The following is a 72089-nucleotide window of genomic DNA, read 5'->3' on the forward strand; positions in this document are numbered from 1 at the left end:
AATGCTTTTTCAGCATCTAGGGAGATTATCATGTGGTTTTTTTTCTTTCAGTTTGTTAATATGGTGGATCACATTGATGGATTTCTGTATATTGAACCACCCCTGCATACCTGGTATGAAGCCTACTTGGTCATGGTGGATAATATCTTTGATGTGTTCTTGTATTCGGTTTGTAAGTATTTTGTTAAGTATTTTTGCATCAATGTTCATAAGGGAGATTGGCCTGAAATTCTCTTTCTCTGTTGAGTCTTTGTGAGGTTTAGGTACCAAGGTGACTGTGGCTTCATAGAATGAGTTTGGTAATGTTCCTTCTGTTTCTATTTTGTGGAATAGTTTGAAGAGAAATGAAATTAGCTCTTCTTTGAAGGTCTTTTAGAATTCTGCACTGAAGCCATCTGGTCCTATGTTTTTTTTGGATTGGAGACTTTTGATGACCACTTCTATTGCTTTGGGGGATATAGGACTATTTAATTGATTTATCTGGTCCTGATTCAGCTTTGGTAAGTCAAATCTATCAAGAAAATTGTCCATTTCATTTAGATTTTCAAATTTTGTGGCATATAGACTTTTGAAGTAAGTCCTAATGATTGCTTGGATTTCCTCAGTGTCTGTAGTTATGTCCCCCTTTTCATTTCTGATTTTGTTGATTTGGGTGGTGTCTCTCGGCCTTTTAGTTAGCTTGGCTAAGGGTTTGTCAATCTTGTTGATTTTCTCAAAGAACCAGCTCTTGGTTTCATTGATTCTTTGAATTGTTTTATTTGTTTCTAATTGGTTGATTTCAGTCCTGATTTTGATTATTTCCAGCCGTCTACTCCTTTTTAATGTGTCTGCTTCTTCTTTTTTCTAGGGTTTTTAAGTGGGCCATTAAGTTGCTTGAATGAGCTGTCTCGAATTTCTTCTTGAAGGCACTTAGTGCTATGTACTTTCCTCTTAGCACTGCTTTCATTGTATCCCACAAGTTTGGGTATGTTGTGTCTTCATTTTCATTGAGTTCTAGGAAGACTTTAATTTCTTTCTTTATTTCTTCCCTGACCCAGCTGTCATTTAGTAACAAGTTGTTCAGTTTCCATGTGTGTGTAGGCTTTTTGCTATTTCTGTTGTTGTTGAGGTCCAGCTTTATTCCATGGTGATCAGACAAGATACAAGGGATTATCTCTGGACTGGAAATTCCAATCTCTGATGTTCTGGTGTGCACAGTTCAGTCTGGGACAGTGACCAGATCAAGCTGGCGTGTAGCTCTGGGCTGGCGACCAAGTGCCTGGCAGAACTGGGATCTCTTCTGCGGTTTAGCCGGGTGAGTTAAAGCTGATTGAATCCCCCACCGTGGGGTATCCTCTCACCTGGGAAACACAATCTCTTGTGTTTTATGGCTGGGAGTTCTGATTGCTGGTCACTGTGCCGATTCTGCTGTGCTGCTGCTCAGAATGAGAGTCCTCCTGGCACTGCCATCTTGCTGCGCCTCCTCAATAATACACATTTTTGAGACATTGTCTCTATGTTTAGATTAGATTGGCCCAGAAGTTGTTATGTTCCCAGGATGTCTTCAAACTTATGAGTCTCCTGCTTTTGTTTCCCCAGTTCTGGGAGTAAAGATGTGAACCTCCACTCCTTGCCATTATATTTCATCTATTTATTTTTCTAGTATATTTTACACACGATTCTGTGCTTTATAATTTACGTTTTATATATACTTTCAGAGTTCAACAATAAGAACTCCTGGCAGCTTCTGATGATTTTTATCTCTATTAATATTTTATACTAAGGGAAACATTTTTACACACTTTGGATGCCAACAATCACTGATGTAGTGTTCTATTGTTCTCTAAAAAATCATTAAGTAGATTAGGATGGCTGTACCCCTTTCTGGAAAAACCTATCTTAATCCAGTTTCAATACTGCTGATTTCTAAATTTCACAAGCATTTGTATTTCTTGAATGAAATCTCATGGCAGTGTTGGCCTACAGAAATGAGTTCATGAAAAATCTATTTTTTCTGCAATCATTTCTCCAGATTTAGACACTTTCAATTTCCTGAAGTTGTGAGGAGGATACTTGTTAGTTTTTCCTGGGTATCCTTTGCTTTGAGATTAAAGTTTCTCTGATCTCAGTCTTTTTTTTTAAGGTTTATTTATTTATTATGTATAGATTATTTTGCCTGCATGTACACCTACATGCCAGAAGAGGGCAAAGGATCTCATTATAGATGGTTATGAGCCACCATGTGGTTGCTGGGAATTGAACTCAGGACCTTTGGTAGAACAGCCACTGCTCTTAACCTCTGAGCCATGTCCCCAGCCCCTGATCTCAGTCTTAAATTAATGTCTGCCAAGATATCCACAGAGTGAATTCTGGGCTAGTCTTTACATCTTAGTCCCTAGTTTAGCTCAGAAACTAAAGCCCAAATGTCTGAGGCCCTGTTCTGTTTCTCCATTTCAGAGAGGCTTTAGAAATGTGTAACACTGAACACAGTTATTCTCAATTCTCCTTTTTCCTTTCATCTTTTTTTCTGCTTTATCCTCTTTCTCTTATGACATGCTTTCTCTGTTACTTTTGTTGCTGTTTTTGTGATTTTGTTAACATATACCAAAAACTGTGAATTTGAGATAGCTCTACTAATGTTTCTAAAGAAGTCAATTGATTTAAATATATCTCTGATTTTAACCCATATCTGCTGTTAGAGCACCTAGTACTTTTCTGTTTAAGAGCTGTAAGGCAATCTTTTTCAGTGATTGCTCATGCTTCCTGTAATAGTATTTTTGACTGTTGATTGACACCAGTTACACTCACAGACACTTCGAAGGCATTTGCTTATGCATTTGCTGACTGTTTTGCATGGGCCCTCTGCAGTCTAGCCCACCTGCCCTGAATTTATAATCCAGCCTTTGCAGTGAAAACTGAACTGGATCAGACAGCAGAGGGAGCAAGATGAAGTCACTGACCCAAGTCCTCATATCCCTGCTTCTTTGGGTGTCTGGTGAGAAATTAAAAATATTATTTACAATCTTTACAGAGTGACTTATTTATAATAAGAAATTTAGTGAGGGTGCCAGGGTATTATTAAATGATAACACTGACAAAATGAGAGTATAAAGATATTAAATACAAATTTCACATGTTTTTACAATCTGAGTTTTTATCTATATGCATGTTCACTGTGTATTTCTGATTGCAGGTGCCAGTGCAGAGATTGTGATGACTCAGTCTCCATCTTCCCTGGCTGTGTCAGAGGGAGAGAAAATCACCATCAGCTGCAGGTCCAGTCAGAATCTTTTATACAGTGGCAAACAAAAGAACTTACTGTCCTGGTACCAGTAGAAACCAGGGCAATCCCCTAAGATGCTGATCTACTAGGCATCCACTCAGCACACTGGGCTTCCTGATCGCTTCACAGGCAGTGGATCTGGGACAGATTTCACTCTCAGTATCGGCAGTGTGCAGGCTGAAGACCTGGCAGTTTACTACTGTCTGCAGGGTATTAGTAGTCCTCCCACAGTGCTTCAGTCTCCAACACAAACATCCTTGAGAGTCTCAGCAGCTGCCTGTACCACACACAGCCCAGGCCCTGCACACTTCCCCCTTCTGCGTTGATAGCAGCTGTGCCTGTAAACTTGATGAAAAAGTTTGCACAGCCCCTTACAAAATTATGGATCCAATCATACTGATGTCTTTTGGTATGAAAAACCTTTATATGAAGATGCCAAAAGGACTAAATATTATCTTTGTATTTCTCTGTATCATATTACTACAAACTCTGCTGCTTGAAATTAAGAGACATTATTCCTTCCTTCCGTCCTACCTTTTTTTTTCCTTTCTTCCATTTTTTGTAGTGCCTGATGGTAGATCCTGATAGGTAATTACCAAATAAGTTGCCCCTGCCCGGAAAAATTCAAGTTTCAGTTGAGAAAGTAATTTGGATATTACCAGAGAAATCAGAAAGTTAGGAAATGACCATGACCATGAAGACAGCACTTCCAAAGATAATAAAGAATACTATACGTATAGAAAAAAGAAGTGGTGTGTGAATTGTGAGAGCACAGAAAAATGTTGATGTCATGAGAGGACTAGATGGACAATGTTAGCTAGAAAGAATATATTAGTATCTTGTCCAACCCCTGCAAGACAGAAAACTCCGTATAGTTGAGGAGTAAGGGAAAAAAATAACAATTTAGTCCATTTAGACCCCACCAAATTATAGAAATTAAAAATTATTAGAAATTATTTCTTAATGATCTTTTTGTGCCCAACTCAGAAATACAAATGCACATACTGTTGGAAAAGGCTAAAAAATTGTACTCAATTGTTTGTTTTCTCAAGAAACACACCAACTAGTAATTACATACACTTTCTGAGAGTCAAAGGACAGATGAAAATCTACAAAGAGTTTGGGGTCAAAGCAAACTGGAATATAAACCAATGATAAACAAAACTGATAAAGAAAGAATATATGTTTTTTAGGTGTATAGATTTCATTATGTTTATCATATCTTATAGGTCTATATAAGTGAGTATATCCCATGTTTGTCTTTCTCCTTCTGGGATATTTCACTCAGAATGATCTTTTCTAGATCCCACCATTTGCCTGCAAATTTCATGATTTCCTCCTTTTTGATTGCTGAGTAGTATTCCATTGTATAAAAATACCACAATTTCTGTACCCATTCCACCGTTGATGGACATCTGGGTTGTTTCCAGGTTCTGGCTATTACAAATAGAGCTGCTATAAACATGGTTGAGCAAGTGTCCTTTTTGTGTACTTGAACAAACTTTGGGTATATACCTAGCAGTGGTATAGCTGGGTCTGGAGGAAGCACTATTCCTATTTGTCTTAGGAAGCGCCAGATAGCTTTCCAGAGTGGTTGTACCAGTTTACATTCCCATCAGCAGTGGAGGAGGGTTCCCCTTTCTCCACAACCTCTCCAGCATGTGTTATTGCTTGAGTTTTTCATCTTGGCCATTCTGATGAGTGTAAGGTGATATCTCAGGGTCGTTTTGATTTGCATTTCCCTGATGGCTAATGAGGATGAGCATTTCTTTAAGTGTTTTTCTGCCATTCGATATTCCTCTGATCAATCCTCATTTAGAAAGATAGATGGGATGTGCATTGAATGTGTGACAGGAGTCTACTGAGCGCATCTGAAAGACTAACTAGCAGTGTTTCCAAAGCAAAGACTCATGACCAAACCTTTGGCAGAGTACAGGGAATCATAAGAAAGAAGGGGAGTTAGTCTGATGGGGAAAGGATAGGAGCTCCACAAGGACCAAATATATCTGGGCACAGGGTCTTTTCTGAGACTGACATTCAACCAAGGACCATGTATGGATATAACCTAGAACCTCCATTCAGATGTAGCCTGTGGTAGCTCAGTAACCAATTGGTTTCCTAAAGTGAGGGGAACAGGGACTATTTCTAACAGGAACTCAATGACTGGCTCTTTGGTCTCCCCACCCCAGAAGGGAGGAGCAGTCCTGTTAGGCCACAGAGGAGGGCTTTGCAGCCAGTCCTGAAGATACCTGGTAAAACAGGATTGGATGAATGGGGAGGAGGTCCCTCCATCAGTGGACTTGGAAAGGGGCATGGTGGAGATGAGGGAGGGAGGGAGGGACTGGGAGGGAATGAGGGATCGGGACACGGCTGGGATACAGAGTTAATAAAATGTAACTGATAAAAAAAATTAAAAAAGAAAAAAATGCTAAAAAAAAGAAAGAAAGACTATATGAAATGAGTTAACAAAAATACAGATGCATATAACCCACACTTTTAGCTCATATTTTATAACAAATAAACCACCATAGAAAAGACTAGAACGTCAAATATGTCCTGATACAATAGCAGAGTGTGTCTGAACTCTTTTCTCGGTTTCTAATAGGGCCACATTCAAGGTATTATCATGGCTGCATTATCATTTGCACACTCAAAAATATCTTCTTTTTAGACCAGTAAGGATGTTGGTGCAACCTTTTTGCTTTGTTTTTATTTTTCTTTTCATTTTCTAATAGAGTCTCTCTTGAGACTTAGTTAAAGGCTGCAACTCTGATTAAATTCCTGACTCAACCACTCATAAGTAGAAGCCTGATCCTTCCTGTCCAACAGATTTCACACATGCTGACTGAGCATGCATTAAGAAAGTCATCAAGGATGTGGAAGATTTCAAGAGTACTACTAATCAATCAGCCTGGTCCAGGAGAAGGTGGCTGAATGCTATCCCCACACACAGAAAAATAAATTCTAATTCAAATGTGCAATGAGCTTTTTCTGAAAGAAATCTATATATCAAGCCAAAAATAATTTAACACATGTGATTTCCATTTTAGTTATCGCTGAGTATGTTTTTTGTTTTTTGTTTTTGTTTTTTTGGTTTTTTTTGCACATGTGCACCTCCATTTTTTATCTCCTCAATTGTTGATAGGCAATTTGTTGATTTAGTTTACACTATTGTAAATAGTGCAACAATAAAAATGGATATGAGGATATATCTATTTTGTTCTGGTTTATATTTGTTCAAGAACATACCTAGTGCAGAATTAAATGTATTAAATGGTAGTTCTATGTTTCTTAAACATCCTCCACATTGATATCCCCAGGGGCTGTAACAGTTTGCAGTCCCTTCAGAAGCATATACTGCTTGCTTCTTCTGCATTGTTTTGCCATTATTTATAGTTGTTTTTATGATTTCCTTTTTATTAGCTATTCAGATGAAGTGATTTTTATGGCATGCTTTGGTTTCTATCTCACTGTCAAAAAGAAAAGCATCTGAAAGCTACAAAAGATCATCTGAAAACACTACTCATCAGAAGAACACATGATTTCCTGGAACTTTTGTTACCTTCACTCATATCTATTGATTTAAAAGAGAATGGACAATGTGGTTTTTTTCCTCCATATTGTCAGCTGAGGATTCTTTAGCTGAAGGCACTTTTAAGGCTTTGCCTGGATGAAACTGTTTACACAAGGCAATTAGCTCATCTGTAATTTGTTGATCTTTTATTATTTCTTTCACACAAGTTCAGCACATTTTCTATTATGTTCCAAATTCATGATGTCAGTTAGACCGTATAAGTAAAGAGATTTTCATTTTAGGTTAAAGCACTGTATGAGGATATTGTGTGCCTTTTCTACCATAATAAACGATGACAGTGCCAAAAGAACAAGGTTACGTGTGTGTGTGTGTGTGTGTGTGTGTGTGTGTGTGTGTTAGTGGAGGGGGGAAGTACTCAAAGGCTATGGCTCCCCTCAGTCTGTACTAACAAGAAGCAAGATTTATCTGCAAAAGTAGCTTACCTTAATTATGGGATGACAACAATAGCCAGAGTTATTTGGATGTTCCCATGGGGACTTTGTGACCAACAACTCATTTGGTTGTAAACCATTCCTGTCAATGGAGGTTTCACTTGGAAGAGAAAGAGGTCTAGTTGAGGTTTTGTCCCTGTTGTTATTTTGATTCCATTAAGATTTTTTTCATATATGTATATACAATAAGAAGAGTCTGTTTCCTTTCTTACCTTCCTATTTCTTTACCACAAAATCTTGTTGAACAGGGAGTAATTGTACTGGTTTCTAAGGAGAGCCTTTACCCCTTCTCACTACTGTTCATAGTAGTGAAAGATACTCTGCATTCCATCAGAGGAGAAAAGTAACCACCAATGCTATTATAAACCCTGTGATCTAGAATGAATTTGGAACTAAGCAATTATATTCTAATTGGATTTAAGGCTCACTTCATGAGATGGAGCCCATGCCAGAGACTGTTCAGTGGCCAAAAACCTGAGACTAGATAGGCCATGGACCTAGGAGAAACCAAAATTGTCTAGGTTTGCTGAAGGGACATAGTAAGGAAATGACTCCCAATGACATTCTTTTCTACCCATAGATTAGATTCTCATTCATCCCTCGCCAGAGAAGATACTTCCTGCAGTAAATGCGAACTAATATAGAGACTTACATGTAGACAAAGTGAAACAACTGAGAGAACTTGGAGAATTCTGTCCTAAATGGAGTGTCTTCATTAAACCCTTCCACGGCGGGCTCAGCAAACCCTGCAGAAGAGGAAACAGATAGATTTGGTGAGCCAGAACTGATGGATGACATCAAGGAAACAGTGTCTTCCAGACCCAGTAGGACCAATGCACATATAAACTTACAGAGACTGTGGTAACATACACAGGTCTAGTACAGGTCTAGGCTAGATTGTACCTCAGTGGTGAGAAGGGGAAATGGACATGGGCTCCCCTCCCTAACAAAAAGAAGGGCACAATTTGGAGTGGTTGTGTCTCTGTGTAGATCTCTCTGGACTAGAACTTGCTTTGCACCCCAGGCTGGAAAAAAACTCAAAGTCTTCCTGATTCTGTCTCCTCAACTCTGGGAGTACACATGTGAATGTCCACTCCTTGTAATGACATTTTATATATTTTCTGTTTCTTGTACTTTGTATTAATACTGTGTCTATAATTTACTTCTTATATATTTTTCATTATTAGATGATATGAAAATTTCAAGGTTTTTTATTTCTGCTATGTTATTCATTTCTGTTCATACTCTAACATTTTTTCTTTAATGGCACCATTCTCTGAAGTTGTGATCTACTGGTCTTTATAAAATTATTGCTTGATGTTCTGATCAGGAAATTGTCTCCTGTGCCAATGAGTTCGAAGTTCTTCCACACTTTTTCTTAGAAGATTTAGTTTGCCTGGTTTTATGTTGAGGTCTTTGATACACTTGAACTTTAATTTTGTGCAGAGTGATATATATGGGTCTGTTTGCATTTTTCTATATGTGGACTTCCACTTAGTCCAGCACTATTTGTTTAAGATGGTATATTTTTTTCCATCGTATGGTTTTGGAATCTTTGTCAAATATCAGGTGTTCAAAAGTGTGTGGGTTTATTTCTGGAGTTTCAATTCAATTTTGTTGATCCACCAGTCTATTTCTATGCCAGTACCATGCAGTTTTTATTACTGATGTCTAGAGTACAGCTTGAGATCAGGGATGGAGATACCTCCAGAAATTCTTTTACTGTACAGGATTGTTTTAGCTGTTCTGGTTCCTTGTTATTCCATATAAAGTTGAGAATTTTTCTTCCAAGATCTGTAAAGAATTGTATTGGTAATGTGATGGGAATTGCCTTGAATCCATAGGTTGCTTTTGATATGCCATCTTTACTAAGTTAATCCTGCAAAACTATGAGCATGGAAGATATTTTCATTTTCTGATTATCTTCTTTTATTTCTTTCTTCAGAGAACTGTTTTTTTTTATACAAGTCTATGTGAATCTCTGATTGAGGGGAGCAGGGGCTGCCTCTATCATGAACTCAGTTGTGTGCTTTCTGATCACTCGTCCCTCCCTGATGATACAGCCTTGCAAGGCCACGGAGTAAGAAGATCTATGGAGTCCTGATGAGACTTAACCAGCTATGGGCAGAAGGCAATAGTGAAGCACTCCCCCTTTCAGTGGACTAGGGGAAGGGATGAGGGTGGCTGGTGGGAATGGGGAAGTTTAGGGAGAGGACTTCAATCTAGACATATAATGAATAAATTACGAATAAAATAAATATTAAAAAAAGAAGAAAAAAATATTGCTTGATTTAAAAAAAGACTGTATGCCTGCTTCTGGAGTCATTTTTTTTTTAAATCACTAGTTCTTGTGCAAGCAAGACCATCAAAACCCTGTTTAAATACTATTAATTTCTAAATTACCATAAAAGATGAATTTCTGGAATTAAACATGCTAGCCAGAGTTGATCTACTGGGACGATTTCATGAAGAAATCTCCTTTGTTTCCTTCCCCTTCCATTCTCTCATTTTAGAGCCCTCTTTCAATTCCATGAAGTTGTGGGGAAAATACTTGTTAGTTTCTGTTGGGTTTTCCTTTGCTGTGAGATTAAAGTTGCTATGGTCACAGGTTTAAATTAACGACTCTTAGAATTTCCACAGAATGTATTCTTGGCTTCTCTCTCTTTTTTTTCCCCCTCTTCTTTATTCTTATCATTTCTTACAATTTATTTAATTGTATCCCAAATGTGGTCCCCCCTTGTCTCCTCACAATTCCATCCTCCCTCCCTCCTTTTGCTCCTTCTATACCCCTCCCCTAATCCACTGATAGGGGTGGTTCTTCTCCTCTTCTATCTGACCTTAGACAATAACATCTAATCAGGATTTGGTGCTTTGTCTTCCTGTGTGGATTGGCAAGCCTGTACCCTCCAGGGAAAGTAATCAGAGAACCTACCACCTAGTTCATGCCAGAGAAATTCCCTGCTCTCCTTACTAGGCAGTCCACTTGGAGAATGAGCCTATGAGCTACATCTGAGGCAGGGTTTTAGGTCTTTCGTATGCATTGTCCTTGGTTGGTGTATCATTCTTTTTAGGGCACCCAGGGCTCAGTATTTATGGCTTTGTTGGTCATTTCATCTCCCCCTTCTTTCATAAGATTCCCTGCACTCTGTCCAATGTTTGGCTATGAGTCTCAGCATATGTTTTGATACCTTGCTAGGTCGAGTCTTTCAGAGGTCCTCTGTGGTAGGCTCTTGTCCTGTTCCATATTTTCTCACTCTTCTGATATCTGTCCCATTTGCCTTTCTAAATGAAGATTGAGCATCTTATCCAGGGTCCTCCTTCTTGCTTAGCTTCTTTAGGTGTACAGATTTTTGTATGTTTATCCTATATTACGTGTCTTATATCAACTTATAAGTGAGTATATACCATGTGTGTCTTTCTGCTTCTGAGATACTTCACTCAGGATGATATTTTATAGATCTCACCATTTGCATGCAAATATCATAATTTCCTTATTTTAAATGCTGATTAGTATTCTATTGAGTAAATGTACCACAATTTCTGTATCCATTCCTCCTTTGAGGGACATCTGAGTTTTTTCTGGATTCTGGCTATTATAAAAAATGCTGATACAAACATGGTTGAACAAATGTCCTTGTTACATACTGCCTAGGAGTGGTATAGCTGGATCTTGAGGTCTTAAACTAATTGTTTGAGAATGACCCAGATTGATTTCCAAAGTTGTACAAGTTTACATTCCCACCAGCAATGGAGGAGACTTTCGCTTTCTCCACATCCTCTCTAGCATGTTTTTCATTTGAGTTGTTGATCTTAGCCTTTCTGATGGGTGTAAGGGGAAATTGGAGGGTCATTTTGATTTGCATTTCCCTGATGACTAAAGACATTGAACATTTCTTTAAGTGTTTCTCTGCATTTCAATATTCCTCCATTGAGAATTCTCTATTTAGCTCAGTACCCCCATTTTTTAATTGGATTCTTGATTTGTTGCTGTTTAACTTCTTAATTTCTTTATATATTCTGGATATTAGCCCTCTGTCAGATACAGAGTTGGTGAAGATCCTTTCCCAATCTGTAGGCTGTCATTTTGTTCTGACAACAGTGTCCTTTGCTGTACAGAATCTTTTCAGTTTCACGATGTCTCATTTATTGATTGTTGATCTTAGAGCCTGTGCTGTTGGTGTTCTCTTCAGGAAGTTGACTCTTGTGCCAATGAGTTCAAGGCTCTTCCCCAGTTTTTCTTCTAACAGATTTTGTCTCTCTAGTTTGAGATGGAGAACTTTGATCTACTTTGCATTTAGTATTGTGCAGGGTGAAGAGTATGGATCTATTTGAATTTTTCTATGTGTAAACAACCAGTTAGCCAAGCACCATTTGTTGAAGATGTTGTCTTTTTTGCATTGTGTAAAGTTGTGGCATCTTTGTAAAAAATCAGGTATCCATAAATGTATGGGTTTATTTCTTGGTCTTCTATATGACTCCATTAATACACCATTCTGTTTCTACACCAGTATGATGCAGTTTTTGTTTTGTTTTGTTTTGTTTTGTTTTTTTACGGTTGTTCTATCATATAGGTTGATATCAGGAATGGAGATTCCTCCAAAAGATTTTTTTATTGTAGGGGATCATTCAAGCTATTCTGTGTTTCTTGTTATTCCATATGAAGTTGAGAATTTTTCTTTTAAGGTCTGTAAAGAATTGTGTTGGTAATTTGATGGGAATTGCATTGAATCTGTACATTGCTTTTGGTAAAGTGGCCACTTTTACTATGTTAATCCTGACAGCCTATTAGTATTGGAGATCTTTCCATTTTCTGATATCTTCTTTTAATTCTTTCTTCAGAGACTAGAACTTTTTTCATACAAGTCTTTGACTTTCTTGGTTATAGTTACACCATGGTACTTTATATCCTTTTTGGCTATTGTGAAAGTTGTTGTATCCTTAATTTCTTTCTCAGCACATTTGTCTTTTGTATACAATGGGTGCCATTTTTTGGCATTAATTTTATATCCTGCTACATTGTTGAAGGTATATATATTTATCAGCTATAAGAATTCCTTGGTAGAATTTTTTGGGTCAATCATGTATACTATCATACCATCTGCAAATAGTGATACTTTGACTTTTTCCTTTCCAAACTGAGTCCCCTTGATCTCCTATAATTGTTTACTTACTCAAGCTAGATTTCAAGAACTACGTTGAAGATATATGGAGACTGGATAGCCTTGCCTGTCCTCAATTTCAGTGGTATTGATTTTAGTTCTCTCCCTTTAGTTTAATGTTGGCTATATGCTTGCTCTATATTGTCTTTACTATGTTTAGGTAAGTGTATTCCTTGTATTCCTGATCTTTTAGAACTTTAAACATAAACTAATGTAGCATTTTCTCAAATGCTTTTTCAAACTCAAAGGAGGTTATTATGTGCTTTTGTTCCTTTCAGTTTGTTTATTTGGCTGATTTCCATTTATTGGACTATCCCTGAATACCTGGGATAAATCCTACTTAGTCATAGTGGATACTATCTTTGATGTGTTCTTGAATTCTATTTGTGAGTATTTTGTTGAATATTTGTACATCAGTGTTCATAAGGGAGATTGGCCTAAAATTCTCTTTCTTTCTCAGGTCTTTGTGAGGTTTATATATCAAGATGACTGTGGCTTCACAGATTGAGTTTGGTAATGTTCCTTCTGTTTCTCATTTGTGGAGTAGTTTGAAGAGTATTGGTGTTAGCTCTTCTTTGAAGGCTTGGTAGAATTCTCCACTGAAACCATCTGGCCCTGGGCTTTTTATGGATGGGATAGTTTTGATGACCGCTTCTATTTCCTTAGGGGATATAGGACTACTTAATTATTTTTTTTTGCAAGGAGAACTTTGATGACAACTTATATTTCCTAAGGGGACAAAGGACTATATCCTTTATATATCTGTTCTTGATCCAGCTTTGGTAAGGGGAATCGATCAAGAAAAATTTCCATTTCTTTTACATTTTCAAATTTTGTGGTGTACAGGCTTTTGAAGTAAGACCTAATAATTGTTCAGATTTTCTCCATGTCTGTTGATATGTCCCCCTTTTTACTTCTCATTTTGTTGTTTGGTTAGTGTCTCTCTCTCTTTTAGTTAGTACGGCCAAGGGTATGTCCTTGTTGATTTTCTCGAAGAACCAGCTCTTGGTTTAATTGATTCTTTGAATTGTTTTATTTGTTTCTAATTTACTGATTTCAGCCTTAAGTTTGATTATTTTCAGCCATCTACTCCTCTTGTGAGTGTCTACTTCTTTTTTTTTTCTAAGTTATCCAGGTGAGCCGTTATGTAGCTTGAATGAGATATTTCAAATTTCTTCTTAAAAGCACTTAGTGCTATGAACTATCATCTTAGAACTGCTTTCATAAGTGTTCCATAAATTTGGGTAAGTTGTGCCTTCATTTCCATTGAGTTCTAGGACATTCCTAATTTCTTTCTTTATTTCTTCCCTGACCCAGCTGTTATTGAGTAGCAAGTTGTTCCATTGCTATGTTTGGGTAACTTTTTGTTATTTCTGTTGTTATTGAAGTCCAGCTTTAGACCATGGTGGTGAGATAGGATACAAGGGATTATTTCAGTCTGCTTGCATTTGTTGAGGCTTTGTGACAAACTTCATGGTCTTTTTTGGAGAAGGTTCCATGAGCTGCTGAGAAAAACGTAAATTCTTTTTTCTGTGACTGAAAAGTTCTGAAGATGTCTGTTAGGTCCATTTGATTCATGACCTATGTTAGAGTCATTGTTTCTTTCTTTAACTTCTGTTTTGTTGACCTGTTCTTTGTTGAGAGTGGGGTGTTGAAGTCTCCCACTATTTATGTGTGGGGATATATGTGTGGTTTAAGTTTTACTAATGTTTCTTTTTCAAATGTGGGTGTCCTTGTACTTGGGGAATCAATGTTCAGAATTGTGAGGGCTTCTTGGTGGAATTTTCCTTTGATGAGTATGAAGTGACCTTCCCCATTTCTTTTGGTTAATTTTGGTTGAAAGTCTATTTTATTAATCTTAGAATGGCTACTCATGCTTGCATCTTTAGTCCGTTTGCTTGGAAAGCTGTCTTCCAGCCCTTTACTCTCAGGTAATGTCTATCTTTGTGAATTAGTTGTGCTTCTTGTATGTAACAAATTCTTGGATCTTGTTTAGACATCCATTCTGTTAGTCTGTGTCTTTTTATTGGAGAATTGAGTCCACTGATATTGAAAGAGATTAATGACCTGTGGATCCATTGATTTTGATGTTGGCTATGGTAGCATGTTTGTGTGCTTGGTTACTTTTTGTTTTGCTGTAGTGAGGTTAATTATTTCCTTTGTCTTCCTGAAAGTAGTTAGTTTTCTTAGGTTGTATTTGTCCTTATAGTGTCTTCTGTAATGCTGGAATTGTGAGTAGGTATTGTTTAATTTTGTTTTTGTTGTTGAATATCTTGTTTTCTCCATCTATGAGGAGTGAGAATTTTGCTGGGTATAGTAGCTTGGGATGACATCAGTGTTCTCTTAGGGTCTGCATGATATCCATCTAGGCCCTTCTGGCTTCCACAGTCTCTTTTGAGAAGTCAGGTGTGATTCTGATGGGTTTGCCATTATGTGTTACTTGGCCTTTATCCCTTACAGCTTTTAATATTTTTTCTTTATTCTGTGTATTACTGTTTTGATTATTATGTGGCAGGAGGATTTTCTTTTCTGGTCTAATTTATTGGGTGTTCTGTAGGCCTCTTGTATTCTTATAGGTCTCTCCTTTAAATTTTGGAAATTTTCTTCTATGGTTTTGTTGAAAATATTTTCTGGGCCTTAGAAAAGGGAATCTTCTATTTCTTCCATTCCTATTTGTCTTCTCATGTTGTCTTGTATTTCTTGGATGGTCCGTGTCAGGAACTTTTTTTAGATTTCACATTTTCTTTGATGGATACATCAATTTCTTCCATTGTGTCTTCCAAACCTGAGATTCTTTCTTCCATCTCTTTTATTCTGTTAGTTATGTTTACCTCTGTTATACCTGTTTTCTTCCCTAAATTCTTAATCTCCATGATTTCCTCCCTTTGTATTTGCTTCAATTTTCCAATTCTATCTTCAGCTCTTGAAAGGTTTTGTTGATTCCCTTCACCTGACTTACTGTATTTTCCTGTTTTCAACTCCTTCACCTGTTTGTTTGAACATTCCTCTGTTTCTTTTACTTCTTTCAGTATCTTAATGATTTCCTCTCTGAAGGCCACAAGCTGTTTGGCTGCATCTTCCTGTATATCTTTATCTATTTGACTTTAGCTTCCTCTATTTATATATGGATTGCCATAATCTGCTTGTCTTTATCTTCCTCCATTTCTTTATTGATGGCTCTAATCTATTTGGCTTTATAGTCCTCTATTTCTTTATGGATGGCCCTAATCTATTTGACTTTATAGTCCTCTATTTCTTTAATCATTTTATGTGTTTCCTCCATTGTCCTCTTCATAAGCATAGATGTAAGATCATCCTTTGAGTTTCACTTATGATAAGGTGTCCAGGGCTACTTGATCCTGGATAACTATGTTCTGGGGATGCCATATTGCTTTAGCATTTGTTGGTTGTATTTTTATGCTGGCTTCTACCCATCTGGCTGTCTAAGGTGTTGGCTGTTAATTTCTTGTCTCTGCTGGAATCCTGGAGTGGTGAGAATCCCCTTGGCAAGATGGTTGTTTCTGAAGGAGGCCTCCTCAGCTTTTTGGGTATGGTCACCAAATGATGGCTGGTGCTTCTCAGGAATTGCCACAGCTCATCTCCAGTGTATGTACCTGAGTGGTAACTGTAGTTGCTGGTAGTCAGGTGGATTCTCTTCTCATCAGGCAAAGTCCTGGAGACAGCTGTTCTGACGCTTGATTTCTTGCTCTGAATTTAGTGAGCTGTTGCTGCACTTACAGTGATTTTGCTGAGCATAGCCCTCTTGAAGAACCAAGGAACAGTGTAGTTTGGTCAGTTTGGCTACTGAGACAGGTTGCACAATGGAGCTAGGGTTTGATCTTGTTGATCCCAGACATCTGCAGTTAAAATGTTGGAGCCGTGACCAAGTACCCAAGAAGTTATCAGTGGTAGATGAGTGCAGCACTCATGCCTACAGCAGGAGGCTATTGCCTAGAGCCTACAGGAACCCAGAAACTTTTCTAGATCTTGGTGTCCTGAGGTCAGACATGATGTTTCCCTCATGGTGGGGTTTCCTCCCTGAATAGAGACCCAGTCTGTGGTGTTTTGTTGTACTCAGTTCAGTCTGGGATGGTGAGTAAAGCATGCAGGTGCAGGGGAGTTTCTCCATATTGTTGACTGTGTGCCTGTATTAACCTGGAAACTTTTTAAGAGACCTTTTTGGCAATGCGTGTAGGCTTAGTGCCCTAGGTCAGACCTGCTGTTTCCCTCAGCTTTGGAAATATTTTTAATTACTGTTATTGATCCGGTAAATATAAGGAGTTTCTTATGTTCAAGATTTCTTTCTTCTGTGCTCTAAACCTTCTCTTTATTCTTCCTGCTCTCCCACCTAACTTCCTCTAGATATAAAGTTTCAACCTCAAGAGTCCTCTACTTTTGACACTGCTGACAAACCTCTTACTCCCCATCCTTAACCTCCATTTCTGGCTTCTTCTCAACACCCTGTGCCTCTTCCTCAAGGTTCTCCCTCCTCTTCTATTTCTTCCTCTCCCTTGTTGGCTCCTCCAGCATCATCACCTCCCTCCCCAGCAATCATCCTAATTGTCCTTCTTTGGTACTCAATTTTACCCCACCAACAGCTATTAGCCCCACTTATACAAACTCTCACTCTGTAGCAAATCCCTCTTCTACTCAGTGTAAACCAGCCAAAATTCTTCCCTCACTGGAGGTAGAATTTGTGGATGGATTGGTAAGGGTGTATATTCCCTTCTCAATAACTGAATTCCCTCAAGTAGGAAAGAGACTGGGATCCTATAATTCTAATCCTGCCACTCTCATTAATTTCAATATGTTACTCAATCTTATAGTCTTACCTTCCATCATATATATATATATATATATATATATATATATATATATATATGTAATTCTTACTAACAACTACTATCTGAGGAGCTCAGGCGAGTTTGGGAACAGGCTGGAATGCATACAGATGAGGTTCATCAAACAAACACAGCACACCTAGCTGAGATGGTGCCCAACCAGGATTCACAATGGAATTATAACACCTCAGAAGGCATTTTAGCTATAAATCAGTTCAGGACATGCCTCTGGGTTGGTCTCCTCAAGGCTGCCCTCAAGCCACTTAAGTATGAAAAGCTCCAGAAGGACATTTAGGAAAATAATGAAAACATGTCTCAATTCCTAGAGCACCTTACAAAGGCCCTCTTAAAACATACTAATCTAGAATCTGTGATTACAGAGCATACGCATCTCCTGATGACCTATTTTTTTTCTCCCAGAGTTACCCCAACATCAGGACTATGCTTAAGAGCTTGGAGAGAGAATCTCTGACAGAATCTTAGACCTGGCCTTGGAAGAGCATGTACCACAGGATTGATGAAAAAGCCCATATGCAAAAATACCAACTGCTGGCTAAGGCCATCCAAATGGCCTCAGTGACTACCCAGAGTCCATTGGCTAAGGCAAAAGGACCACGGGGCCTCTCTTTCAAATCTGGTCAAGAAGGTTACGCAGACAATGTTTTCTCTAACATCTATAAGCTATTGGGGCCATGTCCAAAATGCCACCAAGGGGAACATTGGGGTGTTGATTGCCACCATTTCTCCTATGGTATGGGGGCATCACACCCAGATCATCCTCCTGTTGATATCCAATGCCTGAGTACTACTTAGTGAATGTGTCTGTGTTCCCTTGAGCCAACCACAGCCTTGAATAACAGGGAGCAGTGTCCTTCCTTGTGGACACTGCTTACTCAGGCCTGACTGAACTGAGTATTGAGGACCAACCTTGCCTTCTAGTTCCTCTGTTGTTGGGGTAGAGGGATGGCCTTGCCAGCCTCCACAATGCCACTGAATTTTCAGGGGTGTTTCCTTAACTCATTCCTTTTTAGTGATACCAACCTGTCCAGTTCCCTTACTGGGAAAGGACCTTTAGGCCAAAGTGGAAGCCTCTGCTTTCTTTACTCCTCCATTTCTCCTGACGTCCAGCTCCTCAAACTCTTCCTTTTCCTAGCTAATATACATACCACTTCTGACAAGACACTCTACCAACCTCTCAATTGGACATTCAAGTCTGAGGTGCCCAAATGCCTCCATCGCTAGGCACAATTCCCCTGTATTCATTCAGCTACAGAACCCTACCAGGTATGTCATCCAGGCTCAATACCTACCTCTCTTTCAATTCCAAAAAGTTGTGGGAAACCACTTGTTTCTGCTGCATTTACCTTTGCTGTGAGATTAAATCTTCTCTAGTCACGGAATTAAATTAATGTCTCTTAGAATTTCCACAGAAAAAAATTCTAGGCTCTTTTTTTTTCCTTTTGAAATTTTATCATTTATTATAATTTATTCAATTTGTGGCCCCCTCCCTTGTCTCCTCCCAATCCTACTCTACCTCCTTCTTCTCCCCCTATGCTCCTACCCTAATCCACTGATAGGAGAGGTCCTGCTCCCCTTCTCTCTGACCCTAGCCTATCAGGTTTCATAAGGACTAGTCGTAGTGTCTTCCTCTGTGGACTGACAAGGCTGCACCCCAAGGGGGAAATAATCAGGCATCCTGCTACTGATTTCATGCCAGAGAAAGTCCCTACGCCCTTTACTGTGGACTCCATTTGGAGACTGAGTCTATGAGCTACATCTGAGCCAGGGTTTTAGTCCCCTGCATGCATTGTACTTGGTTGAGGTATCATTCTCTTTAGGGCCCCCCAGGGCTCAGTTTTTATGGCTCTGTTAGTCTCCTTGTCGAGCTGCTGTTCCCTCCAGGTCTTTTTTTCTCCCTCTTCTTTCATAAGATTCCCTACACTCTGCTCAAAGTTTGGCTATGGGTCTCAGCCTCTGATGTGATACCTCAATCAGTACAGTCTTTCAGAGGCCCTCTGCAGTAGGCCCCAATCTTTTTCCCTGTCTTTTTCTGCTTCCAATATCTATAGCATTTTTCCTTCTGAATGAGGATTGAGCATCTACCCTAATGTCTTCCTTTTCAGGTAAGAAAATAAAAATTAGAGACTTCCTAAAATTCAATGAAAAAGAAGGCACAACTTGGCTTCTCTTTTTATCTGTCCCCCATGTGTAGCCTGGAAACAGAAGCCCACATGTCTGAGCCACTGTTCATTGTCCTCAGTATGAGTGGTGTTGCAGATGGCAGACAATGAACAAATTTTGCCCCAGTTTCCTCTTTTTTTGCATTTCCTCTTTTCTTACCTCTGTCGTTACTTTCTTTTTTTGCATGTTTCCTATACTGTTTTTTTTTTTTTTTTTTTTTTTGTTGTTTTTGTGATTTCTTGAACACATCACTTCCCTAGGACTATCAATATGAGATAACTTTCTGAAGGTTTCTGCAATGGTCAACTGCTTAAAAACATGTCTTGGATTTAACCCAAAGCTACTTTTAGAGAACCTAGTACATTTCTGCTTGAGAGTTGCTAACTGCTCACTTTGAGTGATACTCATGCTCTCTGTGATAGTATATTTAGCTGTTGGTTGTCTCCATCCACTCTCATCCACACTGCCCAACCATGTGCTTTTGTATTTGCTGACTGCTTTGCATGGGCTTCTCCAGCACAGCACAGCTGCTCAGAATTTATAAACCACAACTTTTCAACATCAGATAGTCAGGTGGAGCAAATTTGATTCACATACTCAGGTTTTCCTGTTGCTGTTGTTCTGAGTGTCTGGTGAGAAGTTAAAAAGTGTTATCATTTCATAATCACATCTTTGTGTGAAAGAAATTTACAATGTGTACCAGGGTGTAGCATTTCTTAAATAATAATTTACCTGACAAAGTGATTTAAATCATTTAAATCACAAATTTCTCTCTCTTTCTTTTTCTCTCTTTCTTTTTGTTGATTTTTCAAGACAGGGTTTCTCTCTGTAAATGACCCCTGGCTTTCCTGGCCTCACATTATTGACCAGTCTAGCCACGAAAACACAAAGTACAGCCTGCCTCTGTATCCTGACTTCAGGGATTAAATAACAAATTTCAAAAGTCAGAACATTGTCTCTGTTGGTGAATGAATGCACATTAAATATCTACTCATTATTGCAGGTAGCAGTGAAGGCATCATGATGACTCAGTCTCCATCCTCCTTGGCTGTCTCAACAGGAGAGAAAGTCACCATCGATGCAGGTTCAGTCAGAGTCTTTTGAAATACCTACACCTTGTACCAGCAGTTACCAGTGCAGTCTACTAAGCTGCTGATCTACTGGGGATCCACTTGGGACACTGGTGTTCGTGATCCTTTCACAGGCAGTGGATCTGGGACAGATTTCACTCTCAGCATCAGCAGTGTGCAGGGTGAAGACCTGGCAGTTTATTACTGTCAGCAGGACTACAGCTATTCTCCCACAGTGCTTCAGCCTCCAACACAAACCTCCTTGAGAGTCTCACCAGCTGCCTGCACCACACACAGCCCTGGCCCTGCACACTTCCCCTTCTTCCTGAAAGGGGGTTTCCCTGAAAAAGTAATGAAAATTTGCAGAGCAGAGTACAAAATTATGGGTTAAATATCTCATATATTTTTGTATGAAAAATCTATACATGAAAATGCAACACATGCTGGAGCAGATGTGGAAAAAAAACGGAGCCTTTCTCCACTGCTGGTGGGAATATCAACTTGCATAACCTTTTTATAAATCAAACTGGTACTTTTTCAGAAAATTAGTAATACTGCTTCCTCAAGATCCAGCTATATCACTTCTAAGCATATATCTGAAAGATGTTCCACCATACAAGAAGGACTTTTGCTCCTTATCTTCATAGCAGCTTTTTTCATAATAGCCATAATCTGGAAACTACCTACATGGCCCTCAATGGAGTAATGAAATATAGATATGGTGGAACCATCACATAATGGAATACTGCTCTGCAATTAAAAACAAGGAAATCATGAAATTTGCAGGCAAATGGATGTAACTTGGAAAGATCATCCTGAGTGAGGTAATCCAGAAACATTCAGTGAAGGTTTAGGCTCACATGGGCCAGTTCCCCTTGCATGAACAGATCTTGATGGATCAAGTTTGGTGCAAGTAGCTAAAGTGGCAGTTTGTTCATGAGTACAAGGACCATGTCTTTCCCAAAAGGCACTGTGTCACAGCACTACTTCACAATACTGGTCATTATGTTCATTCTGTCTCTTCTTCCATGAAGTCCCTGATTTGTGGGGAGGGGGGCATCTTATTTAGGAATGAACATTCCACAGTCACTTATTCTCAACACTTTGACCAGTTGTGAGCATCTGCTTTACCCACTCTCTACAGCCAAAATAAGCCCTTTGCGTGAATGCTAATAATAGTGTCCATTTATGAAGATAAATATAAGGATTGCAAAGCAGTCTGATGCCATGCACATTCAGAAAAACAATCATGGTAGATGCTCACTTAGTGCTTATGACCTCCACAGGAATGGTCTCTCTGTATTTTATTTTAATTTTCATTTATTTTAATTTCTTAACTTTACATCCCAGCTATAGCCCCCTTCTTCCTTTCCAGCTTGACCCACCTTCCTTCCCTGTTTAACTTAACTACTCCTCAGAAAACGGGAGTCTCCTATCCACCAACACCAGCACCAAGTTGCATCCCTACTAAACATATTCTGTTCCCCTGTGGTCTAGAAAGGTAACCCTGCCAGGGGAAAGTGGTTGAAAAGCAGGCCACAGAGTCCATGTCGGAGTCAGCCCCATTCCCTTTACTAGGGTACCCATATGAGGACTGAGCCTTCCTTTGGCTACATCTGTGTAGGCGTCCAAGTTCCAGTCCATGCAAGGTCCTTGGTTAGTCCTTCATTCTCCACAGGACCTCCTGGGACCTGGTTAGTTGGCTCTGTTGGTCTTCTTGTGGAGGTCCTGTCCCCTACTCTTCCAGAACATGCTCTGCACTGCACCCAATGTTTATTTGTGGGTCTCTGCATCTGTTTACACAAGGTGCTGGGTGGATCCCCTCAGAGGATAGCAATGCTAAGCTCCTGTCTGCAAGCATCACAGAATTTTTTTAATTGTGTCAGAGGTTTTCTGTCTCCCATGGGGTATGTCTCAGGTTGGGCCAGTTATTGGTTGGACATTCTGTCAATCTCTGCTTTACTATTGTCCCTACACATCTTGTAGGCAGGGTAAATTTTGGGTCAAAGTTTTGTGGGTGTATTGAGTTTCCCACGCTCAGCTAAGTGTTTTGTCTAGTTAGAAGGTGGCCTCTTCTGTATCTGTGACCCCTGCTACTAGGAATCTCAGATAGAGTCATTCTCATATCCTCCCAGGAGCCTTCCCTATCATAGGTCTCCAGCTAGTCACAGAGATGACTAGGTTTTCCCTAGTCATCCAGGTTTTCCCTTCTCTCTGGAAGGCCTCTTAGCCTCCTGCTCCTGTTCTCCGAGTTTGATGCCAACCCTCATTATTCTCTGTGCTCCCCCTATTTCCTGTTTCCTCACTCCAAACACTTCTGCTATCTACTCTATTTATCCTTCTGACTGAGATTTAAGCATCCTCTCTTATATTCTTCTTGCTACTTAACTTCTTCAGGTCTGTGAATTGTAAGATGATATCCTCTACTATATGATAAAACTATTTATAAATGAGTACACACATGTGTATCCTTCTGGGTCTGGGTTATCTCACTCAGGAGGATCTTCTCTAGTTCCATCTATTTGCCTGCACTTTTCATGATTTCCTTGTTTAATTGCTGGATAGTATTTCATCGTATAATTGTACCACAGTTTCTTTATCCATTCTTCAGTTGAGGAACATTTGGGCTGTTTCCAGTTTCTGGCTATTATGAATAAAGCCACTATGAACATAGTTAAGCAAATGTTCTTATTGTATGGTAGAATATCATTTGAATATATGCTCAGGAGTGGCAAAGATGGATCTTGAGGTACAGGTATTCCCAATATTTTGAGAAAATGCCAGATTGATTTCCAAAGTTGTTGTACAAGTTTGCACTTCCACGAGCCTTGGAGGAGTGTTGTCCTTTCTCCACATCCTCACCATCAATTGTGTTTTTGATCTTACCCATTCTGATGGGTATAAGATGGAATCGCATCTGTTTTAACTTTCATTTCCCTGATGACTAAGGACTTTGAAAAATTTTAAGTGCTTCTCAACATTTTGATATTCCTCTATTGAGAATTCTCTCTTTAGCTCTGTATCCCATATTTCTGATTCTTTTTCCTGCTCCTAGGACCCTTTCAATTCTACTCGGTTGCCTTGTCTAATTTTGGCATGAGAATTTGTGCCTAGTTTTATTGTAACTTGTTATGCAGTATTCTATTGGTTTCCCTGGGAAGCCAGCTCTTTAGTGAAGGGAAAGGAGGAGGAATGGATCTGGGGCAGATGGGAAGTAGGGAAGGAGAATGGAAGGAGTGAAGAGAGGTAAAATTAAGATCCAGGTATAGTTTATGAGAGAAGAATTTTTTAAAATTAAGAAGAAAATGTACAGAAGATAAAACTACTTCATAAGTGAGGATTTGTATGTAGACGTTGATCTGCCAGGACCCCAGGTCGGCTGCCGGCAGACCTTCTCCTCTCTGTTTACACAGATGTAGTTCCCAGATCTTGTTCCTAGTGCTGCAACATAGTACCAGCTAGAGCCTCCCTTCCCCTGCCACTACTCCTGTAGAGTCCACAACAATCCTGTCCAACTCCTCACTTGTTGCTTTGTGTTAGAGCCCAACTCTAGCAGGTACAACCTCTGATAAGCCAAGAGCTACTCCTTCTAGATCAACAAGTAGGATGAAGGCAGACCCACATTTCTCCTTCTGCTCCTGACATCCAATTCCCACACTTTCACAGTCTGTAGCTGAAAACACGGTTTACTTGTTGACCTGATCCTCAAGAATTACAAACCCCTTTACTCCAATCTTTTTATTTTTAATGATCCAAGTTACAGAAGCTCCAATAACTGTAGGTGTTCATGTGAACACAGTAGGTGAACAGTTCGGGAGAACGTGCAGGACATGGCCAAGACACTTTGAAAATCCAGAAATGTAACAGAAACCAATGAACAAAATACTGGTTCAACAAAGACAAGTCCAGAAATCTGCACCCAGTCTTTTAATCACCACAAATTCAGATGCCAAGATGCCAGTGTAAAAACATAATCAAAAACAGTCAGGAGAGTATGTCTTCACTAGTGTTCAGCTATCCTAGAGAGCAGGTCCTGAATAATCCATCATAGCTGAAACGCAAGTTAAAGAAACAACATAAAGCTTGCAAACATAAAGCTTGGAAACTGAACATTTTTTTTTTCACAGAATGAAAATTAAGCAAAGATATAAATAAGTGGAAAACGTAAGACTTTCTGTAATTCAAAGACAGGGAATACACACCACACCCTAATTTATTGAATACAATGAAAACAGTACTAAAATGAATGTTCATAGCAGTAAATGCTAAAATAAAATAAAAAAATTGGAGAAACTTCACATTGGCAATTTACAGTATAACTGAAAATTGTAGAACCCAAACAAATAATTGCATCCAAGAAGACTAGATTGCAAGAAATAATCAAAATCGGGTGTCAAATCAATAAAATAGAAAAAATCAAAAATTAAAAAACCATTATAAGAAAGTAGGTTCTTTAAAAAAATCAGCAAGATAGTAAAACCCACATCAAAACTAATAAACAAAACAAAACAAAAAACAGGGATATAACATCCAAATTAACAAAATTAGAAATAAAAACTTGCTTTTTTGCCCAATGCTGGAATGCTAGTGAATTTGAATTTAGGTATGCCCTGGTTACTCGCATGCCTCGCTGGGTGCCTGTGCCCATTGATGCCCCTCACGCTATGACTCTCTTCAGACAGAAAAGGGATCTTGGAACTACAGCCGCCACTGTTACTGCCATCTCATTGGCGGCTGTTGGAACTACCACTGTGGCATTAGCCATGAGTCATACTGTGCAGACTGCTCAGACCCTGAATAATCTTTTAGCCAATGTAGCTCATGCCTTAGATGTACAAAAAGGAATTAATGCTCAACTAAAAGGAGGCTTGATGGTGTTCAATCAGAGGATTGACCTCGTGCAGGAGCAAATTGATACCCTATGGCAAATGGCTCAACCGGGCTGTCAATGAAAGTATGATGGACTTTGTGTCACTAGCATACAACATGAGAATTTTTCCTGTGCTGAAAATCTGTCTAAACAATTGTCTAGCTATATTTTAGGTAATTGGACTGGGGAATTCGATACTACGATGGAGCAGCTGAGAGTGGCCATTATCACAGTAAATTCTACCAGAGTGGACGCAGGACTAGCCACAGGATTATCACCATGGATTGCTGCAGCCATGAATCATCTGAAGGAATGGGCTGGCATGGGAGCATTAGCAGGCCTTCTGGTGTTGGTCTCCTTGGTTTCCCTGTGGTGTATATGCAAGATTAGAGTCTCACAACAGCGTAATGCAGCCATGATCATTTAGGCCTTTACAGCCATTGAAGCAGGACAGTCTCCCCAAGCATGGTTGGCTACCATAAAAAGCCAAAATGTTACGCTCAGGATGCAAGGCTAAGCACTGCACTCAGGGTCAGCCGCTTTCGACCCAGAGAAGAGCAAGTCTGATTGCATGCGGGTTGATGCCCCAGGTCCCGCCTCTGAGAAAAAGGTATCAGACGGGTCTGATGCTCTTTGGGTGGATGACACCTAAATGAACATCAGTACAAAGTCCCAATTCATTTCTAATATCAGAGATCAGACCTCTACTCTTGCCTGATGCGTCTAAAACAAAAAGGGGGAACTGTAGAGAGCTGCGGAATGCCGCGCCTTAAAGATGGAGCTGGTTCCCGCCTTCCACCTTCCCGATGGTGAGTGCTCTCTGTCACAAACAACTCCACATTTGGCTAAGGCTGAGGATCTGGCTTGCTTCCATGTATGTGGACCTATCTGCATTGCCCCCGTGGCACGCCTGGTTGGCTACCCAGAGGCTATTTAAGCTGTGGGCTGGCTTTCCTCAGGGGTCCGATGATTGTTCAAGGTTCCTGAATAAACTGCATTGAAAAAAAAAATGAGGACATAACAAAAGACACCAAGTAATTCTAGAGAACCATAAGAACAACTGTACTCCAACAAACCAAAAATCTAAGATAAACTGAAATTTTTTGATATCACTTAAGAAAGGTCAATCTAGAGAAAACAAACAATTTAAACAGAACAGTAAGTCCTAGAGAAGTAAAAGCAGTCATTAAATTTTTTTCTAAATAGAAAATGCCCAAGGCCAGAGGCCTTTAGTGCAGAATTCTATAATACTTTCAAAGAAAATTCATGCCAGTACTCCTCAAATTATTCCACAAAATACAATCAGAAAGAACATTGCCAAGTTTATTTTATGAGAACAGTTACCCAAACCACATAAGGACTCAAAAATGGGGAATTACAGACCAATTTTTCTTATGAACACAGATGTAAAAATACTCAATATAATACTTGGAATCTGAACCCAAGAATACACCAACAAGATCATCCACCACAATCAATTAATCATTTCAGAGATGCAGGGATTGCTCATCATAGAAAAATCAATCAAGATAATCCACCATATAAATAAACTGAAATAAACAGATAAAATTTACAAAACCCATATGTTCATTCTCTGACGCTAAAAAACTAATTTCATATAAATCCAAAACTCCTTCATAATAAATATCCCAAATTAATTAGAGTTAGGAAGAACATACCTAAAGATAGTAAAGGCAGTTTTCACAAAGCCTGTATTCAACATCCTCTTAGGTGGGGAGAAACTCAAAGCTATTCCACTAAAAGCAGGAACAAAAACCTGTCCATTCTCCCCACATCTATTCAATATAGTACTTGAAAATTTAGCTAGAATAATAAGAAAATTCAAAAAGATCAACCGGAAACAAATTTTAAAAGGAGAAGTCAAAATATCTTTGTTTGTAGATGATATGAAAGTATAAAAATGTTGGTATAATGTTCTTGTGGAATGTATACAATTTTCCCTTGTTCATTCAAATGCTGATTTCTCTACCCCACTATCTAATTTCAGTTCAGACATTGTATTGTGATGCTCATACTAAACATCACCTGTCTCAAGTTTGTGAAAACGCCACCATTTGTTTCTGTATTGTCAATAAAACAACCAGTCAATGCTGTGCAATGAACAGAATAGGGTGGGGTATCCTGGTCCAGAAGGGAGGAGAAGGAAGTGAGTGGGAGGAGTAGGAGAGCAGAGATAGGCAGGAGAACACTTCAATCCATGAGGAGAGATGAACCAGACATAAGATATGACTAGAATCAAGTATAATGGGTAAAATATGAATGGTAGGTTACTATGTGGGCTTGGAGGTTTAGGATAGAGTAACTATTGCACAGCATTGTGCTCTGGGTTAATTAAATAAATCCTAGTCTCTATGTGGTGATTTGCATATACCACTGATTTAGGAATAACCGGTGATTAACTAAAAGGTAAATCAAATAAATATTGATAATTAACAACATTGCAGATGATATGAAAGTATACAGATGTAAACATAAGTTGCTGGTTACAATATTAATTTAAAAGAGCCAGTAGCCCTCCTATATACAATTACAGACAGAGAAAGAAATTAAGGAAATTTTTCATAATACCCTAATATAATATAAAAAGTCCTGGGGTGACTAGAACCAAGCAAATAAAAGACTTTTATGAAAAACTTCAATTCTTTGAAGAAAGAAATTGAAGAAGTTATCAGAAGTTGGAAAGAGCTCCCATGTTTATGGAAGGGTAGGATTAGTAAAATGGCCATTCTATCAAATGTAGTCCACATACTTAATGTACTCCTCATCAAAATTACAACACAATTATCTTCACAGACCTTAATAAGGACAAATCTCAGTGTCATATGAAAGCACAAACATAAATAAATAAAGACAGGATAATTAAAACAGTCCTGAACAATAAAAATTTCTAGAGGTATCACCATCCCTAATATCAAGCTGTACTACAGAACTATAGAAAAAAAAGCACAAGTTTGGAATCAAATAGACATGATGATAAATGAAATAAAATTGAAGACCCAGACTAAAATCCACTCACCTATGGACATATAATATTTGATAATGAACCAGAAAATCACAACCAAAAACAGATATCATATTCAACAAATGGTGCTTGTTAGACTGATTGCCTCTGTGTGGAAGAATGCAAATAGAATCACGTTTATGACCCTGTACAAACCTCAAGTACAAGTGGATCAAAGACCACAACATATAACCAGACATACTGAACCTCTTAGAAGAGAAAGTGGGGATTAGCCTTTTATACATTCACAAAGAAGACAATTTTCTAAACAGAATACCAATAGTGAAGACACTAAGAATTAATAAATGGGATCTCATGAAACTGAAAATTATGTAAGACAAAGAACACCATCAGTTGGACAAAGTGGCAGCTTGGAGTATGGGAAAGGATTTTCACCAACTCCACATTCAATAGAGGGCTAATATCTAAGATATATAAAGAACTCAAGAAGCTAGATATTAAAAACCAAGTAATACAATGTAAAAAATGGCTGTACAGATTTAAATAGAGATATCTCAAAACAGGAATCTCAAATGGGTAAGAAACAAAGAAATGTTCAACAACTATAGTCATCAGAGAAATGCAAATCAAAACTACTTTGTGATTCCATCTTACCCTTATCAGTAAGGCTATGATCAATACCACAAGTTACCTCATGCTAACAAAGATGTGAAGCAAGGAGAACATTCCTCCATTTCTGGTGGGAGGGCAAACTTGTTAAACCACTTGGCAATCACTGTGACATTTCCTCAGAAAACTCATACTCTATCTACCTCAATATCAAACTATACAACTCTTGGACTTGTACCCAAATGACACTCTGTCCTAACACAAGGTAACTTACTCTACCATGTTCATTTTCGCTTTATTCATGATAGTCAGGATATGGAAACAACCTATATGTCTCTCAACTGAAGAACAGATAAAAACATGTTGTGCCTGTAAACAATGAAATAATATTCATCTATTGAAAAAAAATGACATCATGAAAAATGCAGGCAAATGGAGGGAACTAGAAATAAAATCATACTGAGTGAGGTAATGCAGATCGGGAAAGTTAAATATGTTATGTATTCATGTATAGGTAGATAGTGGCTGCTAACCAAGAAATAACCAAACTAAATTCTGCAAACACAAAGAATGTAAGTAAAGATGATGTATCTAGGGTAGAGTCATGGATTTCCTTGGGAGAGGGAAATGGAGCAGATTTTTATGGGCAGACAAGGGAGAGGTTAGGATGGAAGGAGTGGAATAAGTTGTGATGGGAAAGGAATGAAGGGGAGAGTGTAGAAAGACACAGATGGTATTAGGCTTACATTGTGGTGGTATAGAAACATAGTGTAGTGGAAACTTCCTGGAATCTACAAAGGTGACACTAATGAGGACTCCTAGTGATGGGGGATGTGGAGTTTCAATTGTCTATCACCGTGGCCAGGTGATTTAAGAGGTTTTCAAATTGTGGTTCCCACCCCCATTTGAGGTCAAAAGGAAAGATCACTGGGGTTGCCTGAGATCATCTGAATTGTCAGATATTTACATTATGATTCATAACAATAGGAAAATTACAGTCATGAAGTATCAATGAAAAAATGTTTTGGTTGGAAGTCACCACAACCTGAGGAAATATACTTAAAGTGTTGCAGCATTAGGAAGGTTCAGGATCACTGCTTTATATGAAGAACCTTCTTAATATTCTTTGCCAAATATTTTCTTTACTTAGTAAAAATAATATCATATAGAATTTCAAAATAATGATTAAAGTATATAGAATAAATTAACTCACATCTAAAAAGAGGTCAACTCTCCTACACTATAATACTTTTAAGCCTTTGTGTTAAGTGACATGTTTCTCTGTAAATTTATTAGGTAGAATCCCTTAAATTTGTTTAGTTAATTCTTTTATCTTACCTCTAAGAAACATTTTTAAGATAAAAGCTTTAAGTTTACTATTTTAAAACTTAATGTAGTCTGTTTTATGTTACCATTCCAAGAGCTTTGGGGACAATACATCTTATGATAATACAATGTGATCCTCACTGCTTATTTACAGACACTAGAAGAATGAAACAATTATGACTTGGAGGACCAATAAAACCCAGTGGAATGACCCAGTCACTGTGATGGGGACAAGTGGGTCCACCATCAACTTTGGGACCATCACTTTGGATGAGGTGCTTAATCTACAATGAAGCAAGTTCTTTCACTAGTTTAGGTACCCAGCCAAGATCACTATTCCATGTGTATGTGTCTCATAATTTTCCACTCTGGGTGACACTTATAGATTGTTAAAATAAAAACATCATAGTTAAGACAGGAACAGGAGGTTCAGATGGGGAAGGGGGACAGAAAGGAAAATATGGTTGAAGGAGTAAATGCAAGGAAAGGCAGTTGAAACTGTCTGTATTTGAGGAATGATATGATGGAGAAAACGAGCGCAATGGAAACTTTCTATAATATATGAAGACAATCTGGTGTAGCCATGTATTCAATGGAAGTGGCGAGAGCATGGCAACAGCACAGTTGCTTGACACAGTTCCAGCAAAGGTGAGCACATTGCTACAATCCCTGGCTTTCTATCTCTAACCTTTGGGTTTGGTCTCTGCATGTCAGTATGAGGAACTTCCAGCAGTATGGTTCATTTTATGTCATTTCCTGAGAAAAATGATGCCTAAGTCTTTTCAGGAAAATCCTAAAATTACCTTTCCCTGGTAAGGTAATTTTATTTGGAAGTCTACCTTACGTCCTGGAGAACATTAAGCACAGATAAGCACATAGCATTGTGAAGCCATTACTCTAGGAATCTTCTTAGGATCTCTGACGCTGAGCAAAGTTAAAACAGTATAGTTGCCACAGGGTAAACAGATAATTGACAAACCCTGACTGGGCAGGAAAAGAGGATAAAGGTTCAAGACCTCTTTTTAATATAGGTTAGAGGTCTCTAAAAATGTACTTTGGAGACTGGCATCCATACAGGGTACACTCCTGAAAGAATGAAACTCAGTAAATAAGACAGCATGACTAAAATAACCCCTTCTTACTTTAGAGAGTAGATTATGAAACATATAGTGAAAAATAGGTATTACTATTTGCTGTTCATAAAAGACCACTTCAAGTATTTTCCGTTTTCTGGAGTTCTATAGGACTGTAAACATTGCCAATTGTAAATCAGGCTGTCAAGTATTAAGCATGTTTGCTTTGGAGCAGACATTCTTTAGTTTCTTTAAATTGGATTATAGGGATGATGATGATGATGATATAATAATAATAATAATAATAATAACTGTTCTGTTTTTATTTTCTACTTGTTACTGAACTTGTAAGCCTAGACACGTAATGAAAAATCAAACACATAATCTGTTACACTTGGATAATGATTAGTTTGTCTTTTTTTCTTTGCAGCTTGTCTAAATAAAAAGCACGTGTTTGCTATAACTCAGAACCACCTAAACAGAATGACTGTTAGTCATTCATCAGCTGCATCATCATCATACCTGATCATCATTCCTGGCTCACCCCCTCCCCGCACTGACTCCTCATCTCCTCTGTGGGCTGCCCTGTCAGCGTCAGCAAAGACCCTCCCCCATCTCCCCTCAGTGCTCAATGAAGGCCACAGAGAAAGCCCCAGAGGAGGCCCCTGGAAGCAATCTCATCAATGTCACCAAATAATAAGGAAGGTATCACTCATATTTGCCAAACAAAGAATTCGGTGTCATGACGGTGTTTCATACATTTGACTTATTGGATGAAACAGTCCCAAAGAAAGCTCCAAACAATAAAGGCTGTTGCTCTCTGCAAACTGAAAAAAGATTCCATTACTGAAGACAACAACCACACAATTCATAGTACATGGATCACTATGAATCAAGGGGAAGCTAATGACAACGTACTTTTATACTCTCAGTGGAGTTGCCATCAACTCCACACTAACTAAAACATTTAACACATCCCAGTCATATCTGAGGTAATGTTCTTTTCGAACAATCACTTCTCCCTTCTGCAGTGTCCTCATGGGTCTCATTATAAGGCATGTTTGGGTGGGAATTTAAGATGACAGCACAGACATAAATGTTAGGTAAAGCTATTTTACCAGGCAGGAGGTATCACTTACAGGCATTCATGTGACACATTTACAGTTCAAGTGTATGAGTAGCTATCAGTGTATTTCTCTTCAGCTACAGCCTTTGGATCTGGATTGTCCCTCAAAGTCCATAGGATTAATGGACTGGCTCCCCATGGCCTAACTTGGGGAAAGTGACTGGGTCAGAGAGGCAGAGCAGAAACTCACATTCTTATAGGGTCCTTCTACTACAATGTAGCACTGAATGTAATTTTTTTTTTCTGAGACACAGTTCTTGAACTCCTCTACTAATTTTCTTTTTAAACTTCCCAGCCAGCCTTTTTTGTCTTTGGATCAGCCTTTTTCCCTCATAAATGCAGTTTTCCTGAGAGGCCATTTCGCTCAGTACATTATGAGATATATCATTACATCAGTATCCCTTTTTGGATGGTCATTTATTCTCCTGGATTTGGTGAGAATGTGTGAGAGGATCTAAAGTCCATTTCATTTGGTGAGGATCATTATTGAAAACAAAAAGAACCTAAATAAACGAATGGAATGCTGTAAGCAGAAGGATTAAGTATTGCTGATCTATTGATAACATGAATATTTTTATCAAAGATATATATTGAAATTTTACTTTATGTGTTTAATTCATGTACCACAAAAACTCTAAATGATTGAAGTAGGGTATATGCTAATTATACATGCATGCACACTTGTTTTGAAACTTCACAGAGAGTGTAACCTCATGAACTTGACAATTTTACATCAACAGGTTTTTTAATTTTTGAATATTAAAAAAAACACTTAATGACAGATTCATAACATACCACTCCCTCATTGAAATTTCATTTGCATTATGACTATAGTGGATGGTATATTTGGCAGATTCTAGAATCATCTAGAAGGTAAGGCTCTGGGCATACTTGTGAGATATCTGTATGAAGGTTAGCCTTTGGGAATGCCTGAAAGGGATGATCTTGATTAGTTGAATTCACCTAGGAAAACAATAACTATTCTGGGCAAGACTGTTCCCAGCATGTGGATATTGACCTCTATAGAGTGGAGAAAGTGGCCTGAGCTGTAGCATTCTGCACACTCTACTTCTCAGTTGTGTATGTGATGTGAGCCGCTGCTGCATGCTCCTTCCAGTTTGTCTTCCACAGTATAGTAGGGTGTATGTTTGAACTGTGTTCCCAAATAAACCATGAGCCCAAAAAGGAACATAATTCCCTGACTTGCTTTTATCAGTATAGTTTATCACAACAAAAAGAGATTAAGGCCCATCCCAATAAATCTGAAAGTGGTGTTTTCACTGATGTGGTTCTTCAGGAAATGGAAGCTTGCCAGCTCTCCATGCAAGATTGAGAAGAAGATAGGATTTTGCATCATTATGACATCCCCACTAAACCCTGAACTAAGAAGAGAGGAGGGTAAGATTAAATACAAACACTGACTTGTTCCCATGATTTTCTCTTACTAGTTGTATCAAATGATGCTAGGTTCATGTGTAACTAATTTCCTTTCTATCTTAGCTTCAAAGAAACACAGACTTTACAACTCACAAGGAGCCTTTGGGAATCATTTACACATCCCCCTCTTTCCAATGCCCTTCTCTTCCCAAGTCAGAGGCTTCAGCAGCACATAGGTCTTTATTTTTTCATGTATCTCCCTCATTCTCCATCATGTCTATTTACTGAGAGGCTGTTGTTGGATAGAGATTTGTCTAATTGTCTAATAATTGTTCGATTCCCATCAGACATGGTAGGTGACAACGATCCATAACTCCAACACCAGGTACACAATTTGTTCACAGTCTTTCATCCAGCCAAAATAGTTACAGAAGTAAAAATATTAAAAAGGAGACCCTCACATCATCTCTATTTGCTTACCAGGATGCTGTCCACAGCTGTTGAAGTTGAAGGGTCACTGTTGCGTTTCTCTTTAGTACATCAAGGGACAACTGTCAAAGAACACTCAGCTCTGACAGGTCACCCTCCCCTACTGACTCAGAGAATCTATGCAGGCCCTCCAGAGAGAAGCAGTACCTGTGGACTCTAGGCTCCTAAAGCAGAACAGTTTTTGTACATGATTGTCACTCTGTATAATGACCACCTACGTGTTCCTGGAATGCAAGAATGAACTTCTATGTCCTTGGTACCATGCTGCTGATTTTAACTGAGAATACTATGTCAATTTTTTATCTGAGTTACTGAAAATCTTTCTATTTGTACTATTTCTTGTCACATATATGGAGTAGACATAGCCACTCATCCAGAGAATAAAAGATTCTAAGTGCTGGAACAGAAAAGCCAAATTCAGGCTTGTACTGTCTCAGGATTATTTGCATCTGAGATTCCCTGGTCCTCCATACACAGTGGTGTCCATGGAAGAGGGTTCTGTGTTCCGGGAGCTGAAGAACATCAGCTTTAGACTTCCTGATTGCAAGGGTGAAATCATATTTATCAGTATTATGCTAAGAGAGCAGGGTTATTGTCCATTTCTAATCAATGGCAACAGAATCTAATGCACCAGAACATACTGTGAAAACTTGATAAGTAACTAAGGACTGTTGGGCTTTTTATATTATGTATAAAATAACTTGAAACTTTTATCTCTTTAGACCGCATACTCTGCCTTACATGCTGTGAGAAGCCCAGGGAATCTTTAGATTTGTAAGATTCCTGTCTCCATTTGTCCAATCTGATAGAGCAGCTGTTAACCTCATGAGAGCAGAGTCTGAGCTCACTGCTGCTGTCACAAGGAGAAGTGTAAAGTTTTATGAAGATCAAAGGCATATGACACCTTGGTAGACACTGACAGGAGCAGAGCTCCTTGTCTGTCATAGTCTAGACCCTGAGATTAGGAACTTCTTGTATCCACATACGGTTAACATCTCTCATAGGATGTTGTGTTAGAGGTTTACAGAGGAGATCTGCATGTGCTCATCAGAAATTATTTAACTTTTTATACCTGAGAAGTAGATGTATAAAATTATGTATGTAATTCAAAATAGAAGGATATGCATATTGGATAAATGCTTATTTATTTTTCAATAATATTTGTGGCTTAATGGTGAAACATTAACATCAGATAAATAATTTGTGTTGGGTAGATAATGCCATGAGCTGCATTGTAACCAGGTGATTAATGATACAGGTTTTTGAGAAATTGTCTCCATGTATAGATTAGATTGGCCCAGAAATTGGTTTGTTCCTGAGGTGGGCCTTAAAATCATGAGTCTCCTGCTTTTTTCTCTTCAGTTCTGGGAGCACAGATGTGAATCTTCACTCCTTGCAATGATATTTGATTTATTTGTTTTTCTTTTATATTTTACACATAATTCTGGCTTTGCAATTTACCTCTTAAATATATTTTCAGAGTTCCATAATATGAATTCCCGGCAGACTCTGTGATTTCTATTATTGCTATTGATTTTTTTTGTACATATACAAACTTTTCTTTTTCACCATTTATATAGCAGCAATCACTGATGCAGTGTTCTATTGGTTTCTATAAAATCATTACATAAATTAGGGTGGCTGTGCCCCTTCTAGAGAGACCCACCCGATCCAGAAGTCAGAAGTCCATCTTAACCCAGTTTCAAAACGGCTAATTTATAAAATACAAAAAGATTTTATTTCCTGAATAAAAACTCATGGCAGTGTTGGTCTATAGCAATGACTTCATAAAAATCTATTTTTTCCTTTTATGTATCTCCAGATTTAGACCCCTCTTTCAATTTCCTGAAGTTGTGGGGAAGATACTTGTTAGTATTTGCTGGATTTCTTTTGCTTTGAAATTAAAGTTCCTCTGATCTCAATCTTAAATTAATGTCCACCAGGATATTGACAGAGTTAATTCTGGGTTGCTCTATGCCTCTTAGTCCTCTTAGTTCTAGTTTATCTAAGAAACTAAAGCCCAAATGTCTGAAGCCCTGTTCTCTGCCTTCAGTATAAGAATGGCTTTGGAGATGAGTAGTATGGAACACATTTAGCCTCAATTCTTTTTTTTTTCTTTCATTTTTTTCTTCTCTTTCCTTTCTTTCTTTTATGACATGTTTTCTTACTCTGTTTCTTTTGTTGTGATTTTTTTGAACATAGCCTATCATTTTGCAAAAACTGTCAATCTAAGATACCTCTAATAAGGTTTCTACAGAAGTCAATTGATTTAAATGTCTTGACTTTTAACCCAGATCTACTGTTAGAGCACTTAGTACTTTTCTGTTCGAGAGCTGTAAGGCAATCTTTTTCAGTGATTGCGCATGCTCCCTGTAATAGCATTTTTGACGGTTGATTGACACCTGCTACACTCACAGACACTGCACAGACATTTGCTTTTGTATTTGCTGACTGCTTTGCATGGGCTCCTACAGCCCAGCCCAGCTGTGAGAATTTATAAACCAGGCCTCTGCAGTGAGAACTGAACTGCATCAGACAGCAGGGGGAGCAAGATGAAGTCACAGACCCAGGTCCTCATATCCCTGCTGCTTTGGGTGTCTGGTGAGAAACTCAAAATGTTATAATCTTTGCAGAGTCACTTCTTTGTAGATGAGAAACAGTGTGCCAGTCTCAATATATCTAACTTGATAATACTCTAACAAGATGATAGTAAAAAGATGTTAAATGACAAATTTTAACTGTTTTACAATCTGTGTTTGTGGTTATATACATGTTCATTATGTGTTCCTGATTGCAGGTACCTGTGCAGACATCGTGATGACTCAGTCTCCATCCTCAGCAGGAGAAAAGGTCTCCATCAGCTGCAGGTCCAGTCAGAGTCTTTTAGGCTCTAAAAGCCAAAAGAACTTATTGTCCTGGTACCAGCAGAAACCAGGGCAATCCCCTAAGCTGCTGATCTATTGGGCATCCACTCGGCACACTGGGGTCCCTGATCGCTTCACAGGCAGTGGATCTGGGAAAGATTACACTCTCAGCATCAGCAGTGTGCAGGCTGAAGACCTGGCAGTTTATTACTGTATGCAGGATAAAAGTATTCCTCCCACAATGCTTCAGCCTCCAACACAAACCTCATTGAGAGTCTCACCAGCTGCCTGCATCACACACAGCCTTGGCCCTGCACACTTCCCCCTTCTGTGTGATAGCAGGTGTGCCTGAAAACATGATGTAAAGTTCAAGAGTCCTATATTAAATTATGGGTTCAATGATTCTTTTGAATACTTTAAATTTTTTGTATTAATTACAGTTTATTCACTTTGTATCCCAGCTGTAGCTACCTCCCTGATCCCTTCTGAATCCCATCCTCCCTCCCTCTTCTTCTCCTATGCCCCTCCCCCAGCCAATGATAGGGGAGGTTCTCCTTCCCTTCCATCTGACCCTAGTCTATCAGGTCTTATCAGGACTGGCTTCTTTGTCTTTCTCTGTAAACTGGTAAGGCTGTTCCCCCCTCAGGTGGAGATGTTCAAAGAGCCAGCCCATATCTTTTATATGAAAATCCAAAAAAGAACTCAGTATTATCTTTGTGTTCTTTCTCTAACACAGTACTACAAACTCTGTTGCTTCAGTATAAGAGATTTTTCATTTTATAATATTGGAGTTCTGATATTCAACATAGTGATGGTGATGGAAAACTTTATTTCAATTTGGAGGCTCTAGGAAAGGGTATGTTTCCTGGTTTTTCTAGATTATATAGTACTTTCCTTCCTTCCTTCTTTCCTTCCTTCCTTCCTTCCTTCCTTCCTTCCTTCTTTCCTTCCTTTCTTCCTTTCTTCCTTCTTTTCTTCCTTTCTTCCTTCTTTACCTCCTTCCTTCGTGGTGCCCATATCTGCTGCTTATTCTTTTACTTTCCATAAAGCATTTTAATTTTTATTACACTTTTATTTATGTTTGTCTGCTTGCATGTGAGTGTGCATTAGTGTGTCTGTGTGTGCATATTTATAGGTGCACATGTGACATGGCATATTTGTGGAGGTCAGAGGACAATTTAGACTTGACTCTCTTTTTTCCATTTTGTTTCGGGGTTCAACCTCAGGTTTGACATCAGGCTTGGTGGAAAGTGTCTTTGCCATATGAATTATCTTGCTGCCCCTTAAAATATTTTATGGGTGTTAATTCATTGAACACAATTTCATGAAAGCCATGTCTTCCAATATATCATGTATTTTGACCATATGCACTAAACTTCATTTTGCTTTCCCTTTCCCGGTATTTCTTTTTTCCAGTCAGGAGGCATTCAGGGAAAAGTATACAGGAGACATCTGGGATTTTTGCAAGGGAACTTAGTTTTTCTTTTTCCCAAGATCTACACTAGAGGTAAGTCTAAAGCAGAAATTGTGCCTCTAGATTTTCTTGCTCTAACTGACACCCTTTTTTTCTGTGCTGCTTTTACTGTATCTCTCCAAACTCTGGCATGGTATGAAAGAGGCTTCACTGCCATTGTTCCTAGGGTATTTACTCATCCTCAGGAGATCTCCTATAGGATGTTATGAAGACTTACTGAAGTTCAGATTAATTAATGATTTAATAGAGCCTGATAATGATTTTATACATTTACTGTTTTGATTTAAATGTTTGAAGTTAAGAAGTTAGATAGTTGATAGAAAGTTATAGCTACAATAATAAAACCTCTGTGAGCCTCTAAATGCCAAATATGTCCATCTCACCAGAGACAGGAAAAGCCTGACAGGGATTTATTGTCCTAAAGTAAACATTCCCTTGGGTCAGTGAGTCTCAGTGTGCATTGGGCCTCTAAAAATTATTGTTTAAACCTTAGATGAACTTGTGAATCCAGATATAGTTAAAGAATTTCTTAATGCATAGACATATAAACAATTGTCTGGCCTAATAGACTAAGACATGGACTTTGTTAACACATAGCATGAATTATTATTGCTCTGTACCTACTATGAACCTTTTGGAATGCAGTATGTTTAAAATGCCATGTAAACCATTATCATACTAATAGCTGTGAAGCAATTATTCTTCTGAGGTAAGGACTGAATGTTAAGAATATAAATAGAACTAAATTCATAGAATAAATGTTAAAGCCCAAAAAATAGCTTAATCAATAATTTGTAAATATATAAATATATGTAAATATGTATATACATGTGTGGGCTCAGTAAGCAGGTAGCCCTATGGTCTTCCCCCAGGGCACCTGCTAAGTGGGATATCAGGCATCAGTGAGGCCACTCCAGAATTGGCAGTGACTTTGGACCACCTGCTGACCACCTGCAACACAGCAGTTCTGAGCATGTACTAGGTCACCTTGTAAAAGGACTTGCTCTTCCTTCTCTCTCTCTCTCTCTCTCTCTCTCTCTCCCTGTCTCTCTCTCTCTCTCTTTCCTGCCTTGCCCAGAGACAGTCGTTGTGACCCTGTCCCTCTTTCTTTAATAAAATATCCCATGTGGAAACTGTTAGTGGTGTCATTTATGAACCAGGGTAGAACTCCACTGCACTATCCTAACAATGTATTTGCATGTAAATGTGTCCATCTGTTTTTCATATATATGTTACATGAATGCATGTCAATTTGTCTGTATGGAGCTCCTTTTCTGTTTTGTTTACTGATGTGTGCATAAATATGTACAGGATTATATGTTTGGTCATTTGGCTGATACAATGGACATGTCCCCAACAGCTGATCAGGAATGAGATTTCCCTGAGGACAGCCTGTATTTGCTGCAGTTTTTATAGAGGAGATGATAGTTAAGATCAACACCATCATTGCAGATTTAATGAAGCCCAAGCCTCTGCCAGCTGGTAACCATTTGCCCCTTGCTTTCCAAATCCAGGCAATTGAACTTTGATTGAGGCACCCTCCTAGGGAGGACTCCATGGTACAGAATCCACAGTGTTGAGCCTGGTCTCAAATACAGGATATGCTCTTCCAGACACAGTAGGTAGTGGTAGACTGTCCAGAATCCCTTCTCGGCCTCTGCAGTCAACTTCCTCACTTCCAGCATGTTGCTATGGAAGCTAGCTTCATTGAAAGATGGGGGCTGAGATTCCTTTTTTACAGTTATAATTGTTTCTCCTTGCTGGAGCAGTTAGCTTCAACAAAATTTTCACTTGACCATGGCCTTCTTTCCAAGTAGTCAAAAGCTTCATGGTCCAGGCTCTAGCATTTGGAAATAAATAAACTGAGGGGACAAGCCAGGGGCCCTTGGTCAATCTCATTAGGACTGCCTGCTGTTAAAAAAATAAAAACCCGTGGGGAGGGGCATGCATGCAGAAAGGGGGGGGGAGGGTGGGACTGGGAGGGGAGGAGGGAGGGGCTTAAGGGGGGATACAAAATGAATAAAGTGTAACTAATAAAAGTTAAATAAAAAATTAAAAACAAAACAAAACAAACAACAACAACAAAAAACAACCCCGATTTCTTGCTCTGCTGATTTCATTCTACAACTCCTGTCCCCTCCACGTCTTTCTATATCCCTTTTCTTCTATAAAATTCCCTCTACCCAAAGTTTGGATATGAGTCTCAGCAACTGCTTTGATACCCAGATCATTAGAGTCTTTCAAAGGCCCTCTCTGGAGGGCTCCTGTCCTGCTCCCTGTCTTCTTCCACCTCTGATATCTATCCTGTTTGCCCTTCTGAATGAGTACTAAAGATCTTCCCTAGGATCCTTCTTGTTGTTTAGCTTCTTCAATCCAACATCCACACACAGCATTCATTTTACACTCAACCAACTTTGAGTTCCTTTTTTATTAACCCATCACGTGGGCTTGCAGAGAATGATACTCCAACCAAGGACCATATATTAAAAGATCTAGACCCCTGCTCAGATTTAGCCCATAGGCAGCTTAGTTTCCAAGCAGGTTCCCTAGTAAAAGGATCAGGGGCTGTTTCTGCCATGAACTCAATGGCTGGCTCTTTTGATCACCTCGCCCTGGGGGTGCAGTCTTGCCAGGCCACAGAGAAAGAGGATACAGGCAGTACTGATGAGATCTCATAGGGCAGGGTCAGCTAGAAAGGAAGGAGGACCTCCCATATCAGTGGACTAGGGGAGGGGCATGGGGGAAAAGAGGGAAAGAGGAACTGGGAGGAGAAGAAGGAGGAGCCTATAGCAGGGGTACAAAGTGAATAAATTTTAATAAAAAACTAAAAGTGAAAAGAAATTTCAATATTGATCCCCTTTGTCTTTCTAGGTGAGTATTGATCATCTTACTCCTGCTCCTCTTTCTTGTTTGTCTTCTTTTGGTGTACAGATTTTAGCATGTTTATCCTATCTTATAGGTCTAGTACCTACTTATAAGTGAGTATATACCGTGTGTATCTTTCTGCTCCTGGGATACCTTACTCAGAATGATGTCCTATAGATCCCACCATTTGCCTGCAAAATTCATGATTTCCTTGTTTTTAATTGCTGAGTAGTATTCCATTGTGTAAAAGTACCACAATTTCTGTATCCATTCCTCCACTGATGGACAGAAGTAGGAGAAAACAAATAACAGGACAGGAGCCTACCGCAGAGGGCATCTGAAACACTCTACCTAGCAGTGTATCAAAACAGATGCCCAGACTCACAACCAAACCTTTGGCAGAGTGCAGGGAATCCTATGAAAGAAGGGGGAGTTAGAATGACCTAGAGGGGACAAGAGCCCCACAAGGACCAAATATATCAAGGCACAGGGGTCTTCTATGAGGCTGTTTCTCCAACCAATGGCCATGCATGGATATAATTTATAATCTCTGCTCAGATGTAGCCCATGGTAGCTCAGTATCCAAGTGAGTTCCTAGTAAGGGGGACAAAAATTATTTCTGACATGAACTCAATGACTGGTTCATTGAGCTCCCCACCACCACCAAGGGAGACTCAGCCTTCCTAGGCCAGAGATAAGGAAATTGCAGCCAATCCCAAAGATACCTGATAAACTAGGGTCAGATGGAAAGGGAGGAGGACCTCCCCTATCAGTAGACTAGGAAGAGGGCAGGGAGGAGTTGAGGGAGGTAGGGAGAGATTGGGAGGGAAAGAGGGAGGGAGCTGAGGCTGGAATACAAGTAAATGACCTGTGATTAAAATTAAAAACATTTTAAGGAATAAAAATTTTTTAAAATCTTAAAAAAAAAAGAAAGAAAAAGAAAAAGCCCTTAACTAAAGAGTGGCTCCTGCAGCTTAAGAGCTAAAAGTCCAAAAGATCAGTTGGCAAGGCATCAGACCTGAAGTCTGCAGGTTCAGGGTTCAAATCCAAGGCTCCTCTGCTTTTGAGTTCTTGCGACCAGTGGTCCCACCAAGCAAGGCTACCAGACTGAAAGATTAAAAGTGTAAGTATAAAATTCTAATGAAAAACTTATTTAACATCTATTTTGGAGGTATGGCAGGAAACAAGTGTGTTACAGACTACATGAATTTGCTGCAGATCTCTGGATATCTTAATACTGAGTGGCTCTCTGAGTGATTCTGGGCAGGAAACTCTTGAGAGTAAGTCACTAAATTTTAAAAAAGCCCCAAATTAGCCAAAAGGGGTACTTGAACCAACAGATATTAATCAAACTACAAAAACACAAGCTCATAAAATGTAAAGTCATAAATAAAGCCACCAAAGCATCATAATTCCCTCAAGAATTCAACTCAAAGATACTTAAATGGGTAAAATTTGTGGGTGAAGATTTCAAATATGTACTTATAAAATGAAGAATTACCAAAGAAGATTCAAAAAGTCATTCAAAGGTGGGAGGAAGGGTAGTGATATATAGACAAAAACAAGCAAGATGGAAAACAACAATCAGAAACATGGCAGAAAAAGTGAGGTGGGGAGAAAATCAATTGAAATGCTGGGAATTAAAATTTCAATGCCTTATATACAAAACAATAAAATGGAAGAAAGAATATCCTGAATTAAAGTTGAAGCAAAAAAACACAGCATTAAAATAGTAATAATTTATAATATAAAATAATATAGAATATAAAACAATATATACATATATATCCAAATTATTACTCTCTTTCTCTATATATATATGACTATAGTGTCAAAGAATTCTAGCATATGATGAAGAGAACAGTCCTAAGAACTGTAAGATATAGAAAAACTTATATGAAACCTAAAGTCTACAGAACACATTAAATGAAATGAAAACAGAAAATTTCATGTATAGAGAAAAACTTGAGAAACCAAAAAAGGGAATTTATTTCCATAAATAGACAGCACTAGTTAAGGACTTTTCCATGTCAAAGATTGTGTCTATAATGCAAAAAATGACAAAGCAAAATGTTCAAAGATAAAATGGAAAAATGCCTAAAACTGCATCGAGAATATATGCCTGCAAGTGGTATAGCTGGATCTTGGGGAAGCACTATTCCTAATTGTCTGAGAAAGAGCCAGATTGATTTCCAAAGAGGTTGTACAAGTTTACATTCCCACCAGCAGTGGAGGAGGGTTCCCCTTTCTCCACAACCTCTCCAGCATGTGCTGTTACTTGAGTTTTTAAACTTAGCCATTCTGATGGGTGTAAGGTGAAATCTCCGGGTCATTTTGATTTGCATTTCCCTGATGACTAAAGACTTTGAGCAGTTCTTTAAGTTTATCCTGGCCATTTGATATTCCTCTATTGAAAATTCCCTGTTTAGCTCTATACCCCATTTTTAAATTTGATTTCTTGATTTGTTGCTATTTAACTGTTCAAGTATACAAGGACATTTGCTCAACCATGTTTGTAGCAGCTTTATTGGGTATTTCTTTGGGACTCTTTAAGTTACATAGTCAAATGTATGAAACACTGAAATCCTCTTTTGCTGACAAGATTTTGTGTTTCATCATTCTTATTATTTTGTGTTTTATCATTATCTTTCTTTAGGGTTTTACCACTCTTGTGAGTGTTGACATTGTTAACATTGCTGCCAAGGGCCTTCTCTATGGGATTTCTGCAGGGCAGAGAGGAGATATGGAGGGTCTTTGCTGATGCTGACAGAGCAGCCCACAGTGGAGATAAGGAGTCAGTGAGGGAAGGATGATGGTCAGGGGAATCTTGAAGCTGACTGACTAACAGTCATGCTACTTTGGATCTGACTTCTAGCAACCAGGTGCTCTTTTATTTATACAAGTTTCACAGAAAAAAAAAAAGACAGAGTAATGATTATCCAAGTGGTACAGATTATGTGTTTGATTTTTTCATTACATATCTAGGGTTACAATGTCAGTCACAAGTAGAAAATAAAACAGAACAGCTTTTATTATTTTATTACCCCTGTAACTCTAATTTAAATGATCTAAAAATGTCTCCTCCAAAGCGAACATGTTTAATATATGACAGCCTGATATATGACAGGCAATATTTCTAGTCCACGAGCACTTCAGAAAGCAGAAAAAAGCTGAACTGGTCTTTTATGAATAGCAACTAACAGTTTTTGCTATATGTATCACAATCTATACAAAAAGCTTATTTTACTCTAGCTGTCTTACTTACTTAGTTTCATTTCTTCAGATGTGTGTCCTGTATGGATCTCTGTCATTAAACCTCATTTTTAGAAACCTCTAAAACTATATTAAAAAGAGGTCTTGAATATCTCAGCTATTTTCCTGACCTGTCAGGGTTTGTATATTGTCTTTTACCTTGTGCCAACTAGGTTTTAGTTTGCTCAGGAGAAGATATCCTAAGTAGATTCCTGGAGTAATGGCCTCCCAAAGCTATGTGCTTACCTGTGCTTAATGGTCTCCAGGACATTAGGAACACTTCCAAATAATGGTCACATAAGGTTAATTTTAGGATTTTTCTAAAAAGACTCAGGCATCATTTGTCTCAGGAAAAGACATAAAATGAACCATAATGGTGAAAGTCCTTAAGAATAGAGCATTCAGAAACCAAGCACAGAAGTCACAGATAGAAAGACATTGATTGCATCATTCTGCTCAGCTTTGCTGGGACTGTGTCAAGTAGCTTTGCTGGTGTTGTGACTCTCACCACTTCGAAAGAATATAAGGCTGTGCCAGATTGCCTTCATATAGTATAGAAAGTTTCCTTTGCTCTAGTTTTTCCTACCATATTATCCTTCAAATGCCCCCAATTCCAGCTGTCTTTTCTTGCATTCAGTCCCACAACCATATCTCCCTTCCATTTCCCCATCTGATCTTCCTGTTCCTGTAGTCACTATGATGTCTTTATTTCAACAATCTATCAATATTATCCAGAGCAGAAAAGTCTGAGAGGCATGAACATGTAATAGCGATAGGTACCAAGGCTAGGTACCTAACCTAGTGAAAGACCTTGCTTCATTGTGGATTAAGCACATCACCCAAAGTGATGGTCTCAAAGTTTATGCTGGGCCAACTTGGCCCCATCACAGTGGGTAGGTCATTCCACTGGGTTTTCTTAGTCCTCCAACTCGTACTTGTTTCATTCTTCTAGTGGCTGTAAATAAAAACTGAGGATCCACACTTTATTATCACAAAATATATTGTTCTCAAGCCTCTTGAAGTTGTTACATAATACAGACTAAGAAAAATTTTAAAATATTAAACTCAAAGCTTTAACCTTAAAAACATTTCTTGGAGGTAAGATAAAAAGAATTAACTGAAAAAAATTTAAAGGATTCTCCCTAATAAACTTACAGACAAACACATGTCAGTTAACACAAAGATTTTAAAACATTATAGTGTATCAAAGTTGAACTTTTAGTTAGATGTAAGCTTATGAACTCTATATACTTTATTCAATTTTTTGAAAATATGTAGGATATTATTTTTACAAATTAAAGAAAATCTTTGGCAAAGAATATAAAGTAAGAATTTCGTATAAACCAATGGTCCTCAGCCTTCCTAATGCTGAAACGTTTTTAAGTATAGTTCCTCAGGTTATGGTGACTTCAAACCAAAACATTTTCATTGATACTTCATGACTGTAAGTGCCTTATTGTTATGAATCATTATGTAAATATCTGGTAATTCACATGGTCTTAGGCAACCCCTTGACCTAAAAGCAGACGGATACCACAGGTTGAAAATCTGTTTTATAAACCCTTTATTCTTAATCCGAATCTTTTAGCAAAGAAATATTTTTTTTGCTAATTTTCCTTCAAAAATCTTTCTGTATCTACAATTTCTTGTCACATATTGGGTAGACACAGCCGCTTATCCAGAGAAGAAAAGATTCTCTGTCCTGGAACAGAAAAGCTGAGTTCAGTTTTGTACTGTCCCAGGATAGTTTGCATCTCAAACTGAAAACTGATGTTTCTGATCCTGAAAACACAGTGGTGTCCATGGAAGAGGGGGCTGTGTCCCAGGCGATGAAGGCCACCAGCTTCAGACTTCTTGTTTACAAGGGTGGAGGCATATTAATCAGTTTTGTGTTCAGCCAGCAGGGTTATAGTCCATTTCTAATCAGAACCAACATAATCAATTGCACCAGGACATACTGTTTAAACTTGATAAGTAACTAAGGACTGCTGGGCTTTCTATGTTATACATAATATAACATGAAATTTTTACCTCTTTAGACCACATACATTCCCTTGGAATACTGTGAGAAGCCAATGGAGTCTTTGGATTTGTAAGATCCCTGTCTCCATTTGTCCAATCTGAAAGATCAGCTTGTGAATGTCATGAGGGCACAGTCTGAGTTCATTGCTGCTGTCACAAGAAAAGTGGAAAGTTTAGTAAAGAACAAAGGCATATAAGAACTTTTTAGACACTGACAGGAGCAGAGCTCCTTGTCTGTCATATTCTTGACCCTGAGATTAGGAACTTCCTGTACAGGCTTACCATCTACCTCTCTCATGCAATGTTGTGTTAGCAGTTTACAGAGATCTGCATGTGCTTATCAGAAATTATTTAAAGTTTTATACCTGAAAAATAGATGTATAAAATTATATGTTTAATTCAAAATAGAGGGTTATGCATATTGGATAAGTGAATATTTATTTTATAATATATAGCTCAATGGTAAAACATTAACATCAGATAAATAAATAGAGTTGGGTAGACAATGCCATGAGCTGCCTTATCATCAATCAATTAATGATACACATTTTGGAGAGATTGTCTCTGTGTATAGATTAGATTGGCCTAGAAGTTGCTCTGTAATACAGGCTGGCCTCAAAATCATGGGTCTCCTGCTTTTGTCTCTCCAGTTTTGAGAATACAGATGTGAATCTCCACTCCTCTCCGTGATATTTCATGTATTTATTTTTCTCTTATATTTTACACATAATTCTGGCTTCATAATTTACTTTTCATATATACTTTCAGATTTGAATAATATGAAGTCCTCGTAGGTTCTATGGTTCTGCTTATTGCTATTGATTTTTCATTCAAAGCCAAACATTTTTTCACCTTTGGGATAGCAACATCACTGATGCAGTGTTCTATTGTTCTCTATAAAATGATTACATAGATTTGGATGGCGCTGCCCCCTTCTGGAGAGATTTACCTCTTCATGCCTTCAGAAGTCCATCTTAACCCTGTTTCTATACTGATAATTTCTAAATTACACTAGCATTTGTTTTCCTTGAGTGAAACACTTGGCAGTGTTGGTCTACAGGAAAGACTTCTTGAAAAAATCTGGTATTTCTTCTTCTTTTTTTTTTCTGCAGATTTAGATGCCTCTTGCAATTTCCTTAAATTGTGGGTAGATACTTGTTAGTTATTGCTGGGTATCCATTGCTTTGAGATTAAAGTTATTCTGATCTCATTCTTAAATTAATGTCTGCCAAGATATCCACAGAGTGAATGCTGGGCTGCTCTTTGCATCTTAGTCCTTTGTTTATCTATGAAAAAAGAGCCCAATTATCTGAGGCCTTGCTCTCTGTCTTCAGTATCAGAGTGGCTTTGGTGATGAGTAATGTTGAACACATTTAGCCTTGATTCTCTTTTTTCCATTCATCATTTCTTCCATCTTCCCTTTCTTTCATTACATGCTTTCTTACTCTCTTTCTTTTGTTGTTGTTGTGATTTTATTATATATCCTATTATGTCACTAAGACTGTCAATCTGAGATAGCTCTATTAATGTGTCTATAGAAGTCAATTGAACTAAATGTCTTGGATTTTAACCCAGGTCGGCTATTAGAGCATCTAGTTCCTTTCTGTTTGAGAGCTATAAGGCAGTCTTATTCACTAATTGTTCATGCTCCCTGTAATAGTATTTTTGACTGTTGATTGACACCAGCTACACTCACGGACACTGCACAGGCATTTGCTTTTGTATTTGATGGCTGCTTTGCATGGGCCCCCTAAAACTGAGCCCAGCTGCTGAGAATATATAAACCAGCTTCTGCAGTGAGAACTGAACTGCATCAGACAGCAGGGGGAGCAAGATGAAGTCACAGACTCAGTTTCTCATAGCCTTGCTGCTTTGGGTGTCTGGTGAGAAGCTCAAAATATTATAATCTTTACAGAGTCACTTCCCTTGTAGATAAGAAACTTAGAGTCTGCCAGGCTCAATATTTTATATTTCAATAATAATGCTCTGACAACATGATAGTACAAATATATTAATTGACAAATTTCAACTGTTTTTACTGTCTGTGTTTGTATTCATATGCATGTTCATTGTGTATTCCTGATTGCAGGTGCCTGTGCAGACATTGTGATGACTCAGTCTCCATCCTCCCTGGCTGTGTCAGCAGGAGAGAAGGTCTCCATTAGCTGCAGGTCCAGTCAGAGCCTTTTATACAGCAAAGACCAAAAGAACTACTTGGTCTGGTTCCAGCAGAAACCAGAGCAATCCCCTAAACGGCTGATCTACTATGTATCCAATCTGGACACTGGGGTCCCTGATCGCTTCACAGGCAGTGGACCTGGGACAGATTTCACTCTCAGCATCAGCAGTGTGCAGGCTGAAGACCTGGCAGTTTATTACTGTCTGCAACATTACAAACATCCTCTCACAGTGCTTCAGTCTCCAACACAAACCTCCTTGAGTGTCTCACCAGCTGCCTGCACCACACACAGCCTTGGCCCTGTGCACTTCCTTCTTCTGCCTGATAGCAGGTGTGCCTGAAAATAAAATGGTGAACAGTTTGCAGCACCCAGTACACATTATGGGTTCAAAGTGTCTTATGTCTTTTGGTATGAAAATCCTTTATCTGAAAATGCAAAAAAAAAAAAAAAAAAAAAAAAGAATTCAGGACTATCTATCTTTGCCTTCTGTAGAACCTTGGGGACAGAAAGGAGGCCATTAGATTACAGTAAGAAATATGGAAGCTGATGTAGATGTTTTTAAACAACAAACTGCTGTTGGAACACAAGAAGAATGACAAAGATAATCAGGATTAGTAGTCTATAGAATTCCAGGGAGAGCAGACTAATGCAAATGGGCAAGACTTGACAAAGAACAAGATGCAAAAAAAGAGAGATACAACAGTTTGAAAATTGTGGAGAAGCCGCAGAAGAATAAGGCTGTTCAATCAGAGCCTCAGGAGCAGAGAGAAAACATCTGCCAAAAGATTGAGGAGAGATGTTTTGTGCTCAAATAGAGGAAATGCAAACTCCTGCCCTAGAACACTGGACTGCAACCATATCAGCCACTTACCTTTGCTGAATCCCATAATTCAGAGGTTTTATAAGAAAACTTCAGATGGAGAAACATGCTATAGGGATTGATTTTAGAGAGAGAGAAAAAAAAGGCTGAAGATGAAATCTGAAGCATCAATTTATGAATTTGAAAACTCCACAGAAGCATCAAAGATGACACATTGTGTCCCTCAAAAAATTGCACCTCATCAGAAGGAAATAAAGGAATTCCTTTTCCAAAGCTCAGTTAAATATATATATATATATATATATATATATATATATATATATATATATATTTAATATATTTATATATTTTTTTTCTAGGAGGAGCCGGGGTAAAAGGATCAATTCTCACTTAGTTAGACAAAGGGGAAGGATGGTGGAAGAAGAAGAAAACAAGAAACAGGACAGGAGCCTACCACTGAGGGCCTCTGAAAGACTCTGCCTAGCAGTGAGTCAAAGCAGATGCTGAGACTCATAACCAAACTATGTGCATGTATTCATATAAAAGAAGAAGAGGTAGTCAGTAAGACCTGGAGAGTATAGGAGATCCACAAGGAAAGCAACAGTACCAAAATATCTGGGCTCAAGGGTATTTTCTGAGACTGATACTCCAACCTAGATATAACCTAGGTTATAACCTGGATATAACCTAGAACCCCTGCTCAGATGTAGCCCATAGCACCTCAGTATCCAAGTCGGTTCCCTAGTTGGGGGAAGAGGGATTGTCTTTGACATGAATGCAGTGGCTGGCTCTTTGACCACTGCCCTGAGGGAAGAGCAGCCTTGCTAGGCCACAGAGGAGATAATTTCAGCCAGTCCTGATGAGACATGATAAGCTAGGGTAGGATGGAAGGGGAGGAGGACCTCCCCTATCAGTGGACCTGGAGAGGGGATGGAGAGGAGATGAGGGAGAGAGGGTGGAACTGGGATGGAATGAGGGACTGGGCTACAGCTGGGATGCAAAGTGAATAAAATGTAATTAATGTAAAAAAATAAATATTAAAAATAAATAAATAATCTTCTAAAATGGACAAACTGAATTGCAAACTCATTACTTACGAAGTATCTATAAAACATTTCCATTAAGGCTGTTATGTTTTCAGGGTAGGGGCAGCTGAGGTGGCTGTAGGGTTTGTCACAGAATCATTCTATGTCTGTGTCTCAACTGTAAGTCAGTTGGGCACTGATCATGGACTTCCACATGGTTTGTGATGACAGTATATACAATAAACATCCATGTGAAATCTTGAGTCAGTACATGCCTTGGGCCTCAGCATGGTCTCCTGTACAGACCACAGACACCAACACTGCCCCCTGCCACAGTGTGGGCCACAGACACCATCAGAACCCTTGGCAGCAGCACAGTCCAAGAACATTAGCATGGCCTCCGGTGGCAGTGCAGAACAGTCAAGATAATCTATGGACATCCTCATGGATTCAGGTGAAGGATCATCTTTATGACCTTCTGCTGCAAAATTCCCAAATAAACAAGAAAGACATTATGGAAAAAGCCTCCCAAGATCAAGTTAATGAGCTGCAGGGTAAACAAGAATTCCTTCCAGTTTAATCAAGTTCAAGAAGAAATCCTACAGAAGCTGATTACTGAACTCTTGAAGAATTGAAAGAAGGAAAAACAAAACAGCCCCCTTCCAAAAAAAACATAAACAACAAATGAAACATTTCATGGGCACAAAAAGGAAAATTATGTGAATGAAGTATATATAAGCAACGAGAAAGAAGGAATTCCAGGTTATTGTAGGGCAAACATCCCAAGTAGTAGAAGCTGAGCAAAACAAGGAAAAGATGAGAAGTGGAAGAACCTTGTGCAGTTAAACAATTGGGAGTAGGACAAGTTACGCACATCATTAGACTTCACACTAGATGTTCTGCTGTAGATGCACTGATGGGCAGCATTGCCAGTTACTCTTGCAGATGAAGGGAAAACATCAGAGTTTTAATCCAAACTAGGATCTGAGTGACCTCATTGCAAGACAGATGACAAAATGACAGCATTTGAAGCATAAGGTTCCACCACACAGCAGTGTGCAAACACAGGGTAACAAGCCAGAATAAGCTGCCCTGAACCAACAAGGAAAAGAGCAAACATTGTGCTGTATTTTGCTGAAAACCATTAACTAATCACATTCAAGATGACTTATGAGCAGGCTCCAATGTGAGAAGACCATGACTAGCAGCGTTTGCTGCAAAAGGGCTGGCTCCCAGGCTACAGGGAAAGAAGAGAGGTGCTCATCCTCAGACACATTTTATGGATTAAATGTGCCCATTCCATTTCCTGTTTGACAGAAAATCACCTATTTTTCATGAAACTGGTGGAGAAATGTAAGTCTCATGATGGGAACACTTCATTAAATGTCAGCTGATTCAGAGTAATATAGATGACACTGGTAATTTCTGTACAGTGAAGCTGCAAATTCTCCTGGGCTTATTGGACCTGATATAAATGAAAGGAATGGCACAGTTTAAGATATCTGATACTGTAGGCCAGGATGAAAGTCAAAATTTTTGGCAGCTCTAACATTATAAAAAATGTAAGATGTTTAACTTTTTCTGATGAAAAGGCAATATTATGTCCATTAGAAAAAGTAAAAAAATGCATAAAAATGGCTAATTTAATTTTATAATCCTAGTGTTTAAAATAGATAACAACTGTGCGATACAACTGTGAGATACAACTGGCTGCAGCCAGTTGGTTTTCAAGTGCCTCTCCCAGTCTGCCTTATAGCCCCTTTCTGGAGAGTGATCTGTCCATGAAGACACACAAGTGTTCTGCATTGAGTGCTCCTGGTCTTCCATGTGTAAGAGCCAGGTGATATGAGGACACCTGGTTGCTCTTAGAAGCATGATAAGAGCTGCATAAGGACATGGCAATTTTTAGCCACTTTAACAGGTAATAAGAATCTGTGGACTTAAATCTTTAGAATATATTTTACACTAAAAGCACATTTTGATATGGACTCCATTTCAATAGCCAGTGCCAATAAATGCAATTCTGAGCTTCGGGTAAGTGGCTATGGAAGTGTACCCTTTGACACTGGACCAGGATATAGATTCTGAGAAAATAGCTGGGACCGCATAGGAGTTGCTAGAGTAATCTGTGGTTGATTTGCAACCTACCAGAACAAAGTTAAGCAGTTTAGAAAGCAAAATTCAACCTTAGTTTTACATTTGAAAGTGTTAGGTTCATGATCCTGGTAGTAGACAAGAGGAGTGCCATGCACAGGGAAAGGGGGAGAGATCCCACCCTTTAGAGAAGGCAATAGGCAGGATAATTTAGGCTGTTGATTGTCAGGAGTACTTATCTGGAATCTGTTTCATAGTTCTTGCGAGGAGCCATGAAAATTTAGTTTGGCTATATAAGGTTAATTTGGCTGTAACTAATCTGAAAGCAGGGTCAGGTTGTGTTGGAGAGAATATAATTTGAGAAGCTCTCGTTGCATCAAGATAGTCTTTTATTTTTTTAAGTGTGTCCTGGTAGAATATTAAATTGAGATATTCTAAAACAATTGAAGATTGGGGAGGGTACTGACAGACAGTAAGTGGAACAGTTTTTAAGAGGTTTCTTTGGGAGCTGGAGTGGTGTGGACATGTTGAGAGCACTTGGCTCTTGTTCCTAAAGGGGGACTTAGATGGTCAAGGATATAAGTAGCCCTTAGAGAGAATAGGGCAGTGTTACTATGGTATTAGCAGAGAAACAGACCATGGTTAAGCAATGAATTTGAAGAAGAGGCAGAAAGAAAACTGTAGGAAGCATTTAAGTAGTTGAGGAGAGATTTTGTTGGATGACCTTGACCCAGGTGAGGGTTTAATCATGAATGTTTGTGTGTGTGTGTGTGTGTGTGTGTGTGTGTGACAAGGAGAGAGTGATGAAATGGCTTCCTTTGGTTACATCTTGTAATTGGGTGAGTAGGATTTATGATTTGTTTAGCATGTTTGATGTCTGAGAACACCTAGACAATTTAGGGGAGTCAGTTGCCAGTAGATGTCTGGCAATCACTTGGGCAGAGAAAAAGTAGGAGTGTGAGAATAAAGTAGGAGTGTGAGGTTTGTGTGGAATGGGTGATCTCAAGAGCACAGGAGCTTGAAGCTAAGGATGAATAATAGTAATGGAGGGGTCAGTCTGATGTGCCTGTCTGACAGGAAAGAGCTGCCATCCATATAAAAATTATAGCAGAAGTCGCTATGAAACCTTCTTCTGTGTGAAAGGGATGAGACAGGAGTTCTTTGAAAACTTTTGATCAGTGGTGGAGAGGGTCTGGGAAATGTTGAGGCAAAGAGTTTAACTGTGGAGAGATTAGGAGAAGGATAGGAAAGGAATATGACTGATGAGCCTTTCATAAGAGAAGTATGGAGAGATGAAATCTGAGAAAGTGGAAGGGGTGGTGGGGTCCTTTGTAATTCAAGAACTGAGAGAGAATGTGCCTTGAGTAGATTAGGAGAGGGGACCCTGGAGATTCTGTCTTTACCTTCAGCTTTAGCAGGTGTTGGGGGTGGAATACCATTAGGGAACCATAGCTGTTTGCTATATTTAGTGGTAAGCAGAGGAGCTGTGGCAAGGGTTGTAGACAAAAAGTTCAGCTGTAAACTGTGCTGTATAGAGTTGTGGAGAGGTAGGCAGCAGGAGCTAAGAGCAGCGCTTGTGTGGAAGTCTAATGTTGGAAAGTTTCTGTATAACTGGGATGCAGACAGCTGAAACAGAAAAGAGAATGTTTTCTGTTTGAGGAATTGTAGGTGCATGGGAAGTAAGTGGTGGTCCAAAAGTAACATGGTATAGGGAATATATCAGGAGTATGTAGAGATCTATGATTGTTGGTGTAATGTTCTTTTGAAATGTATATACCTTACCCTTGTTGATTCAAATGCTGATTTCTCCCCCCCCCCCACTCTCTGGTTTCAATCTGGATATTGCATTGTGATACTTATTCTAAGTATCCTGTCCCAACTGTGTGTAAACAGGCCAAAATAAAGGCACTAGACACAATGTTGAGTGATGGGAGGAGCCAGAGGGAGGAAAGGAGTGGGAGGAGAGAGGGTGGGAGAGCAGAGCTTGGGAGAGAGCTAGGAGAGAGAGCTGGAGGAGAGATCTTGGAGCAATGTGGACAGATGGACTGAACCTAAGATAGCACTAAAAGTAAGTATAATGTGGGAAATCTAAGACTTAGGAAACTATGAGGGCTTGGAGGTTTAGGATGGAGAAACTATTGCCCAGCATTGTGTTCTAGTTTAACTAAATAAACCCAGTCTCTGTGTGGTGATTTGGTTATACAGCTGTTTAGGATTAAGAGCAGCATTACTAAAAGATAATTAATAGTAAATATTAATGACTGCCTACAACATGTGATGGAGGAGGCTGGCTGAGACTGTAGAGCTGGGGAGTGGAGATATGCAAGGTGCTTTTAATGTAAGGTGTCTAGTGTCTACGGGAAGTGTGAGAGAGAATCTTGAGATGGATGTCTTCAGGAAAGGAGAATTGTGCTTTGGATGGTGAGAGACAGAAATCTCTGGAAATGAGAAAGTTGAGGAGTGAGGTCAGATTAGCTATTAGAGAAAGAGGGAGTATAAAGAAGGAGGTTATCTATATACTGAAGCAGGTGGGAGGAAAAGGGAGAAGGCAGGCCAAGTCCATAGTAATGCTTGGCCAAAAGAATGGGGACTGTCTCTAAATCCCTGCTAGGCCACAGAGGAGGACTTTGCAGCCAGTCCTGAAGATACCTGATAAAACAGGGTCAAATGAAAGGGGAGAATGTCCTCCCCTATCAGTTAACTTGGAAAGGGGTGGGGAGGAGATGAGGGACGGAGGGTGGGGTTGGAAGGGAATGAGGGAGCAGCATACAGCTGAGATACAGAGTTAATGAAATGTAAGTAATAATAAAAATAAATAAACAGAGAAATAATAACCCATTTATCCTTTTCTCTCGATCTTGGTGATATAATTGACATGCCCCAGATTACCTACATGTCCATTTCTGAAATCCTAAATACAAAGGATATGAGAGATTTATGTCTGTAAGGGAGACTTTTCAACTAAAATGTAATTGAAAAAAATAAAAAATAAAAAAACAAACAAACAAACAAACAAAACAAAACAAAAAATGACAGTCTATAGACAGAGAAAAGTTCTTCACCAACCCAACATCAGACTAAAGGCTAATATCCAGAATATATAAAAAAAAAACTCGAGAAATTAGACACCAATAAACTAAATAATCCAATTACAAGTGAGGTACATAACTAAACAGAGAATTCTCAGCAGATAATATAGAATGGTGGAAAAACAAAGAAATTCTCAACATCCTTAGTCATCAGGCAAATGCAAATCTAAACTACCTTGAGAATCAATACATATGACAATGGCTAAGATAAAATACTCAAGTCACAGCACATGATGGAAAGAATATGGAGAAAGGGGAACCCTCCTCCATTGCTGGTGGGATGCAAAGTTGTACATCCACTTTGGAAATCAATCTGGCACTTTCTCAGAATATGGGGAAGAGTGCCTCTTCAAGATCAGGCTGTAATGCTCCTTAGCATAAACACAGTAGATGCTCTACCGTTCAACAAGGACATTTGCTCAACTATGTTCATTGCAGGTTTATTTGTGGTAGCCCGAATCTGGCAACAAGTTAGATGTCCCTCACCCTGGGAATGGATACAGAAATTGTGGCACATTTACACAATGGGGTACTACACAGCTATTAAAAACAAGGAAATCATGAAAACTGTAGGCAAATGGATGTGTGAGATAACCCAGAAGCACAAAGAATTTTTTTTAACATTTTAATTCTGAGGGATGAAAGTGCTCCTGTACCCCATCTATTTTACAGCAGTGCTGTGACATGATAGCTCAGAATAATTGCACATGATGATTCCATAATGTCATCCAGAAAATCACTGTGATACACTTAAAATACTCTACGGAATTCTTTGCTATCCCAACTGCCATAGGGTAACACAAGTGCAGGTGTCCTTTGAGCAGTAAGTCAAGCTGTTCTGAGCTGATTTGCACGTTGAGACATTAGCCACAGTGTATGTTCTTCAAAGCATCTTTACAGGCAGCTTTTCAATGTCCAAGAAGCAGCCTCCAGTCCAGCTCTCAGAGATGAGGTCAGCTGCTCTCCTGCTGCAGGGACTGCTGATGGCAGTGAGGACCAGGCAGATGTGAGTGGCCTGCACTGCCCCCGAAGGCTGTGATGTTTGGACCCATGGTGCCACTAAGGGCCAAGCTGAGAATTTTTCTTTCAAGGTCTGTGAAGAATTGAGTTGGTAATTTGATGGGAATTGCATTGAATCTGTAGATTGCTTTTGGTAAGATGGCCATTTTTACTATGTTAATCCTTTTGAGCTGTGAGCATGGAAGATCTTTCCATTTTCTGATATCTTGTTCTATTTGTTTCTTCACATACTTGAAGATTCTTTCATACAAGTCCATGTGGACCTCTGAGTGAGGGGAGCAGGGGCTGCCTCTATCATGAACTCAGTTCACTGCTCTCTCTGATCATTGCCCCTGTGGATGCAGCCTTGCCAGGCCACAGAGAAAGAGGATCCAAGCAGTCCTGATGAGACTTAACAAGCTATGGGCAGAAGGCAATGATGGAGAACTCCCCCTTTCAGTGGACTACAGGAAGGGGATAAGGGGAAGAGAGAGGAAAGGTGAGAGTTTAGGGATGGGGCCTTAATCTGGATATGTAATGAAACAATTGTGAATAAAAACAATAACAAAATTTATCAAGATTAAAATATTATTGCTTGATTTTTAAAAAGGCTGTGAACTCCCTTCTGGATAATTTTTTTTTTTTTAATCTAGTTAACTATGCAGGCGAGACCATCACAACCCAATTTAAATGCTGCTGATTTCTAAATTACCCAAGAAGATGAATTTCTGAAATTAAAACAGGCTAGCCAATGTTGGTCTACAGGGATGATTTCATGGGGAAGTCTGGTTTGTTTCATTCCCTTCCATTGTTTCAGTTTAGAGCTCTCTTTCAATTCCACAAAGTTGTGGGGGAAATACTTGTTAGTTTTTGCTGGGTTAACCTTTTCTGTGAGATTAAAGCTTCTCTGGTCACGGGATTAAACTAATATGTTTTAGAGTTTCCACAGAATGAATTTTTGGGTTCTCTTTTTCTTTTCTTTTTATTATCATTTATTAAAATTTATTCACTTTGTATCCTAGATGTGGCCTCCTCCCTCTTCTCCTCCCAATCCTACTCTCCTTCCTTCTTTTCTCCCTATATCCCTCCCCTAATCTACTGATAGGGGAGTTTCTCCTTCCCTTCTATCTTACCCTAGCCTACCGTGTCACTTCAAGACTGGTTGCATTATCTTCCTCTCTTGATGGGCAAGGCTGCATGCCCCAGCGGGAGGTAATCAGAGAGCCTGCCACTGAGTTCATGCAGAGAAAGTCCCTGCTCCCCTTACTAGGAACCACACTTGGAGACTGAGTCTATGAACAACATCTGAGCCAGAGTTTTAGCCCCTCTGTATGCATTGTCCTTGGTTGGGGTACCATTTTCGTTAGGTTCCCAAGAGCTCAGTTTTTATGGCTCTAATGGTCTTCTTATGGAGCTCCTGTCCCCTAAATGTCTTTCTATCTCTCCCTTCTTTCATAAGATTCCCCACACTCTGCCCAAAGTTTGGTTATGAGTCTCAGCCTCTGAATCAATACCTTGATCAGTACAGTCTTTCAGAGTCCCTCTGTAATAGGACCCTGTCCTGTTCTCTGCCTTCTCCTGCTTCTGATGTCTATCACATTTTCTTTCTGAATGAGGATTGAGAATCTTCCCTAGGGTCTTCCTTGTCAAGGAAGAAATAAAAAAAGAAGTTAGAGACTTCCTAAACTTCAATGAAAATGAAGGCACAACTTGGCTTCTCTTTTTATCTGAGCCCCATGTGTAGCCTGGAAACAGAAGCTCACTTGTCTGAGCCACTGTTCCTTGTGCTCAGTATGAGTGGCTTTGCAGGTGGAAGACAATGAACAAAATTAGCACCAATTTCCTGTGTTTTGCATTTCTTCTTTCCTCACCTCTGCCCTTACTTTCTTTTATTGCATGTTTTCCTAGTCTGTGCTTCTTCTGCTGTTGTTATGATTTCTTGAATACATCATTTCCCTAGGACTGTTAATCTGAGATAACTCCCCTAAAGTTTCTGAAAAGGTCAACTGCTGTCTTGGACTTTTACCCAAAACTTCTTTTTGAGCACCAAATACAATTCTTCTTGAGAGCTGCTAACTGCTCACATTCTGTGATGCTCATGCTCTCTCTGATAGCATTTTTAGTTATTGATTGTCTCCACCCACTCTCACACATACACAGCCATGCTGCCAGGACATGTGCTTTTGTATTTGCTGAGTGCTTTGCATGGGCTTCTCCAGCACAGCACAGCTGCTCAGAATTTATAAAGCAGGCCTTTTTCGTGTGAACTGATCAATATCAGACAGTCAGAGGAGCAAGATGGAGTCACAGACCCAGGTCCTCATATTGGTGCTGTTCTGGGTGTCTGCTGAGAAATTCAAAAGTGTTATTTTCATTTCATGGTCACATCTTTGTATGGAAGAAATTTACACATTTGTACCAGGGTGTAGATTTCTTACATAATTTCTTAATAATATGATAAGGACATTTAAATAACAAATTTCATAATTTCTCTTTATTTTTTTCTTTCCTTCTCTCATATATATATATATATATATATATATATATATATATATATATATATATATATATATAAGGTTTCTCTGTTTAACTGAACCCTGGCTGTCCTGGACTTGCTTTATTGACCAAGCTAGCTTCTAACCTAACTCACAGAAAACTGCCTGCCTCTGTATCCTGAGTGTTGGGATTAAGTAACAAATTTCAATCCTCGTATCATACTCTGTTTTTGTGTATGTATTCATTTTCAATATCTGCTCATTATTGAAGATACCAGTGCGAACATCGTTATGACCCAGTTTCCATCCTCCCTGGATGTGTCAGCAGAAGAGAAGGTCACCATCAGTTGAACGTCCAGTCTGAGTGTTTAAGCATCAGAAACCAACCAACCAAACAAACAAACAAACAAAACCTACTTGGCCAAGTACCAGCAGAAACCAGGGCAATCCTCTAAGCTGCTGATCTACTGGGCATCCACTCGGCACACTGGGGTCCCTGATTGCTTCACAGGCAGTGGACCTGGGACGGATTTCACTCTCAGCATCAGCAGTGTGCAAGTTGAATACCTGGCAGTTTATTGCTGACTTATCAGGACTGGCTGCATTCTCTTCCTCTGTGGCCCAGAAAGGCTGTGCCCCCCTCAGGAAAGGTGATCAAAGAGCAGGCCACTGAGTTCAAGTCAGAGACAGTCCCTGTTCCCCTCACTAAGGACCACACTTGGATACTGAGCTGCCATGGGATATATCTGTTCAGGGGTTCTAGATTATCTCTATGAATGGTTCTTGGATGGAGTATCAATCTCAGAAAAGATCCCTTTCGTCAGATTTATTTTTCTATACTTGTGGAGGTCCTGTCCCTTCCAGGTCTTTCTATCTTCCACTTCTTTCATAAGATTCCCTGCACTCTGCCCCAAAGTTTGGCTATGAGTCTCAGCCTCTGCTTTGATACCCTGCAGGATTGAGTCTTTCAGAGGCCCTCTGTGGTAGGCTCCTCTCCTGTTCCCTGTTTTCTCACTCTTCTGAATATCCATCCCATTTGCCTTTCTGAATGAGTATAGATCATCCTACCCAGAGTCATCCTTCTTGATTAGCTTCTTTAGCTATACAGATTTTACTATGATTATCCTATATTATATGTCTAATATCCACTTAGAAGTGATAAGTGAGTATATACCATGTCTTTCTTTCTTCTTCTGGGATACCTCACTCAAGATGATCTTTTCTAATTCCCACCATTTGAATGCAAATTTTATGATTTCCTTATTTTTAATTGCTGAATAGTATTCCATTCTGTAAATGTACCACAATTTCTGTATCCATTCCTCAACTGAGGGACATCTGGGTTGTCTCCAGACTATTACAAATAGGCTATTACAAATAAAGCAGCTATGAAAGTGATTGAGCAATTGTCCTTTTTTTATACTTGATCATCTTTTTTATATATGCCTAAGAGTGGTATAGCTGGATCTTGAGGTAGCACTATTCCTAATTGTCTGAAAAAGTGTCAGATTAATGTTCAAAGTGGTTGTATCAGTTAACATTCCTACCAGCAATGGAGGAAGGCTTCCTTTTCTCCACATCCTCTCCAGCATGTGTTGTCAATTGAATTTTTGATCTTAGCTATTTTGATTGGTGTAAGATGAAATCTACATTCATTTTGATTTCCATGTCTCTGATAGCTAAGGATGTTAAGCATATCTTTCATCATTTCTCCTAAACTTGATATTCCTGTATTGAAAATTCTTGGTTTAGTTCTGTATCCCAATTTTTAAATGACTCCAGAACACGTAAAAACCCGCTTGCAACGAAATGACTCCAGAGCACTTAAAAACCCGCTTACAACGAAATGCCTTCAGAGCACTTAAAAACCCGCTTGCAACGAAATGACTCCAGAGCACTTAAAAACCCGCTTGCAACGAAATGACTCCAGAGCACTTAAAAACCCGCTTACAACGAAATGCCTTCAGAGCACTTAAAAACCCGCTTGCAACGAACTGACTCCAGAACACTTAAAAACTCGCTTGCAACGAAATGACTCCAGAACACTTAAAAACCCGCTTGCAACGAAATGACTCCAGAGCACTTAAAAAACCCGCTTCCAGTGAAATGTCTGAGAAGTATGAAAAAACCCGCTTGCAACGAAATGACTCCAGAGCACGTAAAAACCCGCTTGCAACGAAATGAATCCAGAGCACTTAAAAACCCGCTTACAACGAAATGCCTTCAGAGCATTTAAAAACCCGCTTGCAACGAAATGACTCCAGAACACTTAAAAACCCGTTTGGAACAAATGACTCCAGAACACTTAAAAACCCGCTAGCAACGAAATGACTCCAGAACACTTAAAAACCCGCTTGCAACGAAATGACTCCAGAGTACTTAAAAACCCGCTTGCAACGAAATGACTCCAGAGCACTTAAAAAACCGCTGGCAACGAAATGACTCCAGAGCACTTAAAAACCAGCTTGCAACGAAATGACTCCAGAGTACTTAAAAACCCGCTTACAACGAAATGACTCCAGAGCACTTAAAAAACCCGCTTCCAGTGAAATGTCTGAGAAGTATGTAAAAACCCGCTTGCAACGAAATGACTCCAGAGCACTTAAAAAACTCGCTTCCAGTTAAATGTCAGAGAAGTATGTAAAAACCCGCTTGCCACGAAATGACTCCAGAGCATGTAAAAACCCGCTTGCAACGAAATGCCTACAGAGCACTTAAAAAACCCGCTTCCAGTGAAATGTCTGAGAAGTATGTAAAAACCCGCTTGCAACGAAATGACTCCAGAACATGTAAAAAACCCGCTTGCAACGAAATGACTCCAGAGCACATAAAAACCCGCCTACAACGAAATGCCTTCAGAGCACTTAAAAACCCGCTTGCAACGAAATGACTCCAGAGCACTTAAAAAACCCACTTCCAGTGAAATGTCTGAGAAGTATGTAAAAACCCGCTTGCAATGAAATGACTCCAGAGCACTTAAAAACCCGCTTGCAACGAAATGACTCCAGAGCACTTAAAAACCCGCTTGCAACGAAATGACTCCAGAACACTTAAAAACCCGCTTGCAACGAAATGACTCCAGAGCACTTAAAAACCCGCTTGCAACGAAATGACTCCAGAGCACTTAAACACCCGCTTGCAACGAAATGACTCCAGAGCACTTAAAAACCCGCTTGCAAGGAAATGACTCCAGAGCACTTAAAAACCCGCTTGCAACGAAATGACTCCAGAGTACTTAAAAACCCGCTTGCAACGAAATGACTCCAGAGCACTTAAAAAACCCTCTTCCAGTGAAATGTCTGAGAAGTATGTAAAAACCCGATTGCAACGAAATGACTCCAGAGTACTTAAAAACCCGCTTGCAACGAAATGACTCCAGAACACTTAAAAACCCGCTTGCAACGAAATGACTCCAGAGCACTTAAAAACCCGCTTGCAACGAAATGACTCCAGAGCACTTAAAAAACCCGCTTCCAGTGAAATGTCTGAGAAGTATGTAAAAACCCGCTTGCAACGAAATGACTCCAGAGTACTTAAAAACCCGCTTGCAACGAAATGACTCCAGAGCACTTAAAAAACCCGCTTCCAGTGAAATGTCTGAGAAGTATGTAAAAACCCGCTTGCAATGAAATGACTCCAGAGCACGTAAAAACCCGCTTGCAACGAAATGACTCCAGAGCACTTAAAAACCCGCTTACAACGAAATGCCTTCAAAGCACTTAAAAACTTCTTGCAACGAAATGACTCCAGAGCACTTAAAAACCCGCTTGCAACGAAATGACACTAGAGTACTTAAAAACCCTCTTGCAAAAAAATGACTCCAGAGCACTTAAAAAACCCACTTCCAGTGAAATGTCTGAGAAGTATGTAAAAACCCGCTTGCAATGAAATGACTCCAGAGCACGTAAAAACCCGCTTGCAACGAAATGACTCCAGAGCATTTAAAAACCCACTTGCAACGAAATGACTCCAGAGCACTTAAAAACCCGCTTGCAACGAAATGACTCCAGAGCATTTAAAAACCCGCTTGCAACGAAATGACTCCAGAGTACTTAAAAACCCGCTTGCAACGAAATGACTCCAGAGCACTTAAAAACCCGCTTGCAACGAAATGACTCCAGAGCACTTAAACACCCGCGTGCAACGAAATGAATCCAGAGCACTTAAAAACCCGCTTGCAACGAAATGACTCCAGAGCACTTAAAAACCCGCTTGCAACGAAATGACTCCAGAGTACTTAAAAACCCGCTTGCAACGGAATGACTCCAGAGCATTTAAAAACCCGCTTGCAACGAAATGACTCCAGAGCACTTAAACACCCGCGTGCAACGAAATGACTCCAGAGCACTTAAAAACCCGCTTGCAACGAAATGACTCCAGAGCACTTAAAAACCCGCTTGCAACGAAATGACTCCAGAGTACTTAAAAACCCGCTTGAAACAAAATGACTCCATAGCACTTAAAAAACCCACTTCCAGTGAAATGTCTGAGAAGTATGTAAAAACCCGCTTGCAATGAAATGACTCCAGAGCACTTAAAAACCCGCTTGCAACGAAATGACTCCAGAGCACTTAAAAACCCGCTTGCAACGAAATGACTCCAGAACACTTAAAAACCGGCTTGCAACGAAATGACTCCAGAGCACTTAAACACCCGCTTGCAACGAAATGACTCCAGAGCACTTAAAAAACCCGCTTCCAGTGAAATGTCTGAGAAGTATGTAAAAACCCGCTTGCAATGAAATGACTCCAGAGCACGTAAAAACCCGCTTGCAACGAAATGACTCCAGAGCACTTAAAAACCCGCTTACAACGAAATGCCTTCAAAGCACTTAAAAACTTCTTGCAACGAAATGACTCCAGAGCACTTAAAAACCCGCTTGCAACGAAATGACTCTAGAGTACTTAAAAACCCTCTTGCAACAAAATGACTCCAGAGCACTTAAAAAACCCACTTCCAGTGAAATGTCTGAGAAGTATGTAAAAACCCGCTTGCAATGAAATGACTCCAGAGCACGTAAAAACCCGCTTGCAACGAAATGACTCCAGAGCATTTAAAAACCCACTTGCAACGAAATGACTCCAGAGCACTTAAAAACCCGCTTGCAACGAAATGACTCCAGAGCATTTAAAAACCCGCTTGCAACGAAATGACTCCAGAGTACTTAAAAACCCGCTTTCAACGAAATGACTCCAGAGCACTTAAAAACCCGCTTGCAACGAAATGACTCCAGAGCACTTAAACACCCGCGTGCAACGAAATGAATCCAGAGCACTTAAAAACCCGCTTGCAACGAAATGACTCCAGAGCACTTAAAAACCCGCTTGCAACGAAATGACTCCAGAGTACTTAAAAACCCGCTTGCAACAAAATGACTCCAGAGCACTTAAAAAACCCACTTCCAGTGAAATGTCTGAGAAGTATGTAAAAACCCGCTTGCAATGAAATGACTCCAGAGCACTTAAAAACCGACTTGCAACGAAATGACTCCAGAGCACTTAAAAACCCGCTTGCAACGAAATGACTCCAGAACACTTAAAAACCCGCTTGCAACGAAATGACTCCAGAGCACTTAAAAACCCGCTTGCAACGAAATGACTCCAGAGCACTTAAACACCCGCTTGCAACGAAATGACTCCAGAGCACATAAAAACCTGCTTGCAACGAAATGACTCCAGAGCACTTAAAAACCCGCTTGCAACGAAATGACTCCAGAGTACTTAAAAACCCGCTTGCAACGAAATGACTCCAGAGCACTTAAAAACCCGCTTGCAACGAAATGACTCCAGAACACTTAAAAACCCGCTTGCAACGAAATGACTCCAGAGCACTAAAAACCCGCTTGCAACGAAATGATTCCAGAGCACTTAAAAAACCTGCTTCCAGTGAAATGTCTGAGAAGTATGTAAAAACCCGCTTGCAACGAAATGACTCCAGAGTACTTAAAAACCCGCTTGCAACGAAATGACTCCAGAGCACTTAAAAAACCCGCTTCCAGTGAAATGTCTGAGAAGTATGTAAAAACCCGCTTGCAATGAAATGACTCCAGAGCACGTAAAAACACGCTTGCAACGAAATGACTCCAGAGCACTGAAAAACCCGCTTACAACGAAATGCCTTCAGAGCACGTAAAAACCCGCTTGCAACGAAATGACTCCAGAACACTTAAAAACCCGCTTGCAACGAAATGACTCCAGAGCACTTAAAAACCCGCCCTCAACGAAATGACTCCAGAGCACTTAAAAACCTGCTTGCAACGAAATGAGTCCAGAACACTTAAAAACCCGCTTGCAAAGAAATGACTCCAGAGCACTTAAAAACCCGCTTGCAACGAAATGACTCCAGAGCATTTAAAAACCCGCTTGCAACGAAATGACTCCAGAGCACTTAAAAACCCGCTTGCAACGAAATGACTCCAGAGTACTTAAAAACCCGCTTGCAACGGAATGACTCCAGAGCATTTAAAAACCCGCTTGCAACGAAATGACTCCAGAGCACTTAAACACCCGCGTGCAACGAAATGACTCCAGAGCACTTAAAAACCCGCTTGCAACGAAATGACTCCAGAGCACTTAAAAACCCGCTTGCAACGAAATGACTCCAGAGTACTTAAAAACCCGCTTGAAACAAAATGACTCCATAGCACTTAAAAAACCCACTTCCAGTGAAATGTCTGAGAAGTATGTAAAAACCCGCTTTCAATGAAATGACTCCAGAGCACTTAAAAACCCGCTTGCAACGAAATGCCTTCAGAGCACGTAAAAACCCGCTTGCAACGAAATGACTCCAGAACACTTAAAAACCCGCTTGCAACGAAATGACTCCAGAGCATTTAAAAACCCGCTTGCAACGAAATGACTCCAGAGCACTTAAAAACCCGCTTGCAACGAAATGAGTCCAGAACACTTAAAAACCCGCTTGCAACGAAATGACTCCAGAGCACTTAAAAACCCGCTTGCAACGAAATGACTCCAGAGCACTTAAACACCCGCTTGCAACGAAATGACTCCAGAGCACTTAAAAACCCGCTTGCAACGAAATGACTCCAGAGCACTTAAAAACCCGCTTGCAACGAAATGACTCCAGAGCACTTAAAAACCCGCTTGCAACGAAATGACTCCAGAGCACTTAAAAACCCGCTTGCAACGAAATGACTCCAGAGCACATAAAAACCCGCTTGCAACGAAATGACTCCAGAGGACTTAAAAAACCCACTTCCAGTGAAATGTCTGAGAAGTATGTAAAAACCCGCTTGCAATGAAATGACTCCAAAGCACGAAAAAACCCGCTTGCAATGAAATGACTCCAGAGCATTTAAAAACCCGCTTGCAACGAAATGACTCCAGAGCACTTAAAAACCCGCTTGCAACGAAATGACTCCAGAGTACTTAAAAACCCGCTTGCAACGGAATGACTCCAGAGCACTTAAAAACCCTCTTGCAACGAAATGACTCCAGAGCACTTAAACACCCGCGTGCAACGAAATGACTCCAGAGCACGTAAAAACCCGCTTGCAACGAAATGACTCCAGAGCACTTAAAAACCCGCTTACAACGAAATGCCTTCAAAGCACTTAAAAACCCGCTTGCAACGAAATGACTCCAGAGCACTTAAAAACCCGCTTGCAACGAAATGACTCCTGAGTACTTAAAAACGCGCTTGCAACAAAATGACTCCAGAGCACTTAAAAAACCCACTTCCAGTGAAATGTCTGAGAAGTATGTAAAAACCCGCTTGCAATGAAATGACTCCAGAGCACGTAAAAACCCGCTTGCAACGAAATGACTCCAGAGCATTTAAAAACCCGCTTGCAACGAAATGACTCCAGAGCACTTAAAAACCCGCTTGCAACGAAATGACTCCAGAGTACTTAAAAACCCTCTTGCAACGAAATGACTCCAGAGCACTTAAAAACCCGCTTGCAACGAAATGACTCCAGAGCACTTAAACACCCGCGTGCAACGAAATGACTCCAGAGCAATTAAAAACCCGCTTGCAACGAAATGACTCCAGAGCACTTAAAAACCCGCTTGCAACGAAATGACTCCAGAGTACTTAAAAACCCGCTTGCAACAAAATGACTCCAGAGCACTTAAAAAACCCACTTCCAGTGAAATGTCTGAGAAGTATGTAAAAACCCGCTTGCAATGAAATGACTCCAGAGCACTTAAAAACCCGCTTGCAACGAAATGACTCCAGAGCACTTAAAAACCCGCTTGCAACGAAATGACTCCAGAACACTTAAAAACCCGCTTGCAACGAAATGACTCCAGAGCACTTAAAAACCCGCTTGCAACGAAATGACTCCAGAGCACTTAAACACCCGCTTGCAACGAAATGACTCCAGAGCACTTAAACACCCGCTTGCAACGAAATGACTCCAGAGCACTTAAAAACCCGCTTGCAACGAAATGACTCCAGAGCACTTAAAAACCCGCTTGCAACGAAATGACTCCAGAGTACTTAAAAACCGCTTGCAACGAAATGACTCCAGAACACTTAAAAACCCGCTTGCAACGAAATGACTCCAGAGCACTTAAAAACCCGCTTGCAACGAAATGACTCCAGAGCACTTAAAAAACCCGCTTCCAGTGAAATGTCTGAGAAGTATGTAAAAACCCGCTTGCAACGAAATGACTCCAGAGTACTTAAAAACCCGCTTGCAACGAAATGACTCCAGAGTACTTAAAAAACCCGCTTCCAGTGAAATGTCTGAGAAGTATGTAAAAACCCGCTTGCAATGAAATGACTCCAGAGCACGTAAAAACCCGCTTGCAACGAAATGACTCCAGAGCACTGAAAAACCCGCTTACAACGAAATGCCTTCAGAGCACGTAAAAACCCGCTTGCAACGAAATGACTCCAGAACACTTAAAAACCCGCTTGCAACGAAATGACTCCAGAGCATTTAAAAACCCGCTTGCAACGAAATGACTCCAGAGCACTTAAAAACCCGCTTGCAACGAAATGAGTCCAGAACACTTAAAAACCCGCTTGCAACGAAATGACTCCAGAGCACTTAAAAACCCGCTTGCAACGAAATGACTCCAGAGCACTTAAACACCCGCTTGCAACGAAATGACTCCAGAGCACTTAAAAACCCGCTTGCAACGAAATGACTCCAGAGTACTTAAAAACGAGCTTGCAACAAAATGACACCAGGGAATTAAAAAACCCACTTCCAGTGAAATGTCTGAGAAGTATGTAAAAACCCGCTTGCAATGAAATGACTCCAAAGCACGTAAAAACCCGCTTGCAACGAAATGACTCCAGAGCATTTAAAAACCCGCTTGCAACGAAATGACTCCAGAGCACTTAAAAACCCGCTTGCAACGAAATGACTCCAGAGTACTTAAAAACCCGCTTGCAACGGAATGACTCCAGAGCATTTAAAAACCCGCTTGCAACGAAATGACTCCAGAGCACTTAAACACCCGCGTGCAACGAAATGACTCCAGAGCACTTAAAAACCCGCTTGCAACGAAATGACTCCAGAGCACTTAAAAACCCGCTTGCAACGAAATGACTCCAGAGTACTTAAAAACCCGCTTGAAACAAAATGACTCCATAGCACTTAAAAAACCCACTTCCAGTGAAATGTCTGAGAAGTATGTAAAAACCCGCTTTCAATGAAATGACTCCAGAGCACTTAAAAACCCGCTTGCAACGAAATGACTCCAGAGCACTTAAAAACCCGCTTGCAACGAAATGACTCCAGAACACTTAAAAACCCGCTTGCAACGAAATGACTCCAGAGCACTTAAACACCCGCTTGCAACGAAATGACTCCAGAGCACTTAAAAAACCCGCTTCCAGTGAAATGTCTGAGAAGTATGTAAAAACCCGCTTGCAATGAAATGACTCCAGAGCACGTAAAAACCCGCTTGCAACGAAATGACTCCAGAGCACTTAAAAACCCGCTTACAACGAAATGCCTTCAAAGCACTTAAAAACTTCTTGCAACGAAATGACTCCAGAGCACTTAAAAACCCGCTTGCAACGAAATGACTCTAGAGTACTTAAAAACCCTCTTGCAACAAAATGACTCCAGAGCACTTAAAAAACCCACTTCCAGTGAAATGTCTGAGAAGTATGTAAAAACCCGCTTGCAATGAAATGACTCCAGAGCACGTAAAAACCCGCTTGCAACGAAATGACTCCAGAGCATTTAAAAACCCACTTGCAACGAAATGACTCCAGAGCACTTAAAAACCCGCTTGCAACGAAATGACTCCAGAGCATTTAAAAACCCGCTTGCAACGAAATGACTCCAGAGTACTTAAAAACCCGCTTGCAACGAAATGACTCCAGAGCACTTAAAAACCCGCTTGCAACGAAATGACTCCAGAGCACTTAAACACCCGCGTGCAACGAAATGAATCCAGAGCACTTAAAAACCCGCTTGCAACGAAATGACTCCAGAGCACTTAAAAACCCGCTTGCAACGAAATGACTCCAGAGTACTTAAAAACCCGCTTGCAACGGAATGACTCCAGAGCATTTAAAAACCCGCTTGCAACGAAATGACTCCAGAGCACTTAAACACCCGCGTGCAACGAAATGACTCCAGAGCACTTAAAAACCCGCTTGCAACGAAATGACTCCAGAGCACTTAAAAACCCGCTTGCAACGAAATGACTCCAGAGTACTTAAAAACCCGCTTGAAACAAAATGACTCCATAGCACTTAAAAAACCCACTTCCAGTGAAATGTCTGAGAAGTATGTAAAAACCCGCTTGCAATGAAATGACTCCAGAGCACTTAAAAACCCGCTTGCAACGAAATGACTCCAGAGCACTTAAAAACCCGCTTGCAACGAAATGACTCCAGAACACTTAAAAACCGGCTTGCAACGAAATGACTCCAGAGCACTTAAACACCCGCTTGCAACGAAATGACTCCAGAGCACTTAAAAAACCCGCTTCCAGTGAAATGTCTGAGAAGTATGTAAAAACCCGCTTGCAATGAAATGACTCCAGAGCACGTAAAAACCCGCTTGCAACGAAATGACTCCAGAGCACTTAAAAACCCGCTTACAACGAAATGCCTTCAAAGCACTTAAAAACTTCTTGCAACGAAATGACTCCAGAGCACTTAAAAACCCGCTTGCAACGAAATGACTCTAGAGTACTTAAAAACCCTCTTGCAACAAAATGACTCCAGAGCACTTAAAAAACCCACTTCCAGTGAAATGTCTGAGAAGTATGTAAAAACCCGCTTGCAATGAAATGACTCCAGAGCACGTAAAAACCCGCTTGCAACGAAATGACTCCAGAGCATTTAAAAACCCACTTGCAACGAAATGACTCCAGAGCACTTAAAAACCCGCTTGCAACGAAATGACTCCAGAGCATTTAAAAACCCGCTTGCAACGAAATGACTCCAGAGTACTTAAAAACCCGCTTTCAACGAAATGACTCCAGAGCACTTAAAAACCCGCTTGCAACGAAATGACTCCAGAGCACTTAAACACCCGCGTGCAACGAAATGAATCCAGAGCACTTAAAAACCCGCTTGCAACGAAATGACTCCAGAGCACTTAAAAACCCGCTTGCAACGAAATGACTCCAGAGTACTTAAAAACCCGCTTGCAACAAAATGACTCCAGAGCACTTAAAAAACCCACTTCCAGTGAAATGTCTGAGAAGTATGTAAAAACCCGCTTGCAATGAAATGACTCCAGAGCACTTAAAAACCGACTTGCAACGAAATGACTCCAGAGCACTTAAAAACCCGCTTGCAACGAAATGACTCCAGAACACTTAAAAACCCGCTTGCAACGAAATGACTCCAGAGCACTTAAAAACCCGCTTGCAACGAAATGACTCCAGAGCACTTAAACACCCGCTTGCAACGAAATGACTCCAGAGCACATAAAAACCTGCTTGCAACGAAATGACTCCAGAGCACTTAAAAACCCGCTTGCAACGAAATGACTCCAGAGTACTTAAAAACCCGCTTGCAACGAAATGACTCCAGAGCACTTAAAAACCCGCTTGCAACGAAATGACTCCAGAACACTTAAAAACCCGCTTGCAACGAAATGACTCCAGAGCACTAAAAACCCGCTTGCAACGAAATGATTCCAGAGCACTTAAAAAACCTGCTTCCAGTGAAATGTCTGAGAAGTATGTAAAAACCCGCTTGCAACGAAATGACTCCAGAGTACTTAAAAACCCGCTTGCAACGAAATGACTCCAGAGCACTTAAAAAACCCGCTTCCAGTGAAATGTCTGAGAAGTATGTAAAAACCCGCTTGCAATGAAATGACTCCAGAGCACGTAAAAACACGCTTGCAACGAAATGACTCCAGAGCACTGAAAAACCCGCTTACAACGAAATGCCTTCAGAGCACGTAAAAACCCGCTTGCAACGAAATGACTCCAGAACACTTAAAAACCCGCTTGCAACGAAATGACTCCAGAGCACTTAAAAACCCGCCCTCAACGAAATGACTCCAGAGCACTTAAAAACCTGCTTGCAACGAAATGAGTCCAGAACACTTAAAAACCCGCTTG

At 39.6% G+C, this 72089-nt stretch overlaps 1 gene segment (V, D, J or C); it reads left to right on the forward strand.

Annotated features, from left to right (window-relative positions):
* Positions 1-48703: 48703 nt before the first annotated feature.
* On the forward strand, positions 48704-59922 carry LOC132649764 (immunoglobulin kappa variable 4-1-like). The segment is given in 4 exon segments: positions 48704-48752; positions 48959-49278; positions 51349-51448; positions 59843-59922. Coding segments are annotated over 4 exon segments (549 nt in total).
* The last annotated feature ends 12167 nt before the right edge of the window (positions 59923-72089 follow it).

This window comes from Meriones unguiculatus, chromosome 21 (assembly GCF_030254825.1).
Source record: "Meriones unguiculatus strain TT.TT164.6M chromosome 21, Bangor_MerUng_6.1, whole genome shotgun sequence".
Lineage (NCBI taxonomy): Eukaryota > Metazoa > Chordata > Mammalia > Rodentia > Muridae > Meriones > Meriones unguiculatus.